This window comes from Mustela putorius, unplaced genomic scaffold (assembly GCF_011764305.1).
Source record: "Mustela putorius furo isolate JIRA1106 unplaced genomic scaffold, ASM1176430v1.1 tig00000196_pilon_pilon_pilon, whole genome shotgun sequence".
In the NCBI taxonomy this organism is placed as follows: domain Eukaryota; kingdom Metazoa; phylum Chordata; class Mammalia; order Carnivora; family Mustelidae; genus Mustela; species Mustela putorius.
This window is the reverse complement of record NW_025421310.1, coordinates 7,194,041-7,266,129: the sequence shown is the minus strand read 5'-3', so window position 1 is coordinate 7,266,129 and position 72,089 is coordinate 7,194,041. Positions and strand designations below refer to the sequence as shown.

Genomic DNA, 72,089 nt, shown 5'->3' with positions numbered 1-72,089 from the left:
CCAATTTGGAAATCAGGAGGGACCAGAAAGTCAGGATGTGAAGGAGGGAATGAGGCACTTTTCCCTCAGGACCAGTAGTCCAGGATTATTTTGTTTCTTAGATTTTCTTGAAAAGAATTCACATTTTCTCAAATATGCAGTAGAAATATAGATTTTCCTCTGCATAGCATTGATGTGCTTTGGTCTTGAATATAGAATAATGAGTTTAAATTTTTTTTTTTTTAAAGATTAGAGATCTGGACTGCATTGGCCTGAAGAGTATAAGTGCCCAACCTGTACAATGTTTATTATTTAAAACGCATTCAAGGGAAGTTGCTAGGAAATGCGGACATACTATATATACAAATTGTTAGTTTAATATAACCCATTATAAAGAGCACCAGAAGTAATGCATTTAAAGCAAGGAACTTTTTAAGATTCTGATACTTTTACATTTGTTCTGATACTGAAGAGGAAAATTACTCAGAGCAGGTTCACCCAGAGTAGCCCTAGGCCAGCAGACGCCAGTAGATAGATCAAGAGATAACCAGAAGCCCACTAAGGAGTGAAAGATAACCCGATATTTCTGCTTCTGTAAACAGACTTCCCAACACAAGCTCCCTGCACCGCCCCAGTAGCCTAAACCAGCCCTCCTCTCCCCAGTTTAAACCCATCTCCCAGCAGCCAGCATAGCCCTTGGAACCTGACTCCATCACCCCTCTACAAAATCCCTCTAACCCCACTATGTGGAGCCCAGAGCTTTGAGCACGAGCTCATCTGGGTCCACCAGCATAAAATCGATCTGAGTTCTCCTACTTCTCTGAGTGTCACTTGGTCTCTCCCCAGTCTGATTATTTTCTGCAACATTATGGGAGGCCCAAGCGAGATTCCAACCATTCTGGCACCTTGAACCTCTGGCCAGTGGCTTTGACTACACTAGAGCAGGAAGGAACTCAAGGACTGAATGAGGCAGCATGCCATCCCACAGGATTTCAGGTCCTCCTTCACCCTGGAGTTCCAACCTTCTGGGCAGTCTTGTCCCAGCTGGACTCCAAGGAGAAGAGGACCAACTCGCCTGGTAACACATCTGGCTTTGGTAAGCCACCTGGGAATATGATCTGTAGTCAGATCCTGCTCAAACTGAATGGAAGGGAAGCTTGATCACCTTCCAGAAATTTCCCAAAGGAATTCCACAGGTCAGGGACCTCCCAGCAGGGCAGGTCCTACAAGACAGGAACCTCCAGAGGGGAGGAACTATAGTAATTTTGGTATGAATGCAGAAGTGAGTGAACGGCCTGTTTGTGTTTGTGGCTCCCCACTCTTGAGACTATGGAGTCTGAGCAGGCCTCAAACTGTTTCCAGGGTGAGCTCACAGAATCTAGGGCCAGTACTTTCGGGCACAAGGCTGGGGCTTATATGGACTCACTATGGCTAAGAGGCATCCATGTCTCCTCCAGGAGAGCAGACAGGTGGGCATCTGATTGGTCTCTCCTTTGGAGGGGCACCTACCCTTTGTCTTTGAACCACCAACACAGGGAGGGAACACACAGGGTGGGTAAGAGAGCCTCTGTTCATCACGGGCAGAAACTCTTCAAAACCTATTCCTAGACTGTATGCTTAAAAATTGTAAGAAGGGGGCACCTGGGTGGCTCAGTGGGTTAAAGCCTCTGCCTTTCGCTCAGGTCATGGTCTCAGGGTCCCAGGATCAAACCCCACATCAGGCTCTCTGCTCAGCGGGGAGCCTGCCTTTCTCTCTGCTTGCCTTTCTGCCTACTTGGGATCTCTCTCTCTCTGTGTCAAATAAGTAAATAAAATCTTAAAAAAAAAAAATTGTAAGAAGGCGTTCTCAGGAAACTATGAGAACAAAATGTCTCCTGGAAAATTACACACATTATGTGAATTGGAATGGCCCACTTTTGGGGTTGGCTGGTGCTCTGAGGGTATCCTAGACCTACCCACTGTCCAGGCCATTTACAGAGTTGTGGTCAGTACAGCTGGACACCTTGACCCATACCCATATATTTGATTCTTGGCTTCAGATAGCCCAAACTCTGCCCCCGTGGGTCCAATTCTGTGATAATAGGAAGAGCCAGAGTAGGATATTTGTTACCCAAGTAAAAGAGCTCAAGGGCTGTAAGAAAGCAAAGTCTGTTTATCAGGGAGACGGACAGACAGGACAATCTGTTCATGCACCCGCCATATGTCCCAAGTGCACCACCAGGGGGCAGATGATGCCCCACCTTTTGGATAGCCCTCCTCAGCCTCCTCTACAACCATGAAGCTCAGAGGGAATTCCAACCCTGCCCCAATCCTGGAGTCCCAGCCCACGGCTTGTGAGCAGCCATCTGTGCTCATCTCAGGCTCCAGTTCCCCCATCACAGCTCTCCAGATGCTGCTCCATAAGATGAAAGGGTAACAGATAGACACTGAGAAACCATCCAGCCCCAACAGTCTATTCACATCTATCAGCCCTTTGGCACCATTGACCTTCTAAATTGGAAAAATCATACACCGCCATATTCAGAGAAGCCTCGGGCCATGATTGACCTCCTGGAGTCCCTGTTCCAGACCCACCAACCCACTTGGGATGATTGCCACTAGATTCTCCTGACACTCTTCAACAGAAGAATACTGACAAATCCTCACCAAGACACGTCACTGGCTCCGATGCCAGCTCCCACCTGGAACCCTAAAAGCAGAATCATGGGTGTTAGCAGCAGCATGTGACACTCAGCCCAGCTAGGATTTCCATACAGTCAAGGGACTAGTTGACCAAAGTCGATACTGTACGGCTCTTCTGCATGGACTCAGAGCAGGGGTAAAGAAGCCAACCAACATGTCAAAAACCGTGGCAGTTATCCAGAAATCAGAGGAATCACCATCTGACTTCTGGGAGAGACTATATGAGGCCTTCTGAGTGCACATCCCATGTGATCCAGAGGCCCCAGAGAACCAGCAAATGGTCAACTCAGTGTTTGTGATGCAATCATACACCAATATTTGCCAGAAACTCCAGAAACTTGAGGGCTCCGCTAGCATGAATGCTACCCAGCTGACAGAAGTAACAGATAAGGTCTTTGATAGTTGAGACCATGAGGCCAAATGAGAAGCAGACAAAAGAATGAAAACAAAGGCATCGTTGATGGTTTCAGCACTAGGAAAACTGGACCCAACTGGACAGTCAGTCCCACTACAAAAGGCGGGGGACCCAATAGGAAGGCCCCACTCTGATGAGATCAATGTGCCTATTATAAGGAGACTGGCCACTGCAAAAATGAATGCCCCCACCATAAGGAACCAACCGAAGGGCCTGACAAAATTACTTCAGAAAAAAACAAAAACAAAATGGCAGCCTGAGCCTGAAATGCAAGACCTTATCAGTCCGGCTGGGATTGAGTCAAACTAGAGAAGACCAGGCTCCCTTTCATTAGGTACCTGAGAGCCTATGGTCAAAATGAAAGTGGGGGCCCAATCGTTGACTTTCATGGTGAACACAGGTACTGAGCATTAAGTGGTTACCAGACCCATGGCTCCACTCACAGGGCATAAGGTCACAGTTGTCAGGCAAATGGTTCCCAATCTGCCTGCCAGTTTTGTGGACCCTGAACATGCCAGCTGGGGGCATACACAGTTACTCAGGAATTCCTATACCTACCAGAAAGTCCCGTTTCCTTCCAAGGTAGAAACTTACTGACAAAGCTTGAGGCCCAGATCACCTTTATCCAAAGGGGGCCTACAAGCCTTACCTTGGGAAGGCCTAATTCCCTCATCATGGCAGTAACTGTACCCACAGAAAATGAATGGCAATTTTACTGCCAAGAAAAAGGAGACCCCACAAAGCCAACCAGTCTGCTGGATGAGATCGCTGATGTCTGGGCCGAAAAAGAACCTCCTGGCCTACCCTTAACCATAGGCAAAAAATGAGGAGGGATTAAAAGGAGAAGTGGGCTGGTGGAAACTGCCTGACCAGAGACTTTTTGTCCCCAGTACTGTAACAGCCCCCCTAATAAAGCAACATCATGAACTAAATCACTTGGGAGAAGCAGCCCTGGAGAAACTGCTATTTCATCCCCAAACTCCCCACCCTGTGTACCCAAACAAGCACTAGGTGCAGTATATGCACACAGAACAAGGCAAATCAAGGACCTAGACCATGCCCCTGGATTCAAACAATGGGCACCATGCCTTTCGAGGACTTGGAAATAGACTTCACAGAGGTCAAGCCATACTGAGGATATTGATACTCACTGGTCCTACTTTGCACTCACTCAGGGTGGGTTGGGGCTTAACCCACATGCACAGAGAAAGCACGAGAAGTAGTAAAAGCCTCCTGAGAGATGTCATCCCCGGGTATGGGCTTCCCCTTTCCATCAGCTCAGACAATGGACCGAGTTTCATGGCAGAGATAGCCCAAGGCCTACTCAGTATCTTGAAAATAAAATGGAAGCTCCATACAGCATACAGACCTCAGAGCTCAGGGAAAGTAGAGCACATGAACCTGAACCTTAAAACAACTTTAACCAAAGTCTGTCAGGAAATCCCCTGGGTAGAAATGTTACCACGGGCCCTGTTCAGGGCACACTATATGCCAAGATCCTTTGACTACTCACCCTTTGAGATTCTCTATGATAGGCCACCCCCCATAACAAGCCAGCTTAGAGATCTCAGACCAATTGGAGACTTAGAAATATCCCTACACCTCTAGGCCCTGGGAAAACTCTATACTACATTTCCTGAGAAGCTTTAGAAAGGACTACCATTCCCATGAGTAACTGGGCTCATCCCTACCAACTGGGGGACATGATATGGGTAAAAGATCAGGAAGAAGGAGCTGCTGCACCCAACGCAGATAGGTCCCCATCTAGTAATACTGACAACTTTCACTGCTGTTAAAGTTTCAGGTATCACTCCCTGGATCCATCATTCCTGAGTAAGGAAGGCAGTGGCCCCCACAGACCCAGATGATTGGCAGACAGCCTGGGACCCAACTGACCCCCTCAACTTGAAGATCTGTAAGAAGATACAGTAGTCCACAGCCACGACTTGATACCCCACGGAAATTTGCAGATTCCCCACTTTAGGAATCCACAACCTTTCTCCAGTCACAAACCTGGAAGCCAACTGGTCAGTGCATGACAGAAGCTTGAGGAACTCAATGGGAAATATTTGGACATTAAAATCCTGGTTTCACTCAGTGCCTTAATTGTGGTACTTGTAACCCTAGTGTTCTCTGTGGGTCTAGCTGAGTCAACCTCAGGTGACTGGAATTGGACACAAAATATCACTCTATCCATACACTATATAAGTATACTGAGACTATTCAGTGGAATCTACTGCTTTTTAGTTACTGCCTCCCCAGTCCCACTTTATTTATTTTTTTTTAAAGATTTTATTTATTTATTTAACAGAGAGAAATCACAAGTAGTCAGAGAGGCAGGCAGAGAAAAAGAGAGGGAAGCGGGCTTCCTGCTGAGCAGACAGCCTGATGTGGGACTCGATCCCAGGACCCTGAGATCATGACCTGAGCTGAAGGCAGCAGCTTAACCCACTGAGCCACCCAGGCGCCCCCAGTCCCACTTTAAAATGAGTCCCCTAGTGCTGGTGCTGTGGCTGTCAATTATAGAGCTAAGCTCAGACTACCTAGATGATGACATCACTGAGGACAGTCAATGCCACCAGCTGCAGGCTGTAAGGATGCTGGGGCACTCACCACCCACCACGTACATGCTAGGATTACCAGCAGCCCTCTTGGTCCAATGGCCTTGATGCATGTGCTACAGCACACCCAAAACTCTGTCAACATGAGGGTCTATTCTACGTGTCTGGTATCCCAATGGATTGATGACCCAACTTCTATGCAGCACTACACCCCATGACTATAGTGTAGACCTACCCTGTCTCCTCCATGGTCTCTCCCCACTCCTATCCAGGAAGTCCCTACCTGAGCTCCTACTCTTGCTCTACCTACAACCATTCCCAACCCAAAACAGGTAACACCAAGCCCATGGTCCCCCTGTTCTTGTCTAGCATGCCAAGACAATGTTGTAACCTGAGGGAGGTCACTCTTTGTCACAATAAAGCAAAGAAACTCATGACAGGAAACATTAAGTCCAGGTTAGCTACATCAGGGCTATAAGGATCCAAGATGCCCTGAGAAAAAGGGTCCAACCTGCTGAGAACCTGACCCTTATCAACCTCTACTAAGGTTTCCTCCCAATGGAGGACCTCTCACTTTAGACCCTCAAGCATGTGATGTGATAGAAGTCCACCATTTACTCAACACAACCAACCCTCAGTAGGAGTTCTATCTGCTACCCAAGTCTCCAAACCCACAGCTGCCCTTCACTTGATGGGCACATGTCCACCACATCATGGTGCACTCTATAACCTGGCACCCTTTTCAAATGTGGAAGATATATTCATCAATGTTTACCAGTTAACCAGAGAGGGCCATGTCCATGGATGCTTCCTACTCTACGGGTAGATATAGTCCCCCAAAATCAATCCCTTTCCATTCCCTTGTTGGCATACGCATGCGCCAAGAGGGCCATTAAAATCATCCCACTTTTGGTTGGATTAGGCATAATGATAGCTGTGGGCATAAGGATAGGAATAATGGCCTCATCCTATTACTACAAGAAGCTGTCAGAAAATCTTGCAGAAGATATGGAGCAGGTGGCTAAGTCTATGATGACCGTATAAGATCAGATTTACTCCTTAGAAGCAAGGGCACTACAGAATCAAAGGGGCTTAGACCTGCTCACTGCCAAAAAGGGGGGAACTCTGCCTCTTCCCAAATGAGAAATGTTGTTTCTACATGAACCAGTCAGGGTTAGTCAGAGACATGATCCAATGACTACAAGATCAGATTGCACACAGGAGACAAGGGGCAATTGGTATGATGTCTGGGGCTGGGCTGTGTGGCTCCTTCCCTTAGCCAGCCCTCTCTGCATGCTCCTGTTGGTACTCCTGTTCAGTCCACGTATTATTAATCTTATCACCCTATTCATCAGCTCTCAGTTGGAATCAATTAAATTGCAACTATTGGGAACTCAATACAGGTCTCTAGATAAACAAAAATCCAATGGAAATTATTGATGCCCATTCTAAGCTTAAAAAGTCATTGAAGGAGGGGGGGATGAAGAGGAAAATCAGCCAGAGCAGGTTCACCCAGGGTAGCCCCAGGCCAGCAGACCCCATTAGATAGAGCAAGAGATAACTAGAAGTCCCACTAAGGAGCAAGAGATAACCAGCTCTTTCTGCTTCTGTAAACAGACTTCCCACCACAAGCTCCCTCCACTGCCATAAGAGCCTACAGCAACCTCCCACTCCCCCAGTTTAAATGTACCTCCCAGCAGCTAGCATAGCCCTTGGAACCTGACTCCCTATACCCCCCCTATAAAAACTCTGTAATCCCACTAGGTAGGGCCCAGAGCTTTGAGCACTAGCTCATCTGGGTCCACCAGCATAAAATAAATTCAAGTTCTCCTACCACTCTGAATGTCTCTTGGTCTCTTGCCAATCTGATTATTTTCTGCGACAATACAGACATATCACAAATATCACCTGCCCGAGACTTTGCCCAGTTGGTCTCAACCTACAAATATATATGTAAGCAAAAATAACATTAAAAGCATTTGTTCTGTTTTAATGGTATAAAAAAATAGAATTAAACTGTAATGAACAACAACAGAAAGGTTTAAAAGGACTGTGCATATCAAAAACTTAGCTTTAAGAAAACTGTGAAGGAAAATGTGAAATGACTCCTGAGTATGGTGCTTTCATTTTGCAGTGGGAGAAGTAAGGCTTCTGGCTGGGAAGATCTCTCTTGGTAAATAACTTAGTATATGATAACAGCAGAGAAATGTCTTTCTGTGTGGTTGGAGTTTGATCATAAACTCATTTTGGTGAGGACTGGTCCTCTACTAGTTATAGTAATCTATGGAATCTGAGAGGCTTGATGGTTTTTGTTGTTGATGAATGTGTATGTGTGTGTGTGTGTGTCTTTAACAGAGAGAGACAGAGAGACAGAGGGGGGGGGTGTTGGGTAGGGGATGCATCTGCCTCTAAAAAATTTAAAATTCTTCACAATGCAGCCCATTTAAAGGCTTGATGCATTCTGTAGAGGAGATTCTGAATAAAGTCAAAGACAAAGGACCTTAGCTCTTCTCAGTAGAACCTGGCAGAGTCACCTTCAGCACCCAGCTGCCATGGCACAGGGATGACATTCAAAATACAAATAATTTAGCTGCTCCATCTGGGGAACCAAAGAAAACTCAGCCACTTAGCACACTGAGTGCTCTGAATTTATGACTCTGGAGAAAACTAGCACAAAATATAATCAACCATCTCCAGTGACACCAGAAGGAGCAAGAGGACTCTAATCAGCACATCCAGTGACAGCTAACTCCCCTGAGGTAGTGCTGAGCATTTCAACCCACAAGGATGGAAAGTAACCATCACACCATGAAAGAAGTGATAGAGAACCATCTTCCAACAATCTGGTATGACTCATGTTCTCGTTGACTCATGTTCAATACACATTGGTGACCTGTTTCCAAGTGTCTACATGAAATGAAAATGATACTAAGGATGATTTTAATGTTCAAGTGGCCTAAATGAGAAACATTGGAAATACATAATTTGTATAAGTAGGCACCTACCGTGAGAGAGACAACTATTAACCTAAACAAACTAAGTGGGACACATATTTTGACTGGGATTGAGAAGCATTAAGGAACCACTGACAAGACAGCAACCACACAGGAAACAACTAAGGAACCCTGAGAGACAGTGACAACAGCAGAGGTCAAAAATCTCAACTCCTGCAGAAGTATTTCCTACTACTCCACCTTCTTCACACACTTTTTTTTTAAAGATTTTATTTATTTATTTGACAGAGAGAGAGAAAGAGAGCTCACAAGGAAGCCCAGCAGCAGGCAGAGGGAGAGAGGGAAGCAGGCTCTCCACTGAGCAGAGAGCCCGATGCGGGACTCAATCCCAGGACCCTAAGATCATGACCTGAGCTGAAGGCAGCCGCCTAATAACTGAGCCACCCAGGCGCCCAAAATTTGCCATTTCTTTTTTCTTTTAAGTCCTTTTTTTTTTTTAAGGTTTTATTTATTTATTTGACAGAAATCACAAGTAGGCAGACTGAGAGAGAGGAGAAGGCAGGCTCCCCACTGAGCAGAGAGCCCAATGTGGGACCCGATCCCAGGACCCTGAGATCATGACCTGAGCCTAAGACAGAGGCTTAACCCACTGAGCCACCCAGGCACCCACATCTGCAATTTCTAATGCAAGGAATTTCAGGAGAAAAACATGACATGTTCTCTGACTTGGGACACAAGACTTAACCCAAGAACTGGCCATTTCTTCTTTCCCCTCGTCCTCTAGATTTCTTTCTCACAAGGTGTTTGTGGAGAAATCACAGGAATATCATGAAAAAAAAAAAAAAATACCAACAGAGCCTCTTCACGTATAAACTGCTCACCTGAAGACCGGCCCATGAAATGCAGAGAAGTCCTAGCTTCCTCGTCCATTTTGTCAGCAGCTCCTACTTGAAGACCAATCCCTGACTTTTCCTTCCCTGTTCTCAGGGAGCCTCCCCTTCCACAGATGCCCACAAATTCCGCTACAGCATAGGAAATAACTGTGTGCTGCATGGACATGACCCGCCCCGACTCTTGTAGGAGAGTCCCTCTGACCTTTCCTTGAGCCAAAGCCTGCTCTCAACTCTCAAAAAATGACAGGAAGCCCTTATGCTTAACTCAGAATCCCCTGGCCTCATTGAGTATGACCTGGAGCCTGCAATTAACACGACACTGTTGATTTTTCCCAAACCAATTGATAGAACCAGAGAGGGAGGGCTCAGGTGATAATCATCTTTCAGACTCCACACCTGAGCCTATGGGAAAGCATTTGGAGAGGTGACCAGGCACAGAATGGGAACCAAGTCGATGATTGTGAGCACATTTAGATCCATGCCTTCCCAACTGATCAGATATCTTAGGGTGACAAAATGCTGCTCTTTGGTTGATAAATACTTATTTTCGTATGTAGCACACAGGTTTGCAAAGTTAATCTACTTTTTACCCTCTCATCAGCAATATGAGAATTCTAATTCATCCACATTCTCACTGAAATTTGGCGTTTTATCCCTTTTCTTTATTTTACCCATTCTAGAAAATGTAGACTGGCTTCTCACTGTAAAATATGAAGTTGTCTTCCTAGGCTTGTCCTGGTGACTGAACCAGAACCACTTCAAATCATCAAGTTGAACAAAAACCAAAATGGCGGGGTGCCTGGGTGGCTCAGTTAGTTAAAGCCTCTGCCTTCAGCTCCGGTCATGATCCCAGAGTCCTGGGATTGAGCCCCACATCAAGCTACCAGCTCCATGGGGAGTCTGCTTCTCTCTCTGACCTTCTCCCCTCTCATGGTCTCTCTCTCTCAAATAAATAAATAAAATCTTAAAGACCTGAATGGCTTGGATTTGCCATTCTAAATTTAAAAAACAAAACCAAAAATGGCTGCATTCCTGCTTCAGCAAGACTTCATTTCAAACTAAATAAGCTTTTTTCTCACTTCTATAAACCTCCCTTCCTACCTTCTGAGCCTATTGTTTCAGGAATCTAATTCCACCCTGACAACCTGATGAACAGGGCTGACAGCACAGACACACAATTTCCTCTGGAAATCGGCCATAATCCCATATTTCCCTACAAACCCCCATCCCCTTCCTCTGGGTGGGCTGCAGGTTTGAAGGCCCTGACCTGCTGAGGCCTCCTTGGCTGGCCAAGTAATAAAGCTACTATTCCTCTTTATCCACAATTCTGTGTTCATGTTGTATTTTGGGTCTGATGCACAGAGGTCAGTTTATTATTTTTTTTCATCCAATAAATGAACATATAGTGTATTACTAGCTTCAGTGGTAGAGTTTAGTGATTCATCAGTTATATACAACACAAAGTCCTGGTTACATCATGTGCCCTTCTTATTGCCCATCACCCAATTACCCCATCCTCCACCCACCTTCCTTCCAGCAGCCCTCAACTTGTTTCCTAGAGTTATGAGTCTCTTATGGTTTGTCTTACCTGATTTTCTCTTACTTTATTTTTCCCTCCCCTTCCCTATGATCCTGTTTTGTTTCTTAAATTCCACACTTGAGTGAAATCATACGATAATTATCTTTCTCTGAAGGACTTATTTTGCTTAGCATAATACCCTGTAGTTCCAACCACATCATTGCAAATGGCAAGATTTCATTTTTGATGGCTGAGTAATATTCCATTTTATATATATACACCATGTCTTCTTTATCCATCCATCTGTTACTGGACATCTGGACTCTTTCCATATTTTGGCTATTGGGGACATTACTCCTGGAAACACTGGGGTGCAGGAGCCCCGTTGGTTCACTATGATTGTATTCTTTGGATAAATACAGGGTAGTGCAATTGCTGGGACATTGGGTAGCTCTATTTTTATTTTTTGAGTATCCTCTATATGGTTTTCTAGAGTGGCTGCTGCACCAGTTTGCATTCCCACCAACCAGATTAAGGGGGTCCTGTATCTCCTCATCCTTGCCAACATCTGTTGTATCCTGACTTGTTAGTTTTACACATTCTGACTGTTGTGAGGTGGTATCTCACTGTGATTTTGATTTGCACTTCCCTGATGCTGGATGATGTTGAGCATTGTTTCATTTTTCTGTGGGCCATTTGTAGGTCTTCTTTGGAGAAAGAGCTCTTTGTGTTTTTTGTCCTTTTCTTGATTGGATTATTTGTTCTTTGGGTGTTGTCTGTGGTAAGTAGAGATTTTGCATACTAGTCCTTTATCGATAAGACATTTTGCAAATATCTTCTCCCAGTCCCTCCGCTGTCTTTTGGTTTTGTTGACTGTAAAGCTTTTTACCTTGATGAAGTCCCAATAGTTCATTTTTACCTTTGTTTCCCTTGCCTTGGAGTTGTGTCTAGGCAGAAGTTGCTCTGGCTGACCTCACAGATGTTATTGTCTGTGTTCCCCTCTAGGATTTTGATGGATTCCTCTCTCACATTTAGGTCTTTCATTCATTTTGAGTTTATTTCTGTGTATGGTATAAGAAAATGGTCTGGTTTCATTCTTCTGCATATGGCTATCCAATTTTCCAACACCATTTCTGTAGAGACTGTCTTCCATTAGATATTCTTTTCTGCTTTATTGAAGATTAGTTGACCATAGAGTTGAGGGTTTGTTTCTGTGTTCTCTATTCTGTTTTATGGATCTGTGTGTCTGTTTTTGTGCCAGTACAATGCTGTCTTGGTGATTACAGCTTTGTAATAGAGCTTGAAGGCCGGAATTGTGATGCCACCAAGTTTTGTTTTCCTTTTCAACATTCCTTTGGCTATTTGGGGTCTTTTCTGATTCCATATAAATTTTGGCATTATTTGTACCAGCTCTGAGGAAAAAGTTGATGGCATTTTCATAGAGATTGGATTGAATATGTAGATTGCTCTAGGTAGCATAGACATTGTAACAATATTTGTTCTTCCAATCCATAGGCATGGACAATTTTTCCATTTCTTTGTGGCTTTCTCAGTTTTTTTCATGAGTGTTCTACAGTTTTCTCAGTACAGGCCCTTCATCTTTTTGGTTAAGTTTATTTCTAGATATCCTAAGGTTTTTGGTGCTATTGTAAATGGCATAGAATCCTTAATTTCTCTTTCTTCTGTCTCATTGTTAGTGTATAGAAATACAACTAATTTCTGCAATGATTTTATATCCTGCCACTTTCTTTACTTCCTGATTCAATTCTAGCAATATTTGGGTGGAGTCTTTTGGGTTTTCTTTTCTTTGAAGATTTAATTTATTTATTTGACAGAGACAGAGAGCAGGAACACAAACAGAGGGAGTGGGAGAGGAAGAACAAGGCTTCCCACTTAGCAGAGAGCCCCATGCAAAGCTCGATCCCAGGACCCCAAGATCATGACCCAAGCTGAAGGTAAACACTTAATGACTGAGTCACCCAGGTGCCCCTCTTTTGGGCTTTTTCCATAGAATATTATGTCATCTGCAGAGTGAGAGTTTGATATCTTCTTTGCCAATTTAGATGTCTTTTCTTTCTTTTCTTTTTGTGGTCTGATTGCTGAGGCTGGGACTTCTAATACTGTGTTGAATAGCAGTGGTGATAATGGACATCCCTACTGTGTTCCTGACCTTGGGAGGAAAGCTCTGTTTTTCATCATTGAGCATGATATTTGCTGTGGGATTTTCCTATGTGGTATTTATGATATTGAGGTACTTTCCCTCTATCCCCACACTGCAAAGTGTTTATCAAGAAGGGATCCTATATTTTGACAAATGCTTTTTCTGCATCAATTAAGAGGATCATATGGTTCTTATCCCTTCTTTTATTAATGTGGTATATTACACTGATGAGATATTGAACCATCTTTGCAGCCCAGGAATTAATCCCACGGGGATGGTAAATAAAACTTTTAATGTATTGTTGGATTGTAGTGGGTAGTGTATTGGTGAGAATTTTTGCATCCATGTTCATCAGGGATATTGATCTGTAATTCTCATTTTTAGTGGGTTCTTTTTCTGACTTGGGGATTAAGGTAATATTGCTGGCTTCATAGAATGACTTTGTAAGTTTTCCTTTCATTGCTAGTTTTTGAAACAGGTTCAGAAAAAAACAAACTAATTCTTCTTGAAATGTTTGGTAAAATTCCACTGGGAGGTCCTCTAGTCCTGGATTCCTATTTGTTGGGAGATTTTAGATTACTGCTTCAATTTCTTTGCCCGTTATGGTGTTCTGCTTCTTCCTGTTCAGTTTTTTAAAAATATTTTATTTATTTATTTCACAGATCACAAGTAGGCAGAGACAGGCAGAGAAAGAGGAGGAAACAGGCTCCCCACTTAGCGGAGATCCAGACCTGGGGAGCCTGGGATCATGACCTGAGCTGAAGGCAGAGGCTTTAACCCACTAAGCCACCCAGGCACCCTTCCTGTTCAATTTTGATAGGTTATGTGATTCCAGGATGCACGCATTTCTTCCAGATTGCCTAATTTGTTGACATATATTGCTCATAATATGTTCTTATATTTGTTCAGTTTCGGTTGTGATGTCTCCTCTTTCATTTATGATTTTATTTGGGTCCTTTATCTTTTCTTTTTGCTCTTCAATTTTCTTTTTTGAAAAGTCTGGCCTGAAGTTTACAGACCTTAGTAAATCTTACAAAGACCCAACTCCTATTTTCACTAATCTGTTCTATTCTTCTTTTGCTTTCTATTTCATTGATTTCTGTTCTAAACTTTATTATTTCTCTTCTCCTGCTGGATTTGAGGTTTATTTGCTGTTCTTTCTCCAGCTCCTTAGGTCTAAGATTAGACTGTTTGAGACTTGTCTTGTTTCTTGGGAAAGTTTTGCATTACTATTTCCCTCTTAACATTACCTTTGCTACAACCTGAAGGTTCTGAATTTATTTTTTCTTTTCTTTTCTTTTCTTTTTGTTTTTTTTAATTTTCATTTGTGTCATAATTTTTAAAAAAGTATTTCTTTAATTTCCTGGTTAACCTATTCATTCTTTAGTAGGATGCTCTTTAACCTCCATGTCTTTGTGTTCCTTCCAAGTTTTCTCTTGTGATTGACTTTTAAAGCCTCCGAAAATATGCCTGGAATAATTCCAATATTCTGTTGATTTTGGATGAAATGCTCTAAATATATCTGTGAAGTCCATCTAGTCCAGTGTCATTTAAAGCCCTCATTTCCTTGTTGATCTTCTGCTTAGATGATCTGTCCATTGCTGTGAGTAGTGTTGAAATCCACTATTATTATTGTTTTATTATCCATGTGTTTCTTTTATTTTGTTATTAATTGGTTTGTACAATTGGCTGCTTCCAAGTTAGGGGAATAAATAAATAAATATTTACAGTTGTTGAGTCTTCTTATGGGATAGACCCTTTTATTATGATATAATGTCCTACTTCACCTCTTACTAGTCTTTGGTTTAAATCTAGTTTGATTTAGGATTGCTACTCCAGCTTTCTTTCAATGTCCCTTAAAATGATAAATAGTTCTCCACCCCACCCCCCACTTCCAATCTAGAGGTGTGTTTGGCTCTCATATGAGTCTCTTCTAAGCAGCATATTGATGGGTCTTGTTTTGTTTTGAATTGAATTGACTACCCTGTATCTTCTAATTGGAACTTTTTAGTCCCTTTACACTCAGAGTGATTATTGAAAAATAGGAATTTAGCACCATTGTATTACCTATAAAGTCACTCTTTTGTAAAATGTCCATTTCTTTTGAGTGTTTCTTCTATTGGACTCTCTCTTTGCTCAGGGGATCCCCTTAATATTTCTTGCAGGCCTGATTTAGTGATCATAAACTCCCATGGTTTTTGTTCTGCCTGGAAGCTCTTTATCTCTCCTATTCCTAATGTTGGGCTGCTGTATAAAGTATTCTTAGCTGCATATTTTTCTCCTTTAGTACATTGACTCTACCATGCCAGTCTTTTCTCGCCTGCCAGATCTCTGTGGTTAGGTATGCTGCCAGCCTTCTCTTCTTACCCTGGTAGTTTACTGACCTCTTTTCCTGAGCTGTTTTCTGGATTTTCTCTTTATCTCTGATTTTTGCAAGCTTCACTATTCTATTTCAACCTTGTTGACTTATTTTTATTGATTTTGTGAGGGGTTTCTCTGTGCCTCTTGGACTTGAATGTCTATTTCCTTCCCAAGATTAGATAAGTTCTTAGCTATAATTTGCTCAAATAAACCTTCTCGTCCCCCCCACCCCGCCTCTTCCTCTAAGATCCCAATTATACTAACTCGTTTTACTTTGTGGTATCACTGATCTCTTGAATCCTCACTTTGTGATCCAATAGCTGTTTATCTTTTTCTCAGTTTCCTTATTCTCCATTTTGTCTTCTATGTCACTGATGCTCCCTTCTACCTCACATCATAGCAGTTAGAGCCTCCTTCCTAAATTGCATCTCAGTAATAGCCTTTTAGATTTCAACTTGATTAGATTTTGGTTATTTCTCCAGTTAGGAATTTTTCTAGTGTCTTTTTGCTTTTTTAAAGCCCAGCTAGTATCTTTATAGTTGTTGATTTGAATTCTAGTTCTGTGTACTTATATCCATATTGATTAAATCCATGGTAGTGAGTAGTGTCCCTTGTTATCTCTTTTGGGATGAATTTTTTCATCTTGTCATTACATCCAGAAAAGAATAGATGAATGAGGGAAAAAACCACAAAAACAGCAACAATGACACCAGAAAAAATATACACTAATCTGAAAAGGAACAAAAAAAAAGGGGGGGGGGCTGGGGAGAGAAAATAAAATCAAACAAAAATTAGAATAGAAGACAACTTGATCCAGAAACTAGATCCTGGGTTTATTTTGGTTGGCTTGGTAAAAGAAAATCCAAAATAAGAAATAAGAAAAGGATCCCAAAATAGGAAAGAAAAACACATATACACAAAAATAAAATTGAACACAATGAGGGGAAACCAAAAATGAAAAATATATATATATGTATAATATATATATGTAAAATATATATATATGTAAAATATATATATATATATGTAAAAAAATATATATATATAACATAAATGTAAAAAAGAAAATTTAAAATGACTTAAAAAAAAATAACTGGTAGGGGCACCTGGGTGGCTCAGTGGGTTAAGCCTCCTCCTTTGGCTCAGGTCATGATCTCAGAGTCCTGGGATCCAGCCCCTCACTGGGCTTTCTGCTCAACAGGGAGCCTTCTTCCCCCTCTCTCCCTGCCTGCTCTCTGCCTACTTGTGATGTCTTTCTGTGTCAAATAAATAAATAAAATCTTTTAAAAAAATCAACTTGTAGAAATGTAGAAATACTTCCTACTGTTCCATCTTGTTTTTACACTTTAAAAAGTAAGATACCGGGGCACCTGGGTGGCTCAGCCAGTTGTGCATCTGCCTTCAGCTCGGGTCATGGTCCTGGGGTCCTGGGATAGAGCCCCATGTCCTGCTTCCTGATCAGCGGGAGGCCTGCTTCTCCCTTTCCCACTGCCCCTGCTTGTGTTCCCTCTCTCACTGTGTCTCTCTCTGTCAAATGGATAAATAAAATCTTTTAAAAATAAATAAATAAATAAATAAAAAGTAAGATACCAGGAACTGAGGCCTTAGAATCAAATTGTGGCAGAGAACAAGAATTCTTGTCCCCCTTAAAGATCCATTTAGGCTGGACTATGAAACTGTCAGGAACAGATAAAGAGGAGAATATCAAATTAAATAAGTGTACATACAGAGAATCCACATAGATGTGGAAATTCTAGAAACTGTCAGGCCACATGAGCTGCAAGTGTGGGCGCCTGGGTGGTTGCATTGGTTAAGCCACTGCCTTCAGCTCACATAATGATCTAGAGTCCCAGGATGGAGTCTCACATCAGTCTCCAGCTCCACGAGGAGTCTGCTTCTCTCTCTGACCTTCTCCCCTCTTATGCTGTCTCACTCTCTCTATGAAATAAATAAATAAATAAATAAAATGTTTAAAAAAAAAAAAAAAGTGTTACAAGGAACCAGGGCCTGGACTTTCAGAGCACAGGAAAACACTTTTACAGGCTGATAAGAGCACATAGTTTGTAATGAGATACCTTTTGTCCTAACTTAAGGATCAGTCCCTGAGACAAACTTTTCTCTTGTAATAACCCTAATGCTGGGGAAGACCCCCAATAGTTCTGTTGGGGGCCTAAGGGAGGGGGAAAATGTTCTTTTGATCCTGGAGGTTCTTAAGTACCTTGAAATCAAATAATCCATAGACCAGGGTGGCACATTTGGGAGTTGGGAGGACAGAGAGGCTGTCCTGACTCCCTTCAGTTCCCCCATCTGAAACTTCCTTGGGAGTTTCACATATTAAAAGTTGAACATGTAGATTGTTTCATATCAATGAGCCAGCATCTTAGACCTGACAATAGGTCGGTTGAGTCAAAGTCATTTCAGGAGGGAAGGACACAGGTATATTTTCAAATGTACCCTATGGTACAAGTAATTTAATTAAAGGAGGCTTTTATATGAAAGCAAAAGAACTGTGATTGATGACGGGATCAAAAGTTAAGGAGTGCCTGGGTGGCTCAGTCAATTAAGCACCTACCTTTGGCTCATGTTATAATCCCAGGGTCCTGAGATCAAGCCCCAAGTTGGGCTCCTTGCTCAGTGGGGAGCCTGCTTCTCCCTCTGCTTGTGCTCTCTGTGTCAAATAAATAAATAAACTCTTTAAAAAAAAAAAAAAGGTGAGGCTGGATTCTGACTTCTAAGGGTAGCCCATTGAGCAGACATCTGGATGTTAGACTTGGACTATCTTCTGATAGACTGAGGGCAGGTAGTGACCACCAGATGGATCTTCCTGGTTTACAGTTCAAATGCATCTGGTAATGTGTTTAGTGGCCCATGGAGCCACAGCCCTAAGGCTGTTTCTACATGAGCGATTAGGACCATTTTGTTACATCGAGTCCTTTTTACTAAGTCTACAGATCTTCAGGAAAAAAGGCAGTTTTCATCCTCAAATGATTAAAGTTAGAAACTTGACAGAAAAATAAAAATACTTGGGGATTAGGACCCTGGCATTGGATGACACTAGAAAAAAAAAAAAAAAAAAAGAATCAGGATCTATTCCACTTTATAATGAACAGTATTAGAATCTTTTATCTACACACATGTATTACTGAGACTTATTTTTCTCTATAATCACTCTCATTTTTACCAAAAAACACAACCAAATGAACACAAATTTTATTGGAAAATAAGGCTAGTTCAAGAGAAAACTTGGCCTGGTTATTTATGTAAGTGCCCCAAGAGCAGAGGTTTGACTTACAGATTTCAAAAGCAGCTTTGCTGAATGTTTCATATTGAATCTCTAGATGGAACTCTTTTTTTTTTTTTTTTTTTTTTAAGATTTACACACACACACAGAGCACAAGCAGGGGGAGCAGCAGGCAGAGAAAAAGGGAGAAGCATGCTCTCCGCCAAGCAAGGAGTCCTCTGTGGGTCTCAATCTCAGGGCCCGGGGACCTGAGCTGAAGGCATATGCTTAACTGACTGAGCCACCCAGGCACCCCTAGACAGAACTCTTAACAGCTTCTCCAGGCCAGAAGACAAGCCAAATCCTTGCAACTAGACATTGCATGGAACACCTATGAATTTGGGTGAACTCCTCTCTTCTTGGAGTCCCTCAAATAGCTCTAGGTTCCTGCAGGTTTTAGGAAATGATCTTCTTGACTCAAACAGTAAGTCTGCTGGGAACTCTGTCAAGAAGGTCTCAGGATGCTCTTTCCAAGGGGGCTTCATTTGTTTCATAAAGTGACTCTTAATCCCTTATAGTTCTTGAGTCAAGTCTGAGTCTATGCAGCTCTTTCAAGCTGGACAACCTATGGAAAGCTTTGGTAATATAACCAGGGTTTCTTAAATTGTTTGTTGTAGCATTTTATTTGTTTGGGAAAGAGAGAAGGAGTGAACATCAGCAGGGGAAAGGGCAACTCCCCAGTAAGTAGGGAGATGCACACTGGGCTGAATCACAGGATGCTGCAATCATGACCTGAACCGAAGGCAGATGCCTAACCCACTGGGCCACTAGGAACTCCTAAAAGCAGCGTTGGTCAGTGTGTCCTGTCATAAGCAGAACAACTGCTTATGGAAATTATGCAAATATATACATGTTGGCTGAAAAATATAAGAATAGTCGAGGCACCTGTGTGGCTCAGTGGGTTAGGGCCTCTGCCTTCCGCTCAGGTCATGATCTCAGGTTCCTGGGATGGAGCCCTGCATCGGGCTCTCTGCTCTGCAGAAGGCCTGCTTCCTCCTCTCTCTCTGCCTGCCTCCCTGCCTACTTGTGATCTCTGTCAATCTAATAAATAAATTAAATCTTTAAAAAATATATATAAATAAGAATAGTCAAAAGGAGTCTCCAAATTTGATAGCATCAGCAAGGGAGAAAGGATAAATGTTTCAATTTCTTTCCAAAAGTATATTTTGGTGACCCAAGACACAAAGTTTCTCCCATCTGTAAAAAGCATTTTTTAAAGGTTTTTCTTTACATTCCTGTTAGTTAACATACAAGGTAATGTTCCTTTCAGGAGTACAAGAGTGTAAAATTCCATACGACACCCAGTGCGCCTTGCAGGTGCACTCCTTATCCCATCACTCATTTAACGCATCCATCTTCCTACCTCTGTTCTGGCAATCACTGGCCTGCTTGCTATAGTTAAGAGTCTGTTTCTTACTTTGTCTCTCCCTTTCTTGTTCTCTTTCTCGTTTCTCACTTGTTTTGTTTGTTGGAATCTACGCAGGAGTGAAATCATTTGGTATTTGTCTTTCTCTGACTTATTTCACTTAGCATAATACTCTCTAGTTCACCGATGTTGTGGCAAATGACAGGGTTACATTCCTTTGTAGGTGGATTAATATCCCATGTTGAACTGTTCCTCCAACAAATCCGTGTCATGGACATGATGAGGGACCAGAAGACAAGCTGAGGACAAAGCAGAAGCTGACACACTCAACTCCCCCTCCATGGGATGCATGTGACATTCCTCAGGGGCTCCTGGCTGAAGGAAAAAGCAAATAGTTAACTTATGGAGATTACAATCCTGCAAGACATGTGTGTCCTGTTCTACAAATGTCCTAGAAATTTACAAAAACAAAGCACTTCTATCAATTACCAAGCTTCCAGAACGGAATGTACAAACGTTTAGGTGACCTTAGAGTCCGCAGCCCATTGACAGATGCTTGAAGAGGTCAAAATGTAATGTTCCTCCAGAAAACTCCCAGCTATCTTCACAGTAATGCCTTCCTAAGAGGGAAAAACAATATTAACTTGACAATGGCAAGGCTTCCAGTATCCTGTGAGTCTTCCAACATATGAAAATCATTTTGAAAACTCCCTTATTCCTCACCTTTCCCTAACCCCATAGTATAAAATCAGCCACCCCCTCATGACCCTGGGGGCAGCAACTCTTTCTGCCCTCCTCCTGTCCCCATGCTTTAATAAAACAACATTTTGCACCAAAGATGCCTCAGGAACTTTTTCTTGGTCATCGGCTCCATACTCCACCCCACTGAAACTCACCTATATTCCAAAACTACAGCAGACAGAGCCAGAGTTGGGCAGGGTATTGAACATGACACTGAGTACAGACAGGAAGTTCCCACAATGCACTGCAGCAGCTTCCTGAAAGGTCCCCCATCTACAGTGGCTCAAATCTTGATTGGGCTTTTATCCCTGGGAGAGCAGTGCTTGTGTTCAACCACAGCACACACCTTGCTGATCCTGCCTATCTCACTGTCCAGAAGGCTCCTTCATCACCAACAGCTACTCTACCACCTGACTTTTGAAAGCTATGCCCACATGAGTGCATCACCAATACCCTCTTTATCCAGTGCTACCGAATTAGGTTTGGGCGATTTCGGTAAATATGATCCGACAGCATCCGATCATCAGTAACAAATAGGAATTCAGTTAAATCATGAAGATAAAGTAGGTCTTCCCTACTCCTCAGAAACCCACCACATTTACCAATTCCTTTCTCCCATTACATGTATTCATCAGATGATACCACCAAGAGCTGCCTGTGCCTTTGCAGTGACTGAAGAAAGCCACCTCCGGGCCCCTACCCACAGTAAATGCAATTTTTACATTTTCTTTTAATAGGGCTTATGCTTCTAAGGATGGTGATTTCATCAAGTTCTACATAGATTCACATGCCACATCCCAGGGCTTAATGTCTGAATTAATACCCATTGGCCTTCCAGCTCTCTAATCTCAAGTGTTTAGTGAAGACACTCCTGCACAACCCAGACAAAAAAGATGTTTGTGATGCCTATTAGCTGGGGGAAAAAAATGAGCAAAAATAATAACTATAAATCTGGAGATAACTAGGAAATAAAACAAATAGAAATTCTTTTTCTAAATCCATGGAGTCCATTGTGCAAATTGAGACAATTGCAGTCTATATGCTCATTTTTTCATTTTATGGATTTTCGATCTGTGACCTTGGCTACAGTGTCACTCTTTTTGGGAGGTTTCTACTACTTCCCGGTTATCGTTGACCTATGCGGCATGGTCACATGGGCACATGATTCAAACCAACACCCCCACAAATAAATGGAGAACATACCTTTATTATGGGTCATGGTGGAGTGCTTGAGAGTCCCAGTTCAAGTCCACATTTGGCCATTCAAACTAATGACAGCTTGGGTAAGCTCTGTGGGCATCTTCTCTAGAACACAGGATGGGAATGCTTGGGAAAAGGGACCGAGGATTGCCCACAGAGGTGGATTTGATTGTCATATCTCAACTTACATTACTTTGTGACTCTACAGAGTGTTGTCTATGTGATGAGAGAACAGAAGGCAAGCTGAGGGCGAAGCAGAAGCTGACACCCCATGAACCCCCACTCCCCATGGGATATATAGGACATTCCTCAGGCACTCCTGGCTGCCCTAAAGGAGAAACAAATAGTTACCTTGTAGAGATCACAATCCTGCAAGACCTGAGTATTCTTCGGTTTACAAATGTCCTAGTGATTTACAAGGAAGAAGCTTTCTTTTATCTATAGCCGAACTTCCAGCCACCCATAACTCAGAATCCTAAAGCTTTACCATCACCTTCTCCTTCTTAAAATTGAGGGAGGTTGAGGCAGAAGAAAATGCAATTAAAATTGAATTTCTTTTAAACCTGCAGCCTATTAAAAAGGACGAGGTTGAATAGGAGGAATGTAATACTGCTTCCGTAATATCCCAACTACCTTACTGTTAATGCCTTATGAGACAGGTAAACAACCTTGACAAGAACAAGGCCTTCAGGATTGCCTGAATCTTCTTTAATATATGAATGTTCTTTCTCAAAACATCCCTTTTTCCTTACCTCCTCCAAGCCCATAGTATAAATAGTTATCAGCCATGCCTCACAACGCCAGGGCAGCAATGCTTTCTGCCCATGAGTCCTGTCCCTGTACTTTAATAAACCACCATTTTACACCAAAAACATCTCAAAAATTCTTTCTTGGTCATAGGCTCCAGATTCCACCCCACAGAACCTCTCCTATATTCCAAAACCACATCTTAGGGAACACACTAGTGAGCAGGGCAGGTGTCCACTCAAGGTCCCTGCAAAAGTGAGTACACAAAGTGGATGAGTACACAAAGTGGATGGCAAGTAGCAGGACAATGGATCAGGTGAGCTAAGATGTCAACAATACCCCCCACAAAACCTGTAATATATCCATAATATCGCAGTCAGCACAAGGAGGAGAAAATGATACAGTAAATAAACTAGGTGGTTTACAGTAAATAAACTAGGCGGGGAAATCACCCATCATTTCAACCTTAAGGTTACTGAAAGAATGGATTCATAAGAATATTATTCCCTTCCATTATGTGACAGACAACACCAGTTGCATACAACTTTCAGTAAATGATATAGGGGCCGCCTGGGTGGCTCAGTTGTTAAGCCTCTGCCTTCAGCTCAGGTCATGGCCCTAGTCCTGGGATCTAGCCCTGCATCAGGCTCCTTGCTCAGTGGGGAACCTCCTTCTCCCTCTATCTCTCCCCCGCTTGTGTTCCCTGTCAAATAAAATCTTAAAAAAAAAAAAAAAAGAGATAGGTTCACCTTGGTGGTAGGATAACACAAAACTCATCACAAATTCATGTTAACATATTAAAAACCATTATGTTTGATTAATTGAAGTACATTCAGCTCACACATAGACTATGTTATGCATTTCAAATCCACTGTTACACTTATTCAAAATACGGAATACAAGCGTTAACCCCCATAGCTGATATCATGATGTAGAACTGACTTCCTTAAGTTCCAGTGCTACTGACTGTCGCAACAGATGTGTATGTCCAGCTACATGGCATGGTTTAGAGAAGAGTTAGATAACCTCCTTCTGTTATCGGGCAGGATTTTTTCATTTCAGCCACATATACTACTATTCGCTAAAGATTGCTATTATGAAGATACATCAGTAATTAACTGGTGTGCCACCTTTTTTTTTTCCTTAAAGAGCAATCAGTAAAACCTTGTATGTCTAATATTCAGAATGTTCTTTAGTTTTAGTAAATGGAGAAAAATAGTGTTCTGAACACCTATTTCATAGCAACTTATATCAATGCTATAACTCTAAGCAGTGTCTCCGTTTAGATTTTCTTTATTCATGTTGTGTATTACACAGTTCTTATCTTCCAAGGAAAATCTGGGATGTTTGAGTCCCCCCGAGTGCAGCAGGGCATCGGATGCCGTTGATGGAGCAAAAATCAGGCTCACGGATTCATGCACCCAGTACAAGTAAGTCAATCTCCAGAAGTGATTTGATAATAAAGTACATTAATATTTGCTAGTCACAAACCTCGAAAAGGCTCAATATAACAAAAAGCACAAAACTAATTGTAACCTTGTAAAACCTCCCCCACTGAATCATTCCAACGTAACAGCATATGCATTTTCCAAGTGTTTAACTTGATCTTTTTCCTTGGACTAACAAGTACTGTCTGAATAGAGGGACTGCTACACGCCTTTTATGTGATATCTGTGACATTTATTAACATTAGATGTTCAATCAGAGAGTTTTCTAATTATTTGTATGATTCAATTTACCTTCTTTAGCACTTTCTGTGTTTGTGAACGTGTATATTAAAATGAGGGTCTTTCCACAATCATCTTTCTAGGGTTTGAATCTAGTGTGCAATTTGGGACACTGAGTATAGACTGAATTCCAGTTAAAGGTCTCACCACATTCATCACATTTTACCATGTTGCTCCCATATGATTACTATGATGTGAGTTTCAGGGAGAGGGTGGACTTCTTTAGATGTGTATAGTTATTCTCCAGTTATATTGGATGCAAGGTGTTTGATGTAAGGGTTTTACAGTCCTTACTCCTAGTCTTTACATTTTTAAAGTTTCTTGCTAGTATGACTTCTATGATGTTTGCTAAGGTGTGAGCGCCGGTAAAAGGCCTTGCCACATTCTTCACATTTGTAAGGTTTTTCTCCAGTATGATTTCTGTGATGTACAGTAAGCGATGAGCTCTGGTGAAAGGCCTTTCCACATTCTTGACATTTGTAAGGTCTCTCTCCAGTATGAATTCTGAGGTGATTAGTAAGGGCTGAGTGACACTTAAAGGCCTTGTCACATACTTGACATTTCTAAGGTCTCTCTCCAGTATGAACCCTGTGATGTCGAGTAAGGTGTGAGCGCTGTTTAAAGGCCTTGCCACATTCCTTACATTTGTATGTTTCCTCTCCAGTATGAAATCTGAGATGATTACTAAGGGCTGAGTGACACTTAAAGGCCTTGTCACATTCTTGACATCTGTAAGGTTTCTCTCCACTATGAACTCTGTGATGTCGAGTAAGGACTGAAAGCTGTGTAAAGGCCTTGCCACATTCCTTACATTTGTAAGGTTTCTCTCCAGTATGAATTCGGTGATGTTTACTAAGCAATGACCTCTGTGAAAAGGCCTTGTCACATTCTTGACACATGTAAGGCTTCTCTCTAGTATGAATTCTGTGATGTTGATCAAGGTATGAGCGCTCATTAAAGGCCTTGCCACATTCTTGACATTTATAAGGTTTCTCTCCAGTATGAATTCTGTGATGTCGAGTAAGGTATGCCTGCTGGTTAAAGGACCTACCACATTCCTTACATTTGTAAGGCTTCTCTCCAGTATGAATTCTGGGATGTTGATCAAGGCGTGAGTGCTCCTTAAAGGCCTTGCCACATTCTTGACATTTGTAAGGCTTCTCTCCAGTATGAATTTTGTGATGTCGAGTAAGGTGTGCCTGCTGGTTAAAGGACCTACCACATTCCTTACATTTGTAAGGTTTCTCTCCAGTATGAATTCTGTAATGTTGAATAAGTGTTGAGTGAATTTGAAAAACTTTGCCACATTCTTTACATTTGTAGAGTTTCTTTCCAGTATGGATTTGCCTATGTTTCCTTAGGGATGAGCAGTACTTAAAGGTTTTACCACATTCTTCACATTTGTATGATTTTACTTCAGTACTCATTTGCTGATGCTGAGATCAGGTTGAGTGCCAGTCAAAGACTTTACCACATCCTTTAAAAATGCGTGTTTTCTCTCCACTAGAGATCATCTTGTTTCTACTTAGTCTTGATGACTGACTAAATGTGGGATCACGTTTAGCATATCTGAATGGGTTTTTGGCCTCATGAATTCTCTGATCATCACCAATACTGGAGGACTGCTGAGGACCATTCTCACACTGACTGGATTCATCAGGATTTTTTTCCCAAATGGATATTCTCATGTGTAATAAGGTTAGACCTCTGATGAAAGACTTCCCCACATTTATAACATTCATACTGGTTCTCTGAAAATTGAGTCCTCGCACGTCTCTGAACACTGCAGCCCTGATTAAGTGTTTTCTCAGATTCAGGGCACTGAGCATTGCTGTCTCCATTGGAAGGGCTCTGGTCATTCTGGAGGGTCGACTCCTCAGTGAAGCCCCTCTCATATGGATCCTGCTTAGCACTTTGTTCTTCAGTATTCAATCTCTGATTTTCAGAAGTATCTGATGGAAAGGTCAATCCTATCCCATTTTGAAAATGGTTCCAATCATTATTTTCAGCATGGACTAGATAACTTTCCAGATTGTCCAAACTGTCTTTCCACAAAGAGCTATGTTGGAATACTTGATTGGAGCTTTTGCTGACAGAAACACACTGCTTTGTGGAAGCAGCTGACTTAAAAAGGGAGGCTTTCCATGATGTTTTATATCCTTCACTATTCGGGTCATTTTGAGTCTTATTAGATGCCGCTGCCTCAGATGGGCTACGTCCTTCATGGTATCTTTGATGCCCTTTCCTCTCCCTATCACTGTCCCGGTCTGTCATTAAGTATACATTTTCAAGAGCACTATCTTTGTACCTACTCATTGTCACTTTCTGTAAAGAAGCTTCTATGCTCAGCTTTTGCAGGAAGTTCTGAGTGTCATGTGAAGATATGGCTGAAAGATATCAAATAAGAGAAAAGTAAAGTCATTGCACTTACTACTTTCAGATGAATATACTGATGATTTGTAACATACAAGCTTCCAGTCAATCAAAGAGTGTCAGAAAGATGGCTGGGAAGGAATCATCAGAATTTCCTTCCTCCATGGATACCTTACCTTTGAACACAACATACTGACCACATATCCTAATAGATAATTCTGTGATACTGTCATGTTGTAGCACAAATCATTTCCTGTATCTCAAATAATCTGGAAAATTGCCACATGAGTGTAAAATTAGAAGGATGGTTATTTAAACATAAAACTGAAATGAACCAAATAGAAAAAAATCCAACATACTCAAGTATTTACAGGTAAAGACTATAAGCTTCTCTATGATCAGAAATGAAGTAATGAAGTAACCCCACCACTGCCTTCAACATGGTACTGGATATTCTAGTCAGAAAAACTAGGGAAGAAAAAAACAAAAAGACTCCAAACTGAAAAAGAAAAAGAAAAAGAAAAAAAACCCCACACTATCTGTATTCACAGATGATATGATCTATAAACAACCCTAAAGAATCCTAATTTAATTTTTCTGTGCTTTTTTTCTATTGTTTATTTTGCTAAACATTGTCTACAACACTTTCCATTTTCAAAAAAAAAATTTAATGCAATACATGGCTGAGTTTAAAAAAAAAAAAAGAGTTGGAAGGGTGCTTGGGTGGCTTGGTGGGTTAAACCTCTGCCTCCAGCTCAGGTCATGATCTCAGGGTCCTGGAATTGAGTCACACATTGGGCTCTATGCTTGGCAGGGACCCTGCTTCCTCCTCTCCTCTCTCCGCCTGCCTCTCTACCTACTTGTGATCTCTGTCTGTCAAATAAATAAATCTTTAAAAAGAAAAAAGAGAGAGAGAGAGAGCTGGAATAAAAAACAAAAAACAAACAAACAAACAAACAAACAAACAAAAAAAACCTTAACTTTCCATGAGAAACAAGGAAAGGAAAAAACTTAGATGAAATTTAGTAGTACAAGAAAAAAACAAAGATAAATCTGAAATAAATAAAATAGAGACCAGAATAGTAACAGAACAATGAATGAAATGCTCAATTTACCTGAAATACTAAAACTGGCTCTGCTTTAATTTGGTCAGCATTTATATACTACCAAATCAGATAACTTAGGAATAAAAACAATAACAACAATAGATAATTCCTAAAATTGCACAAGTCACTAAGACTGAATTATCAACTCTCTACCAAATAAATGGGAACTCTTCTTATACCAGAAACAGGAATTTAAGTTATATTTGGAAACAAAACTCTCCCAGCACATAAAAGCCCAAGACATAGGCAGTTACAACATTTGACGTAGTTACTGAGTTCCCTAAATCAAATCTTCTCTCTTTTGCTCAGATTATTTTCTTTTTTTGTGTCCTTGAGGTCAGAAAGTCCTTCCTCTGTTTCTTCTAGCTGGCTATTTATTGCTTCAATCCTCTTTTCTCACTGATTGTTAATCACTGTTAATCTCACTGATTTTTTTAAAAAAATTATTTATTTGAGAGAGAAACAGAGAGAGAGAGAAAGAGCATGAGTAGGAGCTATGGAGGGAGAGGGAGAATATCAAGTAGATAGCACACTGAATGTCGACCCTGACCTGGGGCTGGATCCTAGGATCCTGAAATCACTACCTAAGCTTAAACCAAGAATTAGATATAATTGCGACACCCATGTGCTCCATTTTTTTCCCTTTTACCTCTTGTCTCTGTAAAGTTCTGAACACTCTTTTCTCAAACCTGTGAGTATCCCTATGATTGTTGCCTTTAGTTGTATGTTAGGTATGTTACTGATAACTGCATCCCTTCTATCTCTGGCCATGGCCGTATTTTTTTGTTTCTTTTGGGATAAATTCTTCCATCTTGGCATTTTGTCTAAGTCTGCCTTCCTCTCTGTGTTAGAAAAGCCAGTGATGTGTCCTGCTACATCCTTCTAGTCAGTGGTCTGCAGAGGCTCTCCTTACCTTATGTAGACAGTATTTGCTCCTGGGTCTGAATGTGGTCAGTTTTAACGAGGTGAGCTCTGGCCTGCTTGTGAAATGAGACCTGAAGTCACCTCCACCAGAACGGAGGTTGTGCAGAACTTTCTGCTCAGGAGATGTGGTGTGGGCAGGGGCCCACCTTTCTGGGCCTGAGATAAGCTAGACTGAGATGGTCAGTCCAACCAGAGCACAGGGGCCTGGGGCTTAGGAAGCAAGCCAGACAGCCAACGTCCTCACTGACTGGGACACCGGGACACTGCTCTGAGATTATGCTACAGGGCAGGAGAGGGAAATGGTGCCATCTAACTCCTGTGTTCTTAGACACATATCCCACTGAATGTTTCCTCACAGGGAAACACTCCTAGACTAGTGAATACTCTTCCCACTGTGTCCCCCAGTCATTCTTCTGATCACTGTCTGCAGGTTGTCTGTACCCAGGTTGCTTGCCTTCCTTCTCTACAGGAGTAGCACAGCACCTTCTTGGCTCTATCCCAGCCAAGTCTGCTGACCTTTAAAACTCTAGGCTTTAACACCTGCTAGTTCCAAGAACTCATGAAATTCATCCACTCTTGTTTTGCACACCAGGGGCTTTGGGGAAACATTCTTCTTGTGCGTTCCCTCTGTCATGCCACTATCTCCACAACCAGGGATCCCTGCCTTCCATAGCACTATAATTCTTCCCTCCCTCAACCATGTCTCCAAACTTTCTGCCATCTATGATGTGGCCTCTTTACTCCTTTAACTTGGGGAGTATGATCTGTCAGTCTTCATGGCCATTTCTGGAGTACTGAATGTACTTATCTTATTGTGTTCCTGAGATGTGATGAGTCTAGCATTCTCTGATTCCAAGGCCATTTTCCTCTCCTGGAAATCCTTGTTGTTAGAAACCTGTGAAAAGTGGTGCCTGGGTGGGTTAGTGGGGTAAAGCCTCTGCCTTTGGCTCAGGTCATGATCCCAGGGTCCTGGGATTGAGCACTGCATCAGGCTCTCTGCTCAGTAGGGAGCCAGCTTCCCCCTCTCTCTCTGTCTGCCTCTCTGCCTACTTGTGATCTCTGTCTGCAAAATAAATAAATAAGATATTTGAAAAAATAAAAATTCCCTGTGAAAACTAAAAAAAAAAAAAAAAATTACAACACTAGAGTATACAAACCGAACACATAAAAAATTTGTTGTTTCTACATAAAAAAGAATTCCAAAAGTTAAGACATAATACATTTAGAAGGTCTTCCCCCAAATAAAATGCTTATAATTCAACATAATGATATCAAATCTGGAACAATGAAAACTATGAAAAGTGTGCAGGAATTGAAAGAAGAAATAAGTGGGAACACATCAATGTTCTTTCACTCAAATACTTAAGACTATTGACCTATCAATAAAACTTCAATTGACCGGGACGCCTGGGTGGCTCAGTTGGTTAGGCGGCTGCCTTTGGCTCAGATCATGATCCCAGCATCCTGGGCTCGAGTCCCACGTCAGGCTTCTTGCTCAGCAGGGAGCCTGCTTCTCCCTCTGCCTCTGCCTGCCTCTCTGTCTGCCTGTGCTCACTCTCTCTGACAAATAAATAAATAAATAAAATCTTTAAAAAAATAATTGACCTACAGATTTAATGTACTCTCTATCAAATTCCCAATGCTGTTTTTGCAGAAAGAACAAAATGTACCCTAACTTTACATGGATGTCACAGGATAACACATACCCAGAATGATCTGGAAAATTAACAGCACACGTCATGATTTAAGGCATACTGCAAAGTCACAGTTACCAAAATAATATACTACAGACATAAAGATAAGCATAGAATAAGGGAAGAGTGTAGGTGATCTAGACATATAATTCTCCAATGTTAACTGTGCATGACAATCAACTGAGACCTTGTTAAAATTCATATTCTGATTTTGATTTCTGGGTTGGGTCTAAGTTTCTATATTTCTCACAGGTGTGCAACTGATGCCCACATTTTCAATTCCAAGGTTCTAAATTCCATAAATGAATAAATGAATAAATGATGGATGGATGAATGAACAAATGAATGAATGAATAAAATAAAAATAAAAAATAAAATAAAAATCATGGATGGGGCTGCATCAGTTGCTCAGTTGGGAAAGCATCTATTTTGGCTCAGGTTATGATCTCAGGGTTTTGGGACTGAGCCCCACAGCAGGTTTTGTGCCTCTCTAAAGATACAAGAAGGATGGAGATCAATCAAAGGAGTAGTTAGTTCTAAGATCATGGCAATGGGAATCCATCACAAGAAACTACTTGTGGACATGTTCCACTGAAAAACAAATCATAGATTTTATACATCAGTACTAGTCATGACAGTCCTGCATGGAGAACCATCCCCCACCCAGGTGCCCAAATAAATAATTAAAAAAAAAAACTTAAATTAAAAAATAGACACAGGGGCACCTGGGTGGCTCAGTGGGTTAAGCCTCTGCCTTCAGTTCAGGTCATAATCTCAGGGTCCTCAGATCAAGCCTGATGTCGGACTCACTGTTAAGTGGGAGCCTGCTTCCCTCCCCCTGCCCCCCTGCCTACTTTTTATCTCTCTCTGTCAAATAAGGAAATAAAATTGTTAATAAAAAAGTAGAAATAAAAGCCTCATCATCAAAAACCTAGATATAAGTATTAGCAATATACATATACTAACAAACTGAAATTAAAATAGGAAGGAATTTCACACTGTGACTAGACTTTAAAATCATGCTTTAAAAAAATGCATGCTTAACCCTGACAGCATGATGAACATGGCTGGCAGCACAGATGCAATTCCTCTGGAAATCCGCCATTATCCTGTATTTCCGTACAAACCCCCAGACCCTTTCTGTGAGTGGGCTGCAGGTTTGGAGGCCCCGACCTGCTGAAACCTCCTTGGCTGACAAAGCAATGAAGCTACAGCTGCCCTTGATCCCCAGTTCTGTCTGCACGTTCTGATTTGGGTTTGAAGTGTGGAGGTCAGTTCACACAACAGAATGAATGTGAGGAAAGGAAAATTTGTTCTCCTCACTCCTTTCTCCATTCCTTGGTTTGTTGAATACTTAAAATGAGGTAAGACAGATTCATGAGGAAAAAAAAAAAAAATCCTAAATTATGAGCGCCTGAAAGACATAAGGCTCAAAGACAGGCAATGGAAGCTTGCATGCCACCGTGACTTAAAAAAAGGAGGGAAGGATTTAGAATTGCAAACATGAGTCATAAACTTACAGGAGAATGGAAAGATGAAATCTACACTGAATAATGCTTTGCCCCTCCAGGTAGACAACTCTTGAGGATGAAAAAAGTTAATCTTTGGTGTCAACAGTCTTTCTGATGGAGGTCCTCCATCTAATCGATTCTTGGTATGTATCACAGACAAAGAAGGTAATTTGTACCTCCTATTTCTGCATACTTGGTACTTTTGGCACCTTCAAGAAGCAGGGCATAGCGGAGAACCCAGAAGAGCCCGGGAGCAGAAGTTGGGACTGCTTAGCTCCCTGGGTCAGCCATCTTGGAACACAGGTTTTCCTTATCACTACAGGACAGTTTTCTTCCTCAGTTGACGCACGTCCTAGTGATTTACAAGGAAGAAGCTTTCTTATCATATCTATAGCCTAACTTCCAGAGACCCATTAACTCAGTTTCCTGATGCCCTAACCTCACCCTCCCCTCCATAAAATTGAGGGAGGCTGAGGCAGAAGGAAAGCTACGTAAAATTAAATTTCTTCTAAACCTGAAACCAAATCAAAAGGATGTGTGATAGAATACAACAGTCCTCCAGGAAGATGGTGACTGTCTTCATATCCGTAGCTCACTGAAGGGAAAAACAGCCTTTGCTTGACAATAACCAGGTCCCCATTCTCTTGAGAGTCTTCTTTCACATATGACAGTCCTTCTGGACCCCTGTTTGTCCTCAACTCCCCAGCTCCCAATTATATAATCAGTGACAAATCAGGAAAATGAGCAGCTCTTTCTGCTTAGGGGTCCTGTCCCGGTGCTTTAAGAAACCACCGATTTTAAACAAAGACATCTCAAGAATTCTTTCTTGGTCATCAGCTCCGGATTCCACCCCACTGAACCTCACCTATATTCCAAAACCCCATCAAGTTCCATATTGCTTATTGGTGAATGGACAGAGTCACAAGAGCCTTTAAGAATGTAGCAACCAGCACTTATCGACACTTGCTAGATCCTTATCCTAACTATGCAGGCTGTAAGTCAGTCTTCTGGGCTAAAAGTGAGTGTTTTGCTTCTATATCTCATCTTTTCACCAAGTAACAATTTTCTGTCCTTAAGTTACTTTTTTGTAGCTCCAAGTATTCTTTGGATTCCACTTCATTTGCACATAGTATTAGTTACAGCAGGAGAATTTCTATTCTCCACTTACATACAACACCCAGCAGTCATCACGGTGTGCTACTTAACCCATCACCCATTGCATCCACCCCTCCCACCCACTCCCTATCCAACCACCCTTAGGTTGTTCTCGACAGTTAAAAGAGTCTGTTCTGTGAGGGTACCTGTGTGACTCAGTCATTGAGCATCTCCCCTCAGCTCAGGTCATTATCCCAGGGTCCTGGGATCAAGACCAACATTGGGATCCTTGCTAAGTGGAAAGCTTACCGCTCCCTCTCCCCCTGCTTGCATTTCCTGACAAATAAAATCTTTTTAAGATTTTATTTATTTATTTATTTATTTATTTTTAAAAATTTTATTTATTTATTTGAGAGAGAGACAGTGAGAGAGAGCATGAGCGAGGAGAAGGTCAGAGAGAGAAGCAGACTCCCCGTGGAGCTGGGAGCCCAATGTGGGACTCGATCCCAGGACTCCAGGATCATGACCTGAGCTGAAGGCAGTCGTCCAACCAACTGAGCCACCCAGGCGTCCCTAAGATTTTATTTATTTATCTGACAGAGAGACATCACAAGTAGGCAGGGAGGCAGGCAGAAAGAGAAGGGGAGAAAAAAAGTGAAATCCTTCTTGAATATGGTGATTTCAGTGCGGTGTAGAGAAATAAGGCATCTGACTGGGAAGATCTCATGGAAAATAACATGGCATGTGATGAAACCAAAGAAATTTGTTACTTGAATTGTATTGTAACTTCATTTTGGTGAGGACTAGTCCTCTTCTGGTTATAAGTCACAGATTCTGAGAGGGCATGTGGTTCTGCTTCTTTTTGTGTACCTAAAGTGACCAGAAATCAGTGCTTCTGATTTCCAACTTGCAACACTTGGGCTAGACTGTTTTCAGGCAGATATGCTCACTGCCTCTCACTGCTGAACTGATTCTCTAACAAATCCATGCCATGTAAAGAGGAAGAGCCTAGAACTGTACTTACTACCAGGCTGAGGAAAGGGAGAAATGTACCACACAGCAGTGAAGCAGCTTCCCTGAAGGATCACCCAACCACACTGGATCTGACCTTTACTGGGGTGATCTACATAGGAAAGGAGGACTTGGGAGCAAGTCAGCACATGCCTTGCTGATCTGGCCTATTCCACTGTCCAGAAGGCTTCTTCATCTCAAACATCTATTCTACCTTGTGACATCTTATTTATTTATTTATTTATTTATTTATTTATTTATTTATTTGACAGACAGAGATCACAAGTAGGCAGAGAGGCAGGCAGAGAGAGGGGGAAGCGGGCTCCCTGCCAAGCAGAGAGCCCGATGCGGTGCTTGATCCCAGAACCCTGAGACCATGACCTGGGCCAAAGGCAAAGGCTTTAACCCACTGAGCCACTCAAGTGCCCCTCTACCGCATGACATCTTAAAGCTGCCCACATGATTGCATTCTCCAACACCCTCCTCCATCCCTCGTCACGGATCTAGGCAGGGATAGTACAGTCATCACTGACATCCAACAGGATTAGTCCTCAGGAAGACACAGAAGGTTGATCAAATCATAAGGATAAAGCAGGACCTCCCCACTCCTGAAAAACCCACATTTGCCATTTCCTTTTCCAATTACATGTATTCATCAGATGACATTCAGCAAGAGCTGCCTGTGCCTTTGCAGTGACTAAAGGGAGCCACCTCCGGGTCTGTCCCCACGTGGGAAAGATTTCCTCACATTTCCTTTCAATAGGCCTTGTCTTTCTCTCAAAGGATGGTGCCTTCCTCAAATTTTACTTCGATTCACATCCCACATCATTCATGTTGGAATTAATACCCATCGGCTTTCCATCTGTCTAATCTCAATGAAGCATTTTCTGAGGACACTCTCTCCATAGGACAGGCAAGAAAGAATGGTTGTGGTGCTTATGTAGCTGGAAAGAAAAATGAGGGCGAATACAACTGGAGATCTGGAGATAACTTCTACATCTAGGGAGTCCCTAGGGAACTTCTGGACACTTCTCCTCCTCTACATGCTAATTCTTCATCTTGAATATTTTCTGTCTCTTCCCTGGGCTAACATCTCACTCCTATTGGGATAGATTTCTCTTTCTTATGGGGTATCTATGACACACATAACATGGTCATATGCACATGTGTACCTCATAGACACATCAAAATACCACTCAGTGTAGCACATGGGGCACATGCTTTCATTTGGGGCCATGGTGCAGTGCTAGAGAGTCCCAAGTCTAAGTCCAGAATATGCCATTCCGACTAAAACAGATTTAGGGAAGGCCTGGGGGAGGGGGAGTCTTCTCTATGGGTCATGGGAGGGAAGGCATTGCAAGAAATAGAGATGGGGGTGCCTGGGTGATTCAGTGGGTTAAAGCCTCTGCCTTCAGCTCAAGTCATGATCCCAGGGTCCTGGAATGGAGCCTCACATCAGGCTCTCTGCTCAGCAGGGAGCCTGCTTCCCTTCCTCCTTCTCACTGCCTCCCTCTCTGCCTACTCGTGATCTCTGTCAAATAAATAAATAAAATTTTTAAAAAAATCTTAAAAAAAGAAAAAGGAAAGAAATAGAGATAGTGGCTCACAAGCATGGAGTGCAGATGCCATATGAGATGTTCCACTAATTTGTCACTCTGCAGCATGCTGACTGGGGAATGCACTCATGAGAAGGGTTCCTGTCAGTGCAAGGTCCCTGCAAAATTGCTGGCTACACAAAATCAATGCCAAGTAGCAGCATCATGGAGTACATGAGCTAAAACATCAAAAATACCCATATGTCACGTGCTTCAGTAATACACCCACAGTACTATCATCATATTCACAGAGAGAAAATCATAGGATAGACTAGGGGAAAAACAATCACATTCCCTTAAACCTTTAGAGCACTGGGAAAACGGATTCCTAAGTAAATTGTTTTACTCCAGTACCAAACAGGTGATTGATTCCATCATTTACCTGCAACCTTGAATGAGATAGATTAACACTATAGGTAGGATAACACCTCATTCATGACACACCCATATCAATACATGAAAAACCACTAGGTTTTATTAATGAAAATATACTGTTTACATACACAGTAAGTTATGCATTTCAAATCCAGTCTATCATCACTGTTCGAAATACAGAATACACGTGTGCAAAACCATTCAAGTGTTGTCGGAAGGATGTGGAGTACCTATTTCCCAAAATTTCAGGACTGAGGTACATTCCTAAGAAATGGGTATGTTTAGTGGTATGACACTGTAGGGAAGAGTAGCTACCCTCCTTCAGTCATCTGTCAGGATTTCCTCATTTAACCACATCAAGTCATACTTTAATGATTTTGCTTACAAAGACACATCGGTAGCATACTGCCTGCCACCTCCTTTTTCTTAAAGAACAATTAGTAAAACTTATTTCTAATATTGAGGAAGTTCTTTACTTTAAAACATGGAGTAGTATGTGTTCTGAACACCTACTTCATAGTAACATACATCAATGTTGTAACCATAAGCATCTCCACTGTGATTTTCCTCATATGTTGTATATTATATGGGCTTACATCTTCTGTGGAAAATTAGGCCTGTGTGCGCCCCACTTAATGTAGCAGGGCATCTATTATCTTTAATGGAGCAACAATCAGCCACATGATCTTCCCGACTCAGTAGGGATAAAGGGATTTTCGGTAGAGATTTCAGAGTAAAATAAAATTGTCACAAATCTCAAATAAGGTCAATGTAAAAAATGTTAAAAAATATATTGAAATTAAACACATGTAAAAGCCTATCTATTAAATCTGTTGAAACAGAATAGTATGTACCTTTTCTGAGTGTTTGATTTTTCCTTGTAATAACTATTTTCTTTTTTTTTTTTTAAGATTTTATTTATTTGACAGACAGATCACAAGAAGGCAGAGAGGCAGGCAGAGAGAGAGGAGGAAGCAGGCTGAGCAGAGAGCTCATGTGGGGCTCAATCCCAGGACCCTGGGATCATGACCTAAGCCAAAGGCAGAGGGTTTAATTCACTGAGCCACCCAGGTGCCGCTGTAATAACTATTTTCAGAGTAATGTCTGAATTGAGTTCCTTCATTCGTTACATTGATTGGCACCTGAGTTAAATTAGAAAGTCATCTAAATATTTATGTCTTTAAATTTACTTTATTTAATGCACTCTCTGGTGTTTGCTCCAGTGTGTATTAAAATGAAGGTCTTTCCACATTCATTAGTTCCAAGGGTTTGAATCTAGTAAGCATTTTGTGATATTGAGTAAATACTGAATTCCAGAAAAGGCATGTCTTGTCCACTTTCTTTACATTTTAGAGTTCTTCTGCTACATGGTAACTATGACTTGAAATAAGTTGGGAGTTCCAGTGAGAGGTCAGGCACATTCTGTGTAAAGTTACTCTCCTATATAAAATTGCTGACATGAAGTCAATGAAGAAAAGGCCATAGATGTTTTCACACATACATTAGGGCTGTAGATTACTCTCCACTTATGAATTTGGTGATGTCGAGTAAGGTTTGAGGGCCACATAAAGGTTTTGCCACATTCTTCACATTCGTAAGGTTTCTCTCCAGTATGAATTCGGTGATGTGCAGTAAGTCTTGAGCTGTCATGAAAGGCCTTGCCACGTTTGTTACATTGGTAAGGCTTCTCTCCAGGGTGAATTCAGTGATGTTTAGTAAGGGATGTGACCCACATAAAGGCCTTTCCACAGTCATTATATTTGTAAGGTTTTTCTCCAGTGTGAATTCGGTGATATTTAATAATATCTGAGGGTATCTTAAAGGCCTTGCCACACTGTTTACATTTGTAAGGATTCTCCCCAGTATGAACTCGGTGATGCTGAAGAAGCCCTGAAGCCCTCTGCTTAAAGGCCTTGTCACATTCTTGACATTGGTAAGGTTTCTCTCCAGTATGAATTCTGTAATGTTGGGTAAGCACTGAGCTCTGGTTAAAGGTCTTGCCACATTCACGACATTAGTAAGGTTTCTGTCCCGTATGAAGTCTGTGATGTTGAATAAGGTCTGCAGGGTGCATAAAGGCCTTGCCACACTCTTGACATTGGTAAGGTTTCTCTCCAGTATGAACTCGGTGATGTTGAGTAAGCTCGGAAGGCCACATAAAGGCCTTTATGGCTGAGAAGGAGTCATCAGGACTTCATTTCTCCATGGACACACAACATGGCACACAATGTACTGAGCAGAGTCTAATAGATAATTCTGTGGTATGGTCATAGTGTAGCACCAATCAATTTCCTGTATCTCTAACAATCAGGAAAAGGGTCACATGAGCTCAAAATAAGCAGAACCGTGGATATTGAAACAGAAAACTGAAATGAACCAACTCTAGTACAGTAAAAATAGGAACGTATCAACCACAGGAAGAGTTTGCCAGAAATGATTAACAACATTGACAGCCCATGAACTAAATATAGAATAAAGAAAAGTGAAACTAAAATGAGAGGTGAAAAGGCAAAAGGAGAGCATAACTGACTGTAGGAATCAAATAAGTGGCAACAGTGGATAATCGGGGACCACAAACTCACACCAAAAGAGGAGTATAAATGTAAAAAAAAAAGTATAAACAATTTAGACTTCAGCATTCAGAAAACCAAAACAAAAAACCAAAAAGTGATCTATAACCACAAACCAGAATAAAAGAGAAATAAAAGAAAAAATCCAACAAACAAAATTTGTGTGCCAAATGAATTCACTGGATATTCAAACAGACACAGAAGGAGAAAGGACTGCAAATCTCCTCAAACATTTCCAACGAGTGTCAATCAGGAGAACTAAGAGAACACTCTCTCTGTGACACCAGCATTACCAGCTCATGCAAGCCAGACAAAGACACTACAAACAACAAAGTTTACAGGCTACTGCCTGTGACGAATATTCACTCAAAGCCCACAAGAAATAGCAATCTGAATCAACAGCACATTTTCCCTTTTTACAAGATCATCAAGTGGGAATCAGACCTGGAATTAAGGGTGCTCCAACATACAGAAAACCATAAATTCAAGACTCCACATTAACAGAACGAAGGGCAAAAATGACATGATCATATTAAGGGAGACAGAATACAAATATGGGGTATTGGACAACATGTCATGCTAAAAACACTCAAGGTAGAGAATGAAGGAAACCCCAACCTAATGAATTCCACAGATGTATGAAAAGCTGAAACCTATTCAGTAGGGACAGTCTGCAAGCTTCTCCTCTATGATCAGCAGGTAATGAATTGACCCCACCACTGCCTTTGAGTAGAGTACAGGATTCTCTATACAGAATAATTATGCAACCATAAATATGGTAAAGGAATCTAAACTAAACAAGAAACAGTAAAACTATCTCTGTTCACACATGACATGATTACAGAAATCCCTAAAAATCATCTTAATTTTTTTACTATTTTCGGTCATTATTTGTTTATTTCTTTTTTTTTTAATTTTTTAAAGATTTTTTAATTTATTTGACAGAGAGAGAGAAAGAGGTCACATGGAGCCAAAGAGGCAGGCAGAGAGAAAGGAGGAAGCAGACTTTCTGCTGAGTGGAGCCCAGAACCCTGGGATCATGACCTGAGCCAAAGGCAGAGGCTTTAACCCACTGAGCCACCCAGGTGCCCCTTGTTTATTTCTGCCAGTTTCCTGAGTACACTTTGTTTTTTATTTTTGTTACATTATACAATACAGGTAACAAAAATTTCCACCAGAAGAACTAAAAAAGGAAGACATTTACACATTTAGATGAAAGTTAGTAGAGAGGAATGCCTGAGTAGCTCAGTGAGTCAAGACTCTGCCTTCAGCTCAGGTCATGATCAGCAGGTAATAATCAGCAGGTAATGAATTGACCTCAGCAGGGAGCCTGCTTCCCCCTCTCGGCCTGCCTCTCTGCCAACTTGTGATCTCTCTGTCAGATAAATTAAAAAAACATATTTTTTTTTTAAAGAAACTTAGTAGAGGAATGAAAATAACGAAGGAATATCTGAAATAAATAGATAGCACATTAATACTCACAGAATACCGAAAGTAATGCCCATTTTGATCAAAAATAAAAGTGGCAAAACTCTAAATCCCACAAACTGCTATATAATAACAAATACAGAGGCGCCTCTGCCTTCAGCTCAGGTCAAGGATTCCATAGTCATGGGATGGAGTCCCCACAAGGAGCTCCAGACCTGACCTGCTCAGGCTCCAAAATCAGTAGGAAAGCTGTTTCTGCCTCTCCCATTCCCCATACTTATGTTCCCTCTCCTGCTGTGTCTCTGTCAAATAAACAAAATCTTTTTGTTTCTTTTAAAAAGATTTTATTTATTTAACAGACAGAGATCACAAGTAGGCAGTGAGGCAGGCAGGGAGAGAGGAAGGGAAGCAGGCTCCCTGCCGAGCAGAGAGCCTGATGTGGGCTTGATCCCAGAACCCTGGGATCATGACCTGAGCTGAAGGCACAGGCTTTAACCTAAAGAGCCACCCAGGCACCCAAAATAAACAAAATCTTAAAAAACAAAACCAAAAACAAATAGAGTAATTTAGAACAAAAGAAAGATAATTCCTAAAAACAGACAAGTTATTAAGAATAAATTACTAGGGTCATGATCCCAGGGTTCTGGGATCAAGCCCACATCAGGCTCTCTGCTCAGCAGGGTGCCTGCTTCCCTTCCTCTCTCTGCCTGCCTCTCTGCCTACCTGTGATCTCTGTCTGTCAAATAAATAAATAAATAAAATCTTAAAAAAAATTACTAACCTTGAACCAAAGAATTTGGAATTCACCTTAGACCAATAAACGGCATGAGGGTTGAATTTGGAAGAAATACTCTCCCAGCACAGAAAAGCACAGAAAAAAAAAAAAACAAAACAAAACAAAACAAGACAAAACAAAACAAAACAAAAAACAAAAAAAAACAAACAAACAAAAAAACAAAACTGGGAATCTTACTACTTTTGATGGTGGCAATGAGCTACCTAAATAAATCCTGTGTTAGGGGAACCTGGTTGGCTCAGTGGGTTAAGCATCTGACTTCAGCTCAGGTCATGATTCCAAGGTCCTGGGACTGAGCCCTGCATAGTGCTCTCTGCCAGAGGGGAGCCTGCTTCTCCACCTCTCTCTCTACCTGCCTCTCTGCCTACTTGTGATCACTGTCTGTCAAATAAATTAATAAATCTTAAAAAAAAAATCCCATGTTGCATGATTCTTTTCCCTCCCTTGGTTCTGATTTAGTATTTCCCTTTATTTTGCCTTTTATGTGACAGTCATTCTTCTGCTCCTTCCAGCCTTCTCTTAACATCAAGCCTGTTTCTAATCTAGCTTATTGCATTGTTCATCTACATTTGATTTTTAAAAAGACATATATTGGGGGATGGGGGTCCTAAGAGTTTGGGTGGGAGCTAGAGAGAGATGGAATCACATGCAGGCATCACACTGAGTACAGAGGTTGACTTGAGCCTGGATTCCAGAACCCTGAGATCAAGATCTGAGCAGAAATCAAGACCCTGGGGCTTAATGGAATGAGCCACCCAGACACCCAACTTTTTTGTTGTTGTTGTTGTTGTTGACTCTTATCCCTGTGGTAAAGTTCTCACTATTCTTTTCTCAACTCCTTGAGTGTTATGATTGCTGCCTTAAATTCTCCATCAAACTCCTTACTACTGTTTCCATTGCTTCTCTGGCCCTGGCCTTACCTGCTGGGTTTCTTTGGGATAAATTCTTTCACCTTGGCTTTTGTCTAACTCTCTAACTTCCTCTATCCATTAGAAAACTCAACAATGTCTCCTCTATCCTTCAGGCCAGGGGTCTGCAGGGGCTCTCCTTGCCTGCTATGGGCAGTGTTTGGTCCCTGGCCGGAATGTGGCCAGTTTGAACTAGGTGAGCTCTGCTCCACTTGTGAAAGGAGACCTGACATCAACTCCACCAGGACTGCGGCCCTGCAGAACTCTCTGCTCTGGAGACATGGTGTGGGCAGGGGCTGACCTTGTTGAGCCTGAGGCAAGCCTCACTGAGAAGGGAAGCCTACTCAGAACACAGGAATAGGGCCTGGTGTAAGGCCTGGTGTAGGGCCAAGGTAGACAGCCAATGTCCTCACTGAGTGGGGCTCAGTCTTTATGCTACAGGACGGGAGAGGGAAATGGCTTCATCCAAATCCTGTGTTCTTGGAGCCACATGTCACTGAATGTTTCCTCTCAGGAATGTGCTCCTAGACTACTGAATACTCTCCCCACTGTGCACCCCAGGTGTTCTTCAGATGGCTGTTTCCATGCTGTGAGGCCCCAGGTTGTTTGCCAGCCTTCTCTCCAGGAGCACCCCAGTGCCGTCCTAGTTCTATCCCATCCAAATCTGCTGCCCATTAAACTCCAGGCTTTAAGATGTGCTGGTTCCAAGAACTCATGAAATTCAACCCTTTCCCTTTCCAAGCCAATGGCTTTGGGGAAGCTCCATAGGCATCCCCTGAGTGCTCCTCTGTCATGACACCTACTGCACAGCCGGGGCTCCCTGCCCTCCACAATGCTATACTCCTCTCCTCCCTAAACCATGTCTCCACACTGTCTCCATCTTCCATGTGGCCTATTCTCTCCCTTCACTTGGGAGTCTGTCCTGTCACTCCTCAGCCCAAATGTCTGGGCATTTAGGATGACCTGACAGTTGCCTAGTGGTGCTCATGACAGGACACATGAGTCTAGAATCCTCCTACTCTACTGCCATTGCTTCTCCTGGGAATCCTTATTGTGTTAATCCTGTTAAAACTCATACGGATTTTATAAAGCTGATACACAAGCCAACACATAAAAATTAGTTTTGTTTCTACACAACAAAGAGCAATTCCCAAAACAGGATCATACATTAAGAGCAACAAACCACCCAACCCAAATTCACCACAGCCACCGTATTCATGGAAATAACTCCTTCCTTGACAACAAATGCAGGTGTAATCTGCTTCCGGTTGCAACGTTGGATTTTGTAGCTTGGATCCCCTGCATCCGTGGCCTTTATCAATTTTAAGTTTCCCCTGCATCTGTATTAGTACCCATGTCTTCAGGCTATAGGATCACTTGTTTCAACTTAGGCTTCCTCCTGAAAACTGACTTTGTGTAAAATGAGTACAGTTATTAAAGTTGGTTGCACTTTCTGGTCTTCCCAAAAGAATCCACTTACACAGAAAAGCCTTCCTGACACATGTGGCCATTATTACACACTCTGTAATGGTGAGACATGAGAGAGAACACACTGTAGGGAAATAGACTTAAGATGCTTTCACAGAAATGACTGTTCTTCCATGTACCCCCTGAGCTGCTCAGCCTGTGAGGACCACAGGCTCTTCTTAATCTACCAATTTACTTCTTCACACTGCTGGGCAGACGCTTGTCTTTCCCCTGCTCTCTCCCTTCTACCACTATGTGCCTGTATCTCCACTGTGGTACAGATCAGTTTGCTTTCCTAGGACTTTATCCTACTACTAATACTTAGGATTAGCTTATTTTGCACAGTTGGTTTACTTTCTTTGCCTGTACCTCCTTAAGACACTACTTGAGCCTATAAAGTCATATGCTTCTCTGTATCTATCTTGCTTTCTTTTAAATGTTCCATTAGTTCAGGTGTAAAACATGGGGACTAGACGGCTCTATAGGTTCTATTCTGCTCACTACCAAGTAGCTACCATCTGGCACCATAAAATGCTGTCATTATACCACTGAACGAGTTCCCTATATTCTGTTATCCCCATGACTCATTATTCCACAACTGGAAGCATGTGCTTCCCATTCCCATTCCCTCATGCTGCCCATCATCCTTCTCCATTCCACACCAGTAACAGTCAGGTTACTTCTTATATTTATGGGTCTGTTTCTGCTTCTTTCATGAGTCTTGTCATTTGTGACAACGTGGTTTAAACCACAAAGTATTATGCACTGTCAAGTAACTCAGACAAAGACAAATACCATATATATTCACTTAAGTGTACAATCAAAACAACAACGTAAATGAACAAACAAGAAACACACTTATGAATATCTATTTTGTTTTGAATAAAGTCCATGGATAATCCCAAGAATATGAAAAGCCCAAGATGACACACATTCTAAACTGTGACCAGGTGGCCTGTAACCATTTCCCAATCCTGGCAGACGACAAAAGGTTCCCAGGTCAAAGTCTAAGCATCTTATGACTTGTGACTCAGCAAACATCATAAATGTCTTCATCACACTAATTCCACTGGCCATTTGCGCACCCACAACTGATACCGGGAGACACTGCACATGAGGTGGGTTTGAGTCACTTCTGTGAGACTCTGAGCATAGGAAACCCTAGTATCATCAAGGAACATTCAATGTATCTGCCTAGTCCTTTGTCACAGAAAGAAACATCTGTTTTCCTGTACAATAAACTCATCTGTCCTCTACCCAAGAGCCAGATGCATTCACTATATTCCCAAGCTTTTTTATACACAAACGTGTGGAATGACAAGTATTACTAAAACATCAACCAAGGAAATGCTTGCGCAGATCATGACATCACTACATGACTTCAAGGAATAGTGACAAGACTGTAGAAGGCACATATATGAATGTATGATTCGGGGCAGGTATCCACAACAGCAACCAATACATTTTCCTTTATGATCTTTTGCTGCTCACCTGGCAGTGATATACAGTCACATACAGTGTAGATCACAAAGTCAATGTACCTGGAAGGTTTGACTTTAAGACGCTTCCAATAATTAGCCATAGGGCTACTTGTGAAGGTCTGGAAGACCCCCAAGATGCACTCTGTGCCACCAGGGACACATCACTGGCCACTCTGTCAACCTAACAAAGAAGTGTGCATCCAACGTCATGTCAGAAATCTTTCACCCAAAGGCTGTCAGTGTAGGTCAGACTACATTACAGGGAATCTCCAGTGAGTTGCCTATGCTCCCCTGTCTGGCAATAAAAGCTGTAGAACTTATCCTATCTCCAGTGAAGTAAAGAGTGACAGTGGTACATCTATCAGGTTGCCATAATTGCAGGGACAGCCTGCACCACAAAGCTTATGGCAACTGCCCAGCTCCTGGAGGCATGTCTTCTATGGGAAAAGAGGAATAATCATTGATCTGAGCACAGAGGCCCATGGAAGATCTTTGACATCACAACTGATATTGGGTATGTGGTCCTGGGAGACTGCTAACACCACTAGAGGGGGAAGACATAAAGATGAAACAACAGAGAAGTCTGATACAAGATCATGGCCATGAGAATCTATATATCAAGACATGACTTGTGTAGGGAAGCCTGGGTGGCTCATTCAGTTAAGCTTCTGACTAAAAACTGGGTCCTGGTACAGGGTCTTGGGAAAGAGCCCTGCCTGGGGTCCCTGCTCAGTGGGGAGTCTGCTTGTCTCTCTGCCTCTGGCCCTCCCCTAACTTGTATTTATTCTCTCCCTCTCTCAAATAAAGAAACAAAATCTTAAAATGATTTGTGTAAGCAAATGAAATGAAAGCATAATACACATTTTCAGAATACATTTCACTTTATTAGCCAAGTGGGGAAATAAAAATAGAAAACCTCAATCACAAAAGAAACCACGGAATATGTTAATTTCTAATAACTTTCTGGCTAAAATTTTAAATATAATGATGTGTTCAGAGAAACACAAGGGATTCTTTCTCTTTGATATGGTTTAAAAAATTTTTCCTAAGATCAAGAGAAATTTTTTAAAAAATATTCACTAGTATCTGACACATTCCTTTGCACAGTCTGTCTCACAGTTACTGATGCTGTATCTGCTATTAATGTATTCCATGTTCTAGAGTTTATGGGTCAGTGGTAATACTATTGTCTTCTAACAGAAAGAAATCATGTAGATAAAGGAAGGTATAGGGAACCTCTCACTATTGGTCGAGTCAGGGTTTGAATCTGGGTGCCCTACACAGGAACAGGAAGCACACAGTACATATGCCCTTCTAGAAGGTGACCCATGTTCGGATTGTTCCTTTTCTCTTTGACCCTCATTGGTTCACCCAGCCGTCCTCACACAGAACAGCTTCCATGAACGGACACTTCAAAGTGAACATTCCAGCCCACACCACACATAGGTAGCCTGAGTGGTTTCCTAGTTGAATACTTAGAAGTAGACACAAAGGTCACGCATCCTGGAAATGGCCACAGGAAAGGCCCAACATACACCAATCCACTTTCATGCCTGGAGAACCAAGACTACACAGCTGTGTATCTCACTACATTACACACTGGCTACTACCTTTCCTGAAGAACACAACTATGAATGTGTCCCAAGATGTAGGTTCTCAAGGTCTAGTCCCTACATAGCCACCTGAGATGGGGTAAGGACGGAAAGGTCGGGGGCTGCCCCCAGAGCGACTGACATGGTAATGTAAGCCTGGGCAATCCAAGATTTACAAGTGCTCCCGGTGATTCTGACCCAGGACAATTTGCACAACCTCTGCAGGAACCAAGTCACAGGTCAATCCTGAGTTATCCCCGCAGAAGTCACTCTCAGAAACCCTCTGTGCTTGTGGTCATGTTACTGTCTGGACACACATACACAACATCCACAACACACAACATACACAACACACATTTCCTTTATTCATAACTAAATCTGACTCTAACAGAGACAAGTGAGTGACTTGCAGATTCAGTGATCTGGCTTCTTTTCACCTGCCTGACATGGGAAACCTCTAGAGGAGGAATCAGGGCACCTGTGGAGGCAGTGTGGGGGCTACTCAGACAGGTGAGCTCCTGCTCAAACAAGGAAGAGACGACAGAGCTGAAGGCAAAGAGGGGGCAGGGATCACTCATTCTAAAGTAGTAACTCCTCTTCCTGAAACTGGGAAATAACAGGAATGCAGACTTGGCAAATGCCCAAGTCATGTGTGACAGAACCCAGAATTGCTATTATTAGTGTTCTTCTGAAGAAAACAAGTCTATAATCCTGGGCCCTTAGACTGTTTTTGTTTGTTTGTTTGTTTTTGTTTTTTAATTCCCAAATACTACTCCAAGATCACAACACATTCAAAGAAAAAGAAAACTATGTTCCAATCAGAGGAACAGGGAACAGGGAACAATAAATCTCCAAAACTGGCCCTAAGTTAATAAAGGCCCATACAGGGCGCCTGGGTGGCTCAATGGGTTAAGCCGCTGCCTTCGGCTCAGGTCATGATCTCAGGGTCCTGGGATCGAGTCCCGCATCGGGCTCTCTGCTCAGCAGGAAGCCTGCTTCCCCCTCTCTCTCTACCTGCCTTTCTGCCTACTTGTGATTTCTCTCTGTCAAATAAATAATAAAATCTTTAAAAATAAATAAATAAATAAAAATAATAAATAAAGTCCCATACATGGGGGGGGGGGGGAAGAAAAGAAACAAACCAAAACCAGACCAAACCAAAACCAAAACAACAAGAACAACAACAAACCACAAGCACTTCAAATTATAATGATAAAAATCCGCATGGAGGAAAAAGAGAAGACAACAGGTAACTAGTAACTAAACGTTATCGGAAAAGGAAGCATGACCAAAATGTAAATCCAGACAGACAAAAAGTGTTACACCCAGGAACCAGAAACTGAGAGTCCCAGAGTACAATTACTGAATTTAAAAATACACTAAGGGATCAGCAACAGACTTGATGAAGCAGAAGAAAGATACAGAACTCTTAAAAACACTTTTTCTAAATTCTCTACTGAGGGGACCAAAGAAATAGGTGGAAAAGTAGAGAGTCTGAGGGACTCGTGGGACACCAACAAGTGGTTCAATATGCACATTAAGGGGACCCCATAAGGAGATGAGGGTGACCTATGTGCAAACAAGAGACAATTCAAGCTCTTGTTGAAGAGCTTGAATTCTTCAACAAGTTATAATCTGTTTTTATATAATTTGTTGAATTCTTCAACAAATTATAATCTGCCACTGAACCAGTGACAGATTATAATTAACCCATCAAATATCACAGATGAAAAGAGACTTCTGAAACAGTATGCCAAATGCACTTCACCTTGTGCAAGAGCTCCTAGAAGAGCAGTAGTGGGATTCCCAGCAGTCCCAACAAGAATGGGGCTGCCATAATGTACTCAGCTACTAGAAGATTGAAAAATACCACCAAGAATACTTTATCAGGCAGAACTCTTTTCCACAGATGTAGAAATGAAGACATTCCCAAGTAAAGACCCCTCTACGTTTACTAGTATACCTGTCTTGATTAAAGGAACACTCTCTCAATGAAATAAAAGGATTCTACCCAGAAACTGAACCAGATGAGATCCTAAAGTTCTCCGCTAAACATAAGTATTTAGACAGTTATACAAACCTGTAGTGTTGGAATTACCTAGGTCACATTTATTTCTGCCATAGAATTTTGTTTTTAAAAAAGTATAAAAGTCATTCATGTAGGTCATAAACTACACAACATAAATGTTAGAATTTGTGACATTGGTTAGCAAAGTGGGCGCAGGGGTGGAGACAGGAAGAAGTGTTTTGTGTGCAATTCACAGTACTGAGATTCAAAAGCTTTGTTTTACCTCTAAGTTGTTTAAAGGAATCTCTAAGGTAACCACAATGAAAATACTCACAGAAGACACAAAAATTAATGAGGAAGGTACCAAGGCACATCATAGTGTAATATAATTAAAGATAAAATAAATCTTTCTTATTTTTTACCGAAACATGATACACAGATGTAAGGCATTTCAAAATTACTTTCAATTCCAGGAACTCTTTTCTCTCATGCTGAAAGAAAACAATTCACCCACAAATACATGATGAAATTAATTCTATGTTGATGACAACTTACCTAGACACAGTATAACATTCACTCACTGCTCACCAGGGAGAGAAATTAACAGTAGGAATCACAGAGCATGTATGAATGATACACAAACACAATCAAATACAGATAATTTTATTGGCAAAAAGCATAAAGCTTATCCTTTTTTTGAGTTACATAAGTGAGACTTTATTAAAGGCTCCAAGTTCTGAGTTCTAAATGTGCTAGTCCCCCAACAGCATTACTTATGTGAGAAGGCTAGGAAACAGAGACATTGCATTATTTCACCACTGAGGAATGAACACAGAGAGGGGAAATTTCTGAATTACATAACATGGAAAAAAAAAAAAAGAAAAAAGAACTTTTGAAGGGACATAGAACTGCACATTGTCTCATTTTAGGGAGGTGATTTGTTATCTGATGCAGTTATTAAATGTCAATTTTCTAAGAATAAGATTAAAGCCTCCATAACTTTACAAAGCATAAGCAGAAAACATTATAAATCTGTCTCCAGTGTTCTGGGAATTTCTGCACCCAAACCCAGTGTGCATACAACTACCCTGACCTACTTGTCTCATGATGAAAATCATAATTAACAACAGTGAGAGCATACAAGTCCCCAGGGCCTTCAAAGCAATGGAGAAGCTCTCAGACTAGGGGGCATCCCCCCTCCAAGGAGAACCTCCTGGTCTTCCCTGTGGATGTGGCAGACCATCACTAGAGCTGAAGGAGAATCCTTAGAGAATGCAAGAGCTTGATAATGTGGGAGAGTAGATGTCCCTCTGGGAGCATGAGAGAAATAAAACCGGGCATGTCTCCAGCTGATTTTCATTCAAGGACAGCTAGTGGAACCACAGCTTAAGGTCTACGTTCCTCCTTCAGACTTGGACCTCCCCTCTGTCATCTGCCTCATTCAATCCCACCTACCTGGATGGAAGCCTCCGGTCTCCTTTCTCTTCACATCCCAGAGCTGCTTCTTTTGCTCCAAAAAAAGTGATCAGGTCCGGCTTTGACACAGTGAGACCTGTTTACAAGGAAAAAGGAAAATGACTATTGCCAGAGATTCTAACTTTCCATCAGGATTGTGTTCAGCACAGAAGAGAGGATATTGTACAATTCTAGAAAATTGTTTCCCAAAAGCTATTTCCCTACAGTCCCTTTAGAACACACTGAAGGCATTTCCAATGTTCACATCCTGACCTGCACTTCCAAGCAGTAGACATAGTAAGAAGGGGAAATTTCAGTTTAACATGTGAACAGCACCATTATCTGACACTAAGTGTTTAGAATTGCAACTCATCTACAGAAGTGGGGGTATTACCTTGAGAAGCTAAAGATGAAAAGGACACATGATGATGGCTTTTCTCTACATGTACAAACCCCTCCTCACTCCCCTCTCTGTCTGGATCTGAATTCCAGTTATTCAAACAGAAATTGTCCAAGAGACAATCTTCACAGGAAGCAGAAAACCCAGAGTGTGGTTTGGGGAATCTGGAAGTAGTCTTCCTCACCCAAGAAGCAGAGGTGTCCATAGTTCTCCAACATCACATCCCTGTACAGTTGCCGCTGAGTGTGGGTCAGGTGCCCCCACTCCTCCTGAGAGAATTCTATGGCCACATCCTTGAATGTCAGCTGTCCCTGCAATAAATACCACAGTCACCAAGTGGCCATTGACACAGCTCATGATGGTTCCTAAGATGAAAGAGGGAGTTAATATTACTAGCTAAACCCAAGACCTGACTTTTCCTGCTCCAGGACAAGAGTGTGGAATAAAAGAAAAACCCATGAGACAGAGGGCAGTACTGACTGACCACCTCCACTCCCAGAAGTCAACCCTACCAACTACAGAGAGGTGAGAGCGCTCCTTGTCCAGTGCACACTGCTGGCATGCAGGAGAAGAACCAATGTTCCAGAAGGAATTATGAGATATTTCTGATGTGAATCTTGGTGTGCAGGAGTGGATGATGAAGAAACACTTACTGAGATGTCTTCGGTACTAAAGCTGTGGTCTTCCTGATGATGCAGAGTCATAGGCCCCACAGGTCAGAGGCATTGCACTGTGAGTAGGAACCCAGTCTGCGCTAAAACGGTGAGTGGCTCAGGAGTGCAGCCATCAAGAAGGAAGCTGGGGGAGCCTGGGTGGCTCAGTGGGTTAAAGCCTCTGCCTTCGGCTCAGGTCATGATCTCAGGGTCCTGAGATCAAGCCCCACATTGGGCTCTGTGCTTGGCAGGGAGCCTGCTTCCTCCCTCTTCTCTCTCTACCTGCCTTTCTGCCTACTTGTGATCTCTCTCTGTCAAATAAATAAATAATCTTAAAAAAAAAAAAAAAAAAAAAAAAAAAGAAGGAAGCTGAGAGCACGGTTCCCAGGACCTTGAGGCCCCGGCTGGTGTGATGATGAGATCACTTACTACTGTTGAGGGAAACCTTAGACAGAGGACCTGCCGATCTGTATCAGTGGGGGACATGATGGAGGATGATGGCCAACATGCATTTGGGGGAAAGAGATAAAGAAGATTCCAAAGGGATTTTCTTATGTTAAGGAGGACTCTCAGAATCCCGGACCTCTGGTTACTGAGAAGCTAAGGCTGCTTTTCTCCTCTAATTAAACATCAATCAACATGAAGGCAACATGAAGGCAGTTGTGAATTCCAGGAAGAATGTCCTACTCTGCCTACTCAGGTATTTACCAATGGCGCCGAGTGGAAGGAAATTTAATGTTATGCACATCTCTTTTGACTTGGTTCTTCTCAGAATCTATGATCAAGGGCACTTGGTTAAGCGTCCACCTTCAGCTCAGGTCCCATTTCCAGGGACCTGGGATGGAGTCCCACATTGTTCTCCCTGCTTCGCGGGGAGTCTACTCCTCCCTGTCCCCCTCCACTACTGCTCATGTGCACTCTCAGCCTCTCTCTCTCAAATAATAATTCTTAAAAAAAGGAAAAAAGGCTACAAGCAAGAGAAACTCAGACAAAGCAATTTCCAGTTGAACTGTGATGATCTCTGCATACTGCACGTTCCCTATAAATGATTGAGAGAGAAAATATAAACATAGCAGGGGAGGGATCTGGCAAAGAGCAGCGAGACAATAAATCCAGTTTACCCCAAGCATAGGAAACAAAGTGATCTCGGTGTCAAGGCACACCCAAGGACACACTATCACTGTATTTTTTTTTTGTGGTCTGAAAGCAGGAATTCAGAATAGGAATCTCATTATGAAAACAGAGGATATATATACATGTCAATCACCTACAGTTTCTGTAGCGGCTGCTTTGAGGCAAGCGGGCTTGAGTAAAGGCATGGAGAATGGGCCCCAGTGAGCCCAGACAGGCCCATCTGGGGACTCACCTCAAAGGAGCCACAGACCCGAACTAACCAATGAACTACTGACAACAAAGGGCAGTGCTCAGAAGAGGGAAACTTCCCTTAGCCCCTAACTCCTCACCTTCCTGCACTAAAAAGAGCCCCCACCGCACCCACTGCTCTTTGCAGATATCTCTCTGCTGCCGCCTGCCGCCTGCAGGATATTCTGTGAGCTGGAAAGAGCGTGGTTCTGCCTCAGATGAACTCTTCAATCCCACGTGACTTCCTCCACCCAATCATGGACCCGTGTTCGGGGCACCCACCTGACTGGCAGAGACACAGTTAGACAACAAGTCTCCATGTCCCCTAGGAGGCAGTATAAACTTAATTACAGATTCATTTACATTTTAGTGCAAGAGCCAGGGAGAGGAGAGGCTCTCAAGCTGGTTCCCAGCTGAGCCTGCAGCCAAGGTAAGAGCTCATCCCAGGACCCTGAGATCGTGGCCAGTCTTGAGGCTTAACTGACTGAGCCCCCAGGTTCCCCTCTAGTGTAATTTAACTAGTGTATTTTACATAAAATATCTACTTCACATTCTAAAGAACAAGTCTCAAGAACTCCCCCATCCCACACTTTTCTCTCAGAGAACATCTAGAGTTAATTCTGGACCCAAATCCATCGAGTTTATTTCTCGATTTCCTGACCCCTGGACTACACAACACTGAGAAAACCAAGCACACGGGGCCTAAAGGAGAAAGGTTTTCCCTCACTGATCGCCCCGGACCAGACCTCAGCAGCAGCAGCAATCTCAGACTCAAGGCTTCCCCTGTGCGTCTGTCACTCAGAAACTATTTTCAGTACTTTCAAGACTTGAACTCCCACTGACAGCTGCTGCTGTCCTTTGTAAGGCAGAAGGCTCTGGGATACAGAGAAGGGTTCTGAGGACCTGGCCTTGAGGATCATTTCTGGAAAGACCTTCAAATCAGGTGAAAACAGAAGGGAGAAACATCAAAACTACAGGAACCAACATTTGCAATTTCTAAAAGTGAGGAATTTCAGGAGGAAAACACAACATGGCCTCTCCTAAGACACCAGGCTTACCTGAGAACTGGCCATTTCTCCTTTCCCTTCGTCCTCTGGATTTTTTTCCACAAGGTATCTGCGGAGAAATCACAGCAGTATCGGGGGAAAGTGCTCTTAAGGCCACCAACAGAGCCTGTGCATCTGGAAACTGTTCAAGGACCGGGCTGGATCCTGGCCGAGGAACTGTGCAGCCCTGGGAGACCTTGTGGATCAGAGATTATTTAACACCAGCGGGCTCAGAGGAGTGTGACCCTTCTCCCAGGGTCCGAGCCTGGGACACAGACAAAGAGGGGAGTTAAAGCACTTTTACTTCCACATCTGTGCCATTCTTGTGGTCACAGCCGTCAGGACAGGGGGGAAAACCCGAACTGGGATTCACCACTGGATGGGTCAGCCTCCTGAGAACACGGATTTCCCAAAACTGCTTCCCTGGAGGCAGGACACTGAAATGCAGAAAAGGCCCAAATTCCTAGTGCTTTTTGTCAGGAGCTATTCAAATGCGCTCCTACCATGAGACTAATCTTTGGCTTTTCCTTCTCAGCTTTCAGGGGGCTTCGCCTCCTTGGGATTGCCCACAAATTCAGCTTCAGCAAAGGAACTGGGTGCTGCATGGGCCTGACCTTCCCAGACTAAAGCAGCAGAGACCTGGTTACCTCCCCGTGGACCAAAGCCTGCTCTCCACTCTCAGAAAAAAAATTTAAAATATAAGGAAATAATCCCACATCCTGGCCTCACTGAGGACTCCTGCAGCCCTTAAGTAACACTACATTGTTGTTTCCACCAAATGGATGGGTAGAATGTGAGGGGGAGGGGCAGCAGGTAAAATCCTTCTTGAAACTGCACAGGTGATTGAGTTTTCCTGTCTGAGAGACCACCAAGAACACTGATGCAATTGCACGAGGGTTTATTTGACATGCTTAAGCTTGGGCCAAGTATACCCGACACAGCCAAGTAGGGACTTGGACCCTGAACCAGTTTACAGTCAGTGTTTTTTGTTTTGTTTTGTTTTTTAAGTTTTATTTATCGATGTTCATATGTTAAAGAGAAATTACAAGGTCCTGAAGGTGTGGCTAGTGTCAAGCTAAGGCTGCTTTTTGCATCCAACAAAATATTACCCTTGAGGCAGTTGTGAGTTCCCTGAGGAATGCCTTTCTCAGGTATTTATCAACAGACTGGAAGTTGAAGGAAATTTAATTTTATCCAAACCACTTTTGACTTTGTTCTCCTCCTCAGAAACTACAAGCAAGGAGGGGCGCCTGGATGGCTCAGTGGGCTAAGCCTCTGCCTTGGCTCAGGTCATGATCTCAGGGTCCTGGGATCGAGTCCCGCATCGGGCTCTCTGCTCAGCAGGGAGCCTGCTTCCTCCTCTCTCTGCCTGCCTCTCTGCCTACTTGTGATCTCTCTCTGTAAAATAAATAAATAAAATCTTAAAAAAAAGAGAGAGAAAGAAAGAAACTACAAGCAAGGGGGACCCAGACCGTTCAGTTGGTTAAGGGTCTGCCTTCAGCTCAGGTCATGATCCCAGACTCCTGGGATGGAGCCCTGAGTTGGGCTCCCCACTCAGTGGGGAATCTGTTTCTCCCTCTTTCCCTTTCCTCACTCATGTGCTCCCTCTGTCTCTTAGCTGAGAAAATGTGTAAAGGAAAGAAAGAAAGAAGGAAGGAAACTAAGAAAGAAAGAAAGAAATGACAAGCAAGAGAAAGGCAGAAGAAAGAAGTGGACACCTGAAATGCGGTAGTTCCTGCATATTCCTCAGTATCCCATGTTCCTTACAAGTGATAGGAGGGAAAATAGGAACATGACGGGGGAGGATCTGGCAGACAGCACCAAGCCAATAAAAGAAGTTCACATCAGCTCAATGGAAACAAATGTTATAAATGCCTAATGCAAATCAAAGTGTGGAGGCCGAGAAAATTAAGGCCGTCCCACCTCAAATTTAGCTGATGTGGGAAACAGGGGCAGAAGAAAATCATTAAAATTCCTTACTTACTGACAAGCCCTTGAAACAGACCAAGTGGCTCTCTCCTAGGGACTTAACTGCCCTTACCTTGAGATTTTGCTAAGGACAATCCTAGCCTGACCAACCTCCTACCCCAACAGGTCCCACCAGGATCCTGTAAGTCTACTTTAATAATTCCTTTATCTCTAAACCTCCAAGATTGGGTCAAGAATCATTCCCAAGTATATGGCCCACTGATATACATCTAAATGGTCTCACGAGAATATTTTTATTATTGGTAATAAATAACCTTTCTCCCAACAATAGCTAGCCCCTCAAGGTCCTGGAGTCCTTACTTCCAAAAATCCTTGGAGACTTACATCATTCATAATCCCCTTTGTCCTCACCCACCACCGAGTCCACCCTACTCTGCCTTTAAAAACTCTGACTGTAATCTGGTTCGGGATCCAAGTCCCTACTCCGTTGTGCCGGGTATACTTGGGCCCAAGCTTAAGCCTGTCAAATAAACCCTCGTGTGATCGCATCCGTGCTTGGCTCCTTGGCGGTCTCTCGGGTTCAAAAACTAGGGCATAACAAAAGGACGCATCATCACTGGCATCCCCAATGGACTGAAAACAGGATTTCAGAATGTAACTCTAATTTTGGAAATACAGTAGATACACATAAACAATTGAATCACTATACGATCTGTAGAGGCTGCTTTTAGGCAAGGAGGCTTGAGCAAAGGAGTGGAGGGAGAGCCCCAGTGTCCCCTTGGCTGAGTCCAGACAGGCCCAGCAGGGGACCCACCTCAAAATTCCCAAGACAATGAGGTACAGTGAGCAGAAAGGAGCAAGTTCCAGGTTCCCCAGAACTCCTCACCTTCCTTCCCCCAATAAGAAACCCCCCCCCACTGCACATTGCAGACAAGCTCTCCTGTGTCCTCTTGCCTGCTGATCTCTTACATATTCAGGAAACTTCCACCGCCTTTGTCCTGCCTCAGGGAATTCCAGCAGCGCTGCTGGATGGGCTTCCAGCCAATTATGGACCCATGTCTGGGACCCCAAGTGACTGGCAGAGACACTACACTGAGACAGCACAGCATCCCTGTGCTAGTAATAGCTAGTTTACACCTTTCTTTTCTTTGAATTTTTAAGATTTATTTTTATTTTCATCTTCTTTTAAGATTGGCTCAGTGGGTTAAGCCGCTGCCTTCGGCTCAGGTCATGATCTCAGGGTCCTGGGATCGAGTCCCGCATTGGGCTCTCTGCTCAGCAGGGAGCCTGCTTCCCTCTCTCTCTCTCTCTGCCTGCCTCTCCATCTACTTGTGATTTCTCTCTGTCAAATAAATAAATAAAATCTTTAAAAAAAAAAAGATTCTATTTATAGGGGCACCTGGGTACCTGGGTGGCATCAGCCTTCTGCTCAGGCCAAGACACAAGGTCCTGGGACCACCTCCTACATGGCGGGGGGGTGGGGTGGAGGAGTATGATGTGGGGGTGAGGTGGGTGGGGGTGTGTCTTTGCTCAGCGGGTAGCCTTCTCTCTCTGACCATAGCACACCCTGACCATAGCACACCCTACTCATGCTCTCACTGTTCTTCTTATAAAGAAAATCCTATTTTTCTTTTTTAAAGATTTCATTCATTTATTCAACGGAGAGACATCACAAGTAGGCAGAGAGGTAGGCAGAGAGAGATGAGGGGAGAGCCCGATATGGGGCTCGATCCCAGGACCCCGGGATCCTGACCTGAGCTGAAGGCAGAGGCTTTAACCCTCTGAGCCACCCAGGCACCCCAATAAAGAAATTTTTTTACAAAGATTGTATTTATTTCAACAAGAGCCAAGTGAGAGAGCACAAGTAGGCAGAACAGGAGAGGAAGAGGGAGAAGCAGGATCCCTGCCCTCCTGGGAGCCAGATGCGGGGCTGGATCTCAGGTCCCCGGATCCATGACCTGAGCTGGAGACAGAAAGCAGACTCTTAACTAATGGAACCACCCTCAGTCCCCAAGCTTGACTTATATTTTAGAGGAGATGGAGACCGGCAGGGGAGGGAGAAAGAGAATGTCAAGCGGACTCCCCTCTGGGCACAGAGCCTGAAGCAGGGATACTAGTCCAGGACATTGAAATCCTGACCTGAGATCAACCAACAGTCCAAGCTTAGTCCACAAAGACCCCCAGGCACCCTCCTCTAGTGGATTTTAAGTAGAATATCTCCTTCACATGCTAAAGATAAAGACACACACACCCCCTTTCTTAGAATGAGAAGTTTCCAAGTTTTTCAGGACTCATACCCACTGAGCTTGTATCTGCATTTCCTTACTCCCCAGCTGCACACAGCTGGTTGAGAATCTAGACGAACCTGAATCAGAAACAATTTCCCTCCTGGATATCCCAGGACCACACCTCATCAGCCACATGAATCTTGGACTTGACACCTTCCCCTCCAGATCCACCACCAATGGAATATTGTCACTCCTCGCGGGAGTTTATTTTTATTTATTTTTATTTTTTTTTAAAGATATTGTTTATTGATTTGACAGACAGAGATACAAGCAGGCAGAGAGGCAGGCAGAGAGAGAGGAGGAAGCAGGCTCCCTGCTGAGCAGAGAGCCTAATGTGGGGCTCAATCCCAAGACGCTGAGATCAGGACCTGAGCTGACGGCAGAGGCTTTAACACACTGAGCAATCCAGATGCCCCCTTGAGTGACTTTAAGTCAAAGTGACAACGGCTGATGCCCTATGGAAGCCAGGTTGGGGACACAGGACAGAAGGACCTGGGACATAGAGAAGCATTCTCTATGCTAAGACCTAATCGTGATTCTGACCAGGTCTTAAAAAAACAGGTGAACACAGAAGCAAGAAGCACCGAGATTTGAGGCATCCACATCTGCAGCTTCTAAACGCGACGGTCTGCGGAGAAACAGAGGACACGGCTCCGCGGGGACACCAGGCTCACCTGAGAACCGGCCATTTCTGCCTTCACCTCCACCTCTAGATTTCATCCTCATGAGGAATCTGTGGGAAATCATACCTGCATTAGGAGGAAATGCCCTGAAATCCAGCAACAGAGTTCCTTCTCCTCACACCACTAGCCCACATGCAGGCAGAACTCAGAGATGCAGAAAAGGTTTAACTTCCCAGTCCTTTGTGTCTGGAGCAGCTCAGAAACTGATCTCCCACAAGGACACCAATCCCTGAATTTTCCTCACCTGCTTTGCGGGGAGGGAGGGGTCCCTTCCCACCACCACTGACAACTTCAGCATCAGCATCGGAACTGTGGGCTCCATGGACCCGACCTTCCCAGACTCATGGAGCAGAGACCCTGTCACTTCTCCTGGACCAAAGCAGCAAATCCACTCTCAGAAACCCACCGAAAGCCCTCGGGCTCCCGTCTGGCCACACTGAGAATCTCCTGGAGCCCTTAATTAACACAACAGTGTTGGTTTTCACCCAAACCAACTGACAGAATCTGAGGGGGAGGCCCGCAGAGGAGATCCTGAAACTCCACAGGTGACCCTGCTGGGAAGGAACTGGGGAGGTGACCAGGCCAAGCAGGGGAACCAAGGCTGGGGCTGGGAGCAGAGTTTGAGCCCTGCCTTCCCACCATCAGAGTTTCGGGAGACTGCCTCCTTCTCCCTCTTTCTGCTACACAGAGGAAGACCCCTGACAGACCGAACTTTCCCATATAAAAGCAAATGTCTCTTGCAAAATAAAGACTTTCAGAACTTTTCCTTTATCTACCTTTGATTCAAAATAAGCGTTCAAAAATAATGCTCAGGCCAAGAGACATTTTCCCTTCAGTAAGAAGGGAGACATATATTCCCCTTCAGTTGGCAAGTGTTTCTGTTCTGCCACACCGTTCTGACCTGCCACACTGTTTTCCACACTGTATACTCTTTTTACCCTCCCATCGAGGATATATGAGAATTCTAATTCTCAGCATTCTCAGGAAAATTGGTTGTTACCACTGAGTGGTTTCTCAGTGTAAAGTATGAAGTCCTCTTACAATAGCTGTCTTGGTGACTGAAATGAAAACCACTTGGAAGGCATCAAGTTGAACAAAGAATAAAAGTAATTAATGCTTCAGTGAGACTCCCATTTCCAACAAGTAACCTTTCTCAACTCCACAAACCTCCTCAACTCACTTCTCCTCAACTCACTTCTCAGCCCTTTCTTTCAGGAACCTGATTCCACCCTGAGAACATGATGAACAGGCAGCACAGACACAATTCCTCTGGAAATCGGCCATGATCCAGCATCTCCCAACAAACCCTTGGCCCCTTTCTCCCAGTGGGCTGCAAGTTTCATGGCCCCGACCTTCTGAAGCCTCCTGGGCTGGCAAAGCAATGAAGCTACCTCTGCCCTTGATCCCCGGCTCTGTCTGAATGTTCTATTCTGGGGCTGAGATGTGGAGGTTCAGTTCACACAACAGAATGAATGTGAGGAGAGGAAAATTTGTTTATCCTGCACTGTTCTCAATGACCGAAGGCAGTGGCTGTAACCCACGGAGCCACCCAGGCACCCCTAGGCAATCTTTCTGATACCAACAGCTGTGGTGCCTGGGAGGCTCAGAGGGTTGGGCTTCTGCCTTTGGTTCATGATCTCAGGGTCCTGGGATCAAGCCCCATGTCAGGCTCTCTGCTCAACAGTGAGCTTGCCTTCCCTTCTCACTCAGCCTACTAGTGATCTCTCTCTTTGTCAAATATATAGACAAAATCTCTAAGAAATATATATATATATATATATATATATATATATATATATGATTTTATTTATTTATTTGACAGACAGAGATCACAAGAAGGCAGAAAGGCAGGAAGAGAGAGAGGGGAAAGCAAGCTCCCTGCTGAGCAGAGCCCAAAGCGTGCTTGATCCCAGGACCCTGGGACCATGACCTGAGCCAAAGGCAGAGGCTTTAACCCACTGAGCCACCCAGGCACCCCATCTAAGAAATATATTTCACTTGAGAGAATGAGAGAGAGAGAGACACTTGTGGTGCTGGGTGGTGATGGGCAGAGGAGAGAGAGAAATCAACTCACCACTGGGCAGGGAGCCCAATGCAGGGCTCATGACCTGAGCCTAAAGCAGACACTTAATTACTGAGCCACCCAGACATCCGAACTACATTCGGATTCTACTACTACATTCATGATGGCACTGAAGAAAGGGAGCAAGATCTGGCACAGCGGTGAAGCAGTTTCCCTGAAGGAACTCCCAACCACACTGGATCTGACCTTGACTGGGGTTACCTACCTGGGAAATGAGAGGGCTACCACAGCACATGCCCAGCTGATCCAGCCTATTCCACTGTCCAGAAGGCTTCTTCATCTCAAACATCTATTCTACCATGTGACTTATTTTTTTTTAAAGAATTTTTTATTTATTTGTTAGGGATAGAGGGAGAGAGGGCAAGCGAGCACAGTCAGACAGAGAGGCAGGCAGAGGCAGAGGGAGATGCAGGCTCCCCGCTGAGCAAGGAGCCCGATGTGGGACACAATCCCAGAACGCTGGGATCATGACCTGAGCTTCTTAACCAACTGAGCCACCCAGGCGTCCCTACCACTTGACATCTTAAAGCTGCCAACATGACTGCATCATCAAACACCCTCCTCCATACCTTGTCAGGGATCTAGGCAGGGATAGTACAGTCATCACTGATACCCAACAACATTATTCCTCAGGAAGACACAGCAGGTCAATCATATCATCAGGAAAAAGCAGACCTACCCTACTCCTTAAAAACCCACATTAGCCATCAGAATCTTCTCCCCATGACATGTGTTCATCAGATGACATCAGCAAGAACTGCCTGTGCCTTTGCAGTAACTAAAGGGAGCCACCTCCAGGTCCCTCCCCACACGGGAAAGAGTTCCTCACATTTAGTTTTAATAGGTCTTGTCTTTCTCTTGAAGAATGGTAACTTCCTCATATTAAAATTAGATTCAATTCACACAACCCCGTGCTTTATGTTTTAATACCCATCGGCTTTCCATATGTCTAATCTCAATTAAGCATCTTCTGAAGACACTCTCTCCACAACACAGGCAAAAAAGAGAATGGCTGTGGTTCCTATGTAGCAAAGAAAAAAAAAATGAGGGTGAATACAACTGGAGATCTGGAGATAAGTAGGTCATAAAACAAGTACAAGTTATTTTTCTACATCTAGGAAGTCACTTGGGAAGCTCAGCACAGTTGTCCTACCCTACATGCTAAGTCCTCATCTTAAATATTTTTTTGTCTCTTCCCTAGGCTACTACATCACTCTAGTTGGGAAATATTTCTCTTTCTTATGGGGTATCTATGACACACATAGAATGGCCATATGTGCATGTGTACCTCACGGACACATGAAAACCACCCTCAATGCAGGACGTGGGGCAAACACTTTCATTTGGGGCCATGGGACAATACTATAGAGTCCCAAGTCTATGTCCAGAATATGCCATTCTGACTAAAACAGATTTAGGGAAGCTCTGGTGGAGGGGGAGTCTTCTCTATGGGACATGGGAAGGAAGGCATTGGAAAAAAGGAGTGATGGCGGCTCACTAGGACAAAGTACAGATATCGTATAAGACGTTCCATTAACTTGTCACCCTACAGCGTGCTGACTGGGGAATGCACTAATGGAAGAGCTCCTGTCAGTACAAGGCCCCGACAACACTACTGGCTAGACAAAACCAATGTCAAATAGCAGTATCATGGAGTACATGAGCTAAAACTCCAACAATACCTCTATGTCACAAAGCTTGGTAATACACATACAGTAATATCATCCTATTCACAAAGAGGAGAAAATCATATCATAGACTGGGGAAATATAATCACATACCCCTTAAACCTTCAGAGCACTGGGAAAATGGTGTCCTAGGTATATTGTTTTACTCCAGTACCAAACAGGTGATGGATTCCATCAGCTCCAACAACCCACAATGAAATAAATGAACACTACACGTAGAATAACACATCATTCATGACATACCCATATCCGTATGTTAAAAAACAGTGTTTTATTGGGGGACCTCAGTGGCTTAGTGGGCTAAAGCTTCTGCCTTTGGCTGATGATCCCAGGGTCTTGAGATCCAGCCCCCCATTGAGCTCTCTGTTCCACCGGGAGCCTGATGCCTCCTCTCTCACTCTGCCTAGCTCTCTGCCTACTTGTGATCACTTTCTGTCAACAAAACAAATAAAATATTTTAAAGAAAAAACACCAGCTTTATTAATGAAAATACATTAATATCATACATACACTGAGTAATGCGTATCAAATCCACTCTATTGTCTCCATTTGAAATACAGAACACACATGTGCAAAAGTGTTCAAGTGTTGCCATAAGGATGTGGGAGTACCTATTTCCAAAAATTTCAGGATTGAGGTACATTGCTCAGAAATGTGAATGTTCAATTGTATGGCATTGTAGGGAAGAGTTAGCTACCCTCCTGCAGTCCAACAATACCTGTCAGCATTTTCTCATTTAACCACATCAAGTCATACTCTCTAACAACTGCACTTAGGAAGATACATTCAGAGTTCACTGCATGGCTACCTCTTTTTCCTTAAAGAACAATAAGGAAAACCTCCTACATCTACTATTGAAGAAGTTCCTTAGTTTCAATACATGCAGAAGTGTGTGCTCCAAACACCTATCCCATGGAATCTTACATCAGTGTTATAACCGTAAGCACCATCTCCACTGAGCTGTACTTCATATGTTGTAAATCATACAGTCCTCTTCCATGGAAAATTAGGTACAAATGAGTCCCACTTAATGGAGCAGGACATCTAATATCTTTGACATAGTAACAATCAGCCCTGTGTTCTTACACACCCACGAGGAACAGAGGAATTTTCTGGAGTGATTTCAGAGGAAACACATTAATACTGTTAGTCACAAATCTCAAATAAGGTTAATGTAAACATTTAAAAAGACTGAAATCCTTATATATATGAAAAAGTCCATCCCCTAAATCTGTTCAACAGACTACCATATACATTTTCTAAGTGTTCAAGTTTGATTTCTCCTTATAATCACTATTTTCATGCAGAGTAATGTCTGAGTAGGGTGAATAATGTATTCCATTGGCTTGATTTCTGTAACATTCATGGCATCTGATGTTCAATTCAATAGTTTTCTAAACATTGCTATCTTTCAATTGACTTTCCTTACTGCACTCTCTGGTGTGTGCTCCAATGTATACTAAAATGAAAATCTTTCCACATTCACGATGTTCCAAGGGTTTGAATCTACTATGCATTTTGAGATACTGAGTAAGCACAGAATTCCAGTTACAGGCTTGGCCACATTCTTTACATTTCACACTTTCACTCCTGTATGAAAACAATGATGTGAAGAAAGTTGGGAGTCCCACTGAGAGGTCAGACACATTCTTAGCATTTGTACACTTACTCTCCTATTTAAAATCTCTCATACGGAGTAAGGAGGGAGCAGTCCTTAGGCACTCTCTCACATTCATTACATCCATAACTTTCTCTGGAGTATAATTCCGTGATGTGCAGGAAGCATTGTGTGCCTGCGAGTCATTTGGCCACATTTTTCATCTGTTGTCTTTCCAATATGAATTATCAGTTTAGAAGGCATGCGTGCTGGACAAAGGCATGCCACACTGGTTGTATTTTTGAGGTTACTGTCTAATATGAATTCTCTCATAGGCATGAATCAGTGAACACTCTTTAACCAATTTTTCTCACACTCTTTTTTTCTTTCCTTCTTAAAGATTTTATTTATGTATTTGACAGAGAGATAGAGAGCACAAGTAGAGAGGAGGGTCAGGCAGGGGGAGAGGCATGTGTATGTTCAATTGTATGGCATTGTAGGGAAGAGTTAGCAGGGAGCTCGAAGCAGAGCTCAATCTTGAGACCCTGTGATCATGACCTAAGCTGCAAAACCACCTGAGCTACCCAGGTGCCCCACTGAAACATCCTGTACACTGGTAAACCATCTATCCCATATGGATATTATGATGTTTAGTGAGGACCGAGTGCCTGTAAAGACCTCACATTTTTTTTTTAAGGATTTTATTTATTTATTTGACAGACAGAGAGAGAGAGAGAGATCACAAGTAGGAGGAGAGGCAGGCAGAGAGAGAGGAGGAAGCAGGCTCCCTGCTGAGCAGAGAGCCTGATGTGGGGCTCGATCCCAGAACCCTGAGATCATGACCAGAGCCAAAGGCAGAGGCTTAACCAACTGAGCCACCGAGGTGCCCCGCCTAACAACATTCTTGACGTTGGTAAAGTTTCTTTCCAGTATGAATTCTGTGATGTTGAGTACGGTTTGAGCTGTGTATAAAGGCCTTGCTACATTCTTGACATTGGTAAGGTTTCTCTCCAGTATGAATTCTGTAATGTTTAGCAAAGACTGAGCTGTGGTTAAAGGCTTTGCCACATTCCTGACATTGGTAAGGTTTCTCTCCAGTATGAGTTCTGTGATGTTGAGTAAGGGCTGACCTGTCACAAAAGGCCTTGCCACATTCTTCACATTGGTAAGGTTTCTCTCCACTATGAATTTTGTGGTGCCGAGAACAACTTGACTTCCAGGTAAAGGCCTTGCCACATTCTTGACATCAGTAAGGTTTCTCTCCAGTATGAGTTCTGTGATGTTGAGTAAGGGTTGACCTGTCACAAAAGGCTTTTCCACATTCTTGACATTGGTAAGGTTTCTCTCCACTATGAATTATGCGATGTTGAATAAGGGCTGGGTGCTTGTTAAAGCTCTTGCCACATTCATGACATTGGTAAGGTTTCTCTCTATTATGAATTCTGTGATGTCTATTAAGACCTGAGTGATTGTTAAAAGTCTTGCCACATTCTTGACATTTATAGGGTTTCTCTCCAGAATAGATCTGCGAATGTTCATTTTTTGATAAACAGTCATTAAAGGTTTGACCACCCTCTTCACATTTGTATATTTTTCTCCAGTATGAATTTGCTGATGTTGTGATTGTGTTGAGTGGCAGTCAAAGCATTTACCACATTCCTTAAAAATGTAAGTTTCCTTTCCCCAAGGGATTATCTCATTGATGTTTAGGCTTGATGACTGACTAAACATGGTCCCCAGTTTATTAGAACTGAATGCATTTTTTCCCTCGTGAATTCTCTGATGATCATCAACACTAGAGGACTGGTTATGAGCTTTCCCACATTTATTATATTTATGAGGACTGTCTCCCAAGTGGTGACCATTATGGACACTGAGGTTACAGCTTGGATGAAAGCCTTCCCCACATTTATCACATTCATAATGGTTCCCTGTAAACCAAGCCTTGACACTTCAATGAACACTGGAGCCCTGGTTCAATGTTTTCTTAGATGCAGTGCATTGAATAATTCTGTCTCCAGTGAAAAGCCTATGGTCATTCTGGAGGGTTGACTCCTCAGTGAAGTGCCTCTCATATGGATCCCACTGAGCACTTCATTCTTCATTTCTAAATCTCTGATTTAAGGTCAGGCCAGTCCTATTTTTCAAATGGCTCAAATCATTATCTTCAGCATAGACTAGGTTACCTTCCAGATATGCCAAATGGTCTGTCCACGAATAGCTATGTTTGAATATCTGACTGGACCTTTTGCTGACAGAAACACACTACTCTGCAGAAACAGTTGACTTAAAAAAGGAGGTTTTCCACAGCGGTTTATATACTTTACCAGTTGGGGCAGTGACATTCTCATTAAGGGCAATTGCCTTGGTTTGGGTGTATCACCCAGGATTTCTTTGACGCCCTTCACTCTCCCCATCACTGTCCAGTCTCTGTGTAAGTATAAAATCTCAACAGTACTATGTTTGTATCTGGGCATTGATCCATTCTGGATAAAACCTTCTATGCTCTGCTTTAACAGGAAACTCTGGGTGTCATGTGAAGATACAGCTGAAAGATACCAAATAAAAGTAAAACCATTGCATTTACTACAATCAGAAGAATATACTGAAGACTACTAATGCAGAAACATCAAGTGAAACAGACAATATCTGTTTCAAACAGACAATGTCTGTTTCAAAGATGGCTGACAAGGAGTCATCAGGACCTCATTTTTCCATAGATACATAACATGGCACACAACGTATTGACCATATATCCTAATAGATAATTCTGTGATATGGTCATGGTGTAGCAGAAATCACTTTCATGTATTTCTAATAATTAGAAAAAGGATAATATGAACTCAAAATTAGCAGAAGAACGGAGGATATGAAAACAGATAACTGAACTGAATCAAATGGAGTAAAAATAGGAATATATCAAGCACAGGAAGAGTTGTTTGGCAGAAAAGATCAACACTGGCAGCTGATTAACTCAATGAAGAATAACAGAAAAAAAGACTGACTACAATGATAAGTGAAGAAGTGAAAGCAGACACACTATAACTGACTGTAGGAATAAAAGTAATTATAAGAGGCAACAGTGGATAATCAGTGCCCACAAATTCATACTAAAAGACAAGTACGAATATTCAGAAAAGGTATAACAAATTTAGACTGGATCACTCAGGAAAATAGAAAACATTTCAATGGATCTACAACTGGGAAACCAAATGAAAGAGGAATAGATGAAAATAATCCAAGAAACAAAAATTGTGTCCCAGATGAATTCACTGGATATTCAAACAGACACTGAAGGAGAAAGGACTGCAAATATCCTCAAATATTTCCAAGGCATGAATATCAGAGAAACTAGCAGAACACTCTCTCTGTGGCACCAGCATTCTCAGCCCATGCAAGCCAGCCAAAGACACTACGAATAACGAAGTTTGAAAAACTCTACCTGTGAGCAAATTTACTCAAAGTGCCCAATAAAAGAGAGTAAACTGAATCAAACACACATTTTCCCTTTTTACAAGATGATCCAGTGGGAAATGGACCTGGAATTAAGGGCTCTCCGACATACATAAAACCATAAATTCGAGACTCCACATTAACAGAACGAAGGGCAAAAATGACATGATCATGTTAAGGGAGACAGAATACAAATATGGGCATACTGGACAACGTGTCATGTTAAAAGCACTCAAAGTAGAGAGAGAAGGAAACCCCAACCTAATGAATGCCACAGATGTATGAAAAGATGAAACCTATTCAGTAGGAACCGTCTGCAACATTCTCCTCTATCATCAGCAGGTAATGAAGTGACCCCACCACTGCCTTTGAGTAGAGTACTAAACATTCTAGTTAGAACAATTATGCAACGAAAAATAGAGTAAAGGAATCTAAACTGAAAAAGAGACAGTAAAACTCCTTGTTCACACCTGACATGATTACAGAAATGCCTTAAAGTCATCATTTTAATTTTTTTACTGCTTTTGGTCATTGTTTGTATTGTTTATTTCTGCCAGTATTTCCCTACTATACTTCCCATTTCCCAAGTTGTTCATATTATACAATACGGAACTAAGAAAAATCTTGGAATAAATAACTTAATTTCCACCAAGGAACTAAAAAAGCAAGAGACTAGGATGAAATTTAGTAGAGGAATGAAATAAAGAAAAGTCTTAAGTAAATAAAGTAAAAGGTTAACTTTAATGGAACACAGAAAGTAATGCCCCTTTCAATCAATAAAACAAAACTGGCAATGCTTTAACTCCATAAACCATTACATAATAATAATTAGGGAAATTTTTTTTTTAAGATTTAATTTATTTACTTGACAGAGATCACAAGTAGGCAGAGAGACAGGCAGAGAGAAAGGGAGAAGCAGGCTCCCCAATGAGCACAGAGCCCGATGCCGGGCTCGATCTCAGGATGGTGACCTGAGCTAAAGGCAGAGTCTTTAACCCACTGAGCTACCCAGTGCCCCCAAATAAGGAAATTTATGAAAGAAACAAACAAACAAAAATAAAACAAAGCAGGGAATTCCTAAAATTGGACAAGATATTAAGATTGATTTCCTAACCATGAACCAAAGATTCAGACTGAATCACGATAGTTTCAAAGGTTTCTAAAAAGGGGGCAGAGCATCCAGGTGAGTATGGAGTCCTTCTCTTCCCTTCACTCTTCATTCAAGCCAACCCTACATGGATTCAGGCTACAGGATCACCTCTTAGAACATAGGCTTAGTTCTGAAAACAGACTTTGCCTAAAATGAAAACTGACTTTGCCAGTTATACAATATGGCTGCACTTTGTGGTCTTCCCCAAAGAATCCACTTCCAAAGAAAAACCTTCCTAACAGCCCTCAGTGTTGAAATAAGATAGACCAAGTTAAAGGAAATGGAATTAAGGAGCTCTCACAGAAATGACTGTTCTTCAATGGACAGCCTGGGCTGCTCCTCTTGGGCTGCCTGTGAGAACCACAGGATCTTCTTGGTCTTCCAATTCCCTTCTTTGCTCTGCTGGGCACATGCTTCTCTTTCCCTGTCCCTTCCCTTCTACATTATGGAAGTTTACCTCCACTGTGATACAGATCGGTTTACTTTCCTATGACTTTGTCCTACTATGAGTACTTAAGATTAGCTTCTTTCGAAGAGTAGGGTTAGTTTTCTTTACCTGCAACTTCATAAGATACTAATCTACATATGTATATGCTTCTTGGTATCCACTTTGATTTTATTTCTATTAATATATACTCTACAATGTCCCATTACATTAGGTGTACAACATGTAGACTCAAAAACTCTATAGGTGCTACTATACTCACCAATAGTAGCTAATATCTGGCACCATAAAATGCTATGGGAAAACCACTGGAGGACTTCCCTGTATTCTTTTCGCCCCATGGAAGCCTGTACTTCCCATTCCCACTTCCTCAGGTTGCCCTTCATCCTTCTCCATTCCACACTGATAACATTCAGGCTATACATTGTATTTGTGTCTCTTTTGGCTTTTCTCTTTGTATCTTGTCATTTGTGGTATGTAGTTTGACCCAGAAGGTGTTATGTGATGTGAACTAAGTGACATACAAATACTGTATGCATTCACTTATGTGTACAATCAAAACAACAACTTAAATGAACAAGCAAGAAACAGACCTATGAATGTCTATTTTGTTTTGAATGAAGTCCACCAATAGACTCAATAAATGTAAAAATTCCAAGATGACACACATCCTATACTATAACCTGTTGGTCTATAACAGTGTTTCAATACTGGCAGAAGACAAGAGGTGCCCAGGTCAAAGTCTAAGTGTCTTATAGCTCATGATACAGCAAACATCATAAACCTCTTTATCACACTAATTCCACTGGCCAGCCGCCCACCCCCAACTCATACAGGGACGCACTGCACATGGGATGGGTTTGTGTTGGAGACTCTGAGCATAGGAAACCCCAGTATCATCAGGGAACATCTAGCATATATGCCCGATCCTTGGCCATGAAAACAGACCATCTGTTTTCCTGTACAATAAACTCATCTGTCCTTGACCCAAAATCAAGATGCTATCACTATACTACCAAGCCTTCTTATATGCAAATATGAGTGTAATGACCATTATAACTAAAACATCAATCAAGGAAACGCTCACACAGATCATGAGGTCACCACATGACTTCAAGGAAGAGTGACAATACTGTATAAGGCACATGTATGATTTGTCTCAGATATCCACTACAGTACAGATACATTTTCCATTATGATCTCTTGCTGCTCACCTGGCACTGCTGTACAGTCACATGCACGGTAGATCCCAAAGTCAATGTACCTGGAAGGTTTGACTTTAAGATCTGCCAACCATTGGCCATAGGGCCAATTGCAAAGGTCTGGAAGATACCCAAGATGCACACTGTAGCACCAAAGACACATTCCTGGATACTCTGTGAACCTAACAAAGTAGCATTCATCCAATGTCATGGTAGAAATCTTTTACCCAAAAGCTGTCAGTGTGGGTGGGACTCCCACACAATGTCCACTGATTGCCTATTCTCCTGTGTAGATGACCCTACCTGGCTAAGGAGACCTGTCAGCATCTGTGACTGACTTGGGTGTCCAGCCAATGCTTTGAACTAGAACATTCTCTGTTCTCTGTCTGGGTAGCTATGCATGTTCTTAGTCATTTCCCATGGCTGATGCTAGCCTCCATTCCTGCGCTATTAGAAGCCTGAACAGAGACCCTAGACAACCTCAGAGCTTCTCTCACAGGCTTCTGGGGAGAAAACTAAGCCATCAGCACTGACCAAGCACTGAGCTGAGATCACCCCAGATACACCTTAGTTCACGTTCCTGAATGAAAGCAATCCAAATTTAGGTGAATGGGAACAAGGGTTCTGGGGTGGCTCAGTTGGTTAAGTAGCCACTATTCATTACAGCTCAGTTCATGATGTCAGGGTCCTGGGTTCGATCACGTCATCAGCAAGTCTGCTTCAGGATTCTCTCTCTCTGTGTCTTCACTCTACTCACTAGTGTGATCTAAAGTAAATGATTTAAACAAACAAACAAACAAACAAACTGGGGCTCCTGGGTGCTTAGTGGGTTAAACTTCCAACTTTTCATTTCAGATCAGATCATGATCTCAATCTCAGGGTCCTGAGATGGAGCCCTGTGTTAGGCCTCAAGCTCACTAGGGAGTTACTTTGAGATTCTCTCTCCCTCACCTTCTGCCCCTCCCATTTCTCTCACCTGAGCTTTCTGTAATATAAATGAAGGTATGCTTTCTTTATTTTAAACTAATCTGGAACTTATGATTATACTTTTTAAAGTTAAGAAATGCATGAAAAACATTAACATATGTTATGGATTATACAGTACTGAATATAGTACTCTAATGATAAATCTGTATTTGACTATTTTTATTGGAAGATCATAAACAATTGCAGACTTAAGCAGCTCTTCGGCAGCACACCAATGCAGGAAGCAGAAAATCGGCATGCACTAACTTTAAGGACACTCTCAATTTAAGGGCTTCCTTGAAACAGCTAGTTAGTTTCAGGGCAAAGTGTCATTGCCTTTGTGCCACACACTGTGAAAGAATTCAAAGAAGAGACATTCAAAAACATCTTCCACATCCACCTCTGCTACAGTTAATGTGTTTCAGCATAGACTGGCCCCTGTGACAGTTCTGGTCAATGGTGTAGAGAGAGTGCTGCCTTGGGGAGGAAGGCTTTCCCTGAATGGGAACAGAAACAGTTCAAATCAAATCCACTATGTCCCATGAGATTTGCACTGTCTCCTTTGCTGCAATATACATGGATTGCGGGGCGCCTGGGTGGCTCAGTGGGTTAAAGCCTCTGCCTTCAGCTCAGGTCATGATCCCAGGGTCCTAGGATTGAGTCCCGCATCGGGCTCTCTGCTCAGCGGGGAGCCTGCTTCCTCCTCTCTCTCTGTCTGCCTCTCTGTCTACTTGTGATCTCTGTCTGTCAAATATATAAATAAAATATTAAAAAAAAAAGAAACATGGATTGGTCTCTGGTGCTGGGCAGTTATCCTGGGGCCAGGATAATTCAAGTATAAGCACATGGCTGGGGCAGACAATCCCAGAAAGACTGCATGTAAAAATTAGATTATACTTGAGGTTGTCTGGGCTATTTCAGAAGATCTGAGCATCTACCAACTCACTGGATATGTACATATCCAAATATCCACCTTCCTTTCTGCATGTACAAAACAGGCTTTCATGGTATTGCTGACCACAGAAGAACAGCTACTGAAAAATGTATTATCCTTCAACTGATCCCATGTTCAGTATGAGCGTACCATGCTACCCAATTTGAATGGTACCGGTCTCTACAACTCATTCAAATCCTCTTTTTAGTCAGGTCAAGAGGGGTGTAGGGACAAC

The 72,089-nt window shown here is 42.4% G+C and overlaps 1 protein-coding gene and 1 long non-coding RNA gene across 2 annotated transcripts; both read right to left on the bottom strand.

The window, feature by feature from the left end:
* Positions 1-19,845: 19,845 nt before the first annotated feature.
* LOC106004493 lies at positions 19,846-23,475 on the bottom strand. Its single transcript, XR_001177514.2, has 3 exons — positions 22,116-23,475; positions 20,661-20,791; positions 19,846-20,546 (listed from the first exon to the last, which is right to left on the bottom strand). It is a non-coding gene; the product is annotated as an uncharacterized LOC106004493 (long non-coding RNA).
* A 1,422-nt stretch (positions 23,476-24,897) lies between these two features.
* LOC101670947 (zinc finger protein 208-like) lies at positions 24,898-70,165 on the bottom strand. The gene is given in 6 exon segments (XM_045077272.1): positions 24,898-26,128; positions 37,836-38,434; positions 63,568-63,684; positions 64,618-65,294; positions 65,297-65,635; positions 69,967-70,165. Coding segments are annotated over 6 exon segments (3,162 nt in total).
* Between the last annotated feature and the right edge of the window lie 1,924 nt (positions 70,166-72,089).